Source organism: Clupea harengus, chromosome 11, assembly GCF_900700415.2.
Source record: "Clupea harengus chromosome 11, Ch_v2.0.2, whole genome shotgun sequence".
In the NCBI taxonomy this organism is placed as follows: Eukaryota; Metazoa; Chordata; class Actinopteri; order Clupeiformes; family Clupeidae; genus Clupea; species Clupea harengus.
In genome coordinates this window covers 28,594,214-28,666,302 of record NC_045162.1, presented here as the reverse complement: position 1 = coordinate 28,666,302, position 72,089 = coordinate 28,594,214, and the positions used below count along the sequence as shown (strand labels likewise).

Below are 72,089 nucleotides of genomic sequence, written 5' to 3'. Positions count from 1 at the left end.
AACAGTCAAAGGTAATTAGCGGCTAGCCTATGCTAAGCTAATCGCGAGTGCGTTAGCATTCCACAAACAGGGTTGAGATACCCAAACAAGACTTCTTAAGAGAAGCGAGAAGAAAGATAACTGTACTCACGAGACTCCATGACCGAGTGAAGAGGGAAGGACACCCAGTGCTTAAGTAGGAAGTAGTAATCACCTCAGGTGTAGCCCAGTGTAGAAGAAAGGTTAGTGTTAGGTGCTCTAGAGTGAGTGTCGCCCTCTAGAGGACTGGCGACCCTTCACAGACATGACAATCAGTCCCTAATCTCCTCCATCAGTCCCTAATCTCTTCCATCAGTCCCTGATCTCCTCCATCAGTCCCTGATCTCCCTGATCTCTTCCATCAGTCCACACCCTCCCTGATCTCTTCCATCAGTCCCTAATCTCTTCCATCAGTCCCCACCCTCCCTGATCTCTTCCATCAGTCCCTAATCTCTTCCATCAGTCCCTGATCTCCTCTATCAGTCCCTGATCTCTTCCATCAGTCCCTGATCTCTTCCACCAGTCCCTGGCCACGTCTGCTGGACCTGCGTGTTTTCAGGACTTCTGTCATCACTCCAGCTCCAAAAAAGAACTGAACGACTACAGACCAGTCGTCTCTCTTCTATTGTTACGAGAGACTTTTACTTCAGCACCTCAAACTCATGACTGATGCCCTTCAGGACCCTGTGCAGTTTGCATATAGGCAGGGGCGGACACACACACACACACACACACACACACACACACACACACACACACACACACACACACACGTAACCAGGGGCGGACTGGGGGAAAAAAGTGGCCCGGGAGTTACTGTCAGACCGGCCCACTCAATACACGGCACGCGGCCCACTCAGTACACGGCGCGCTGCCCACTCAATACACGGTGCGTTGCCCACACGCACGTATCGACCAGTGGCCTACTTAGAAAAATACCCATACACTTAACATTACTTTGGATGATAACAAAGAAATGACATCATATATTTTTTTTTTATAACATTTGGATCCACCAATTTGCCTGGATGGACACATGGAATAAAATGATACTGGCTATTGTAACACTCCAAGGTAGGTATAGTTTGCTAGATGAATATGCTTAAAGTAACAGTATGCAACAATTGTACCTTAAAATAACAGCTTGAAAAAAATTGTGCCGCTACAATGACTTTTAATATGGCGATTTGCGCCTCCGCCATTGCCATCGGGGGTCTGTGGGGAAATAACTCCGCTATGTAGGATTCTGGGGCCGCCCGATCTGGGGCGGATGTACTTCGACCTGCTTTCTGGCAGTGATTACGCAATGTCATATAGTGCCAGTCCACGCTCGCAGCTACAGTATAAGGGAGAAGCAAGCGAAGTCTCATCAGTATTCATCATGGAGAACGCACCAAAGAAACAGAAGAAGACGATGGCTGATGAAGCAAAGAAGAGAAAAAGAGAGGCCGACAGAGCAAGAGATCGGACTAGGGTCACAATCGGAACAGCTTTTACTCGTTGGAGAGAGCTGAAAGACACATTTGGATACAAGTTCGATTCACAGCTAGCCATCTTTCTGCTGGATTAGTAAGTAGTTTGTACTGTCTCTTGATTGATGTTTGACTGGGCTAGTATCAGATGGTTATACGTATAACTACAGAACCTTAAGGAATGAATGTCCACACAATAAAGAAACTGGAATCAGAGGGTAGAATTAGTATGAACTATATTGTAGAAATGAACAGAATAGAACATACGATGGGGTGTGAACATCAGTGGTATCAGTAGTGTTGCATGCTGGGTGTGTGATTGTGTGTGTGTGTAGGGGTGTTGAAGGTGCATAACAAAACAATAAGTTAAGTAACAGACCCTAAACTAACTCTGCCGGCCCGGGTGCATTATAGTCACATGATAATAAAAAACAATATCAGTATACTCATGTGTTATTATTACCTCACTATCTAATCTAGATAACATATTAACATTGTTTATAATGTTAGTGTTGTGTGTAACAGGGTGATTTTAGCATAACAAGCTAGCTGGTTAACTTATTTTACATAAGTTATTAGAAATTATAAGATTGCTCTCTTTACAACTACCACCATGGATAGCTTGCTCATCGATTGTAAGCAAGTGACTACGGCTAACATGTTAAAATAGATCATCTCGATGATGACAACAGCGCCAGCTTGCTTATTTTACCAGATCATAATGGTCTCAATTTTGGACATTTATCTACCTAACGTTAGCTAGGCTAGCTTGTAGGGAACGTTACCTCATCTGTGAAAAGCAAGCTAACATTGGCCAAGTCAACATTCCCCCGGTTTCCTCGATGGCCAGTCCGTCCCTGCATATAGGGCTAACAGGTCTGTAGATGATGCCATTAACTTAGCTCTGCACTTTATCCTGCAGCATCTGGATAGCCCTAATACTTAGACACTGAATCCACAGCTTCTTGTCTAACAGGAAACAGTATGTCAGCGTGGGTCGGTGAGCACATTTCTGACCCTCTGTGCCTCTGCACTGGTGCTCCACAGGGCTGTGTGCTCTCTCTCTCTCTCTCTCTCTCCCCTGCTCTACGCTCTGCTCTCTTTACACTAATGACTGCACTTCTAACAATGACTCAACTTAGCTTGCTGATGATGACACCACCCTGGTCGGCCTCTCTCATCTCAAATAATGATGAGTCCTTGTACCGTGAAGAAGTAACATGGCAACACGGCTGGGAGTTGTGGTGTTAAAAACTAACAACCTGGGGCTAAACACAAACAAAACTGTGTGAGATGATCACTGATTTAAGGAAGAAACCCACCCACTGGCTCCGCTGGAAATAGATGGATCCACAGTCAGCAGAGCACAGTCTTCCAAACCCCTGGGCACCCCCATCCAGCAGGCTCGCAGATGGGACAGACACTCTACTGCAGTTATGAAAAAGGCTCAACGGCGCCTGGATTTCCTGTGTGGCAACTCAAGAAAATGTTGATGTTTTACTCATCTAAGATGAGGAAAGGGGTGGGGGAAATCATGGCAGACTCCTCACGCCCAGCCCAGGTCATTCTCTCTTCCGGCAGTTTATCTCAGCGGAGACCAAGAGTGAGAGCCTAATTACTTGAACCGACGGCCATCTCCACAGCTCTCCTCAGGCCATAGTCCTCCTGAACAGGGTCCCTTCTGCCATCTCCACAGCTCTCCCCAGGCCAGTCCTCCTGAACAGGGACCCTTCTGCCATCCCTCTGCTTTAAATTACTGCACATGCCTACTGTTGTCAGAGCACTTTTGCACTTTCTATTGTTGCATCACACATCCTTTGACCTGAAGTTTTTCTTGTGTATTGTGTGTTTATTTTATGTTTTTTTTTCTATTTTAGTCTCTCTCCTTTTTTTTACTTGCTAACTTGCTTTTTTTTTCTTACTTGGCCTAATTTTATGTTGACACCTCCTACACCAAAAGAAATTCCTTGTACTCACTTCTTGGTGAATCAAATATTCAGATTCTTATCTGTGACCTCCAGAACACCCCACTCCCATAGACATAATATATACATACACCCCCATAGACCCCCATAGACTTATGAACCTAATGCATACATAGACCCCCATAGACTTATGAACCTAATGCATACATAGACCCCCATAGACGTATGAACCTAATGCATACATAGACTCCCATAGACCCCCATAGACTTATGAACCTGATACATACATAGACCCCCATAGACTTATGAACCTAATGCATACATAGACTCCCATAGACCCCCATAGACCCCCATAGACCCCCACAGACTTATGAACCTAATGCATAGATAGACCCCCATAGACTCCTGTTTACTGATTACTTTTTTGTGTGCAAGCATGATGTCAATGTAGAGAAAACCTCCTCTGATGTGAAAAAGAGTGCTAGTGCAGTTCAGAGCAACTCTATTGGAGGCAGAGATGGTAAAGAACTGGGATTTAAACATTTAAACACCTATATCCCTATACACCTATATGAAGGGTTTCTGTGTCATTAAAATTATCTTCAAATGTCAGTAAATATGTCATTGGTACTGTTAAATTCATAACATGTAGATTAGATTTAGATTCCCTCATTATCTGTTCAAAATTCCATAGCACACTACAAAGTATCAAGCCATTATAATGTATCTTCCCCCTGTTTTTACGTATGTGTGTATTTATTTGTTTGTTTGTTTGTTTGTTTGTCTGTTTTACTCTGAAGTTCACACCGTCACTTATTGTCAGTGCGCTGACAAACAAACAAACAAACGCTATCATTCTGTTATCGCGTTCTCAATATAAATTAACACTTGGCTTTTATTTGCCCCACTATGACTAGGTATTTTTCCATTTTTATTATTGAGGTTCCACGATTCAGATAATACTTTAAGATTAAATAACACAATGAACATATAGCCTGCAAACAAGAGGTGGAAGACAGACTATATAAGCCCTTTTTGCCATCGTTTTTTTTCACGTTCCTGGAAACCAGGCCGACAGTTCTCAAGTTTCACTGCATTCCTTTAAGAACCTATCCTAGCTGGATTCACACCGAGAGCGTTTACAGTGAAGTAACCTTTCATACGAATAGTTCCCTTACTATTTGCTTGAAAAGTTGGGATAACTTTGCGGCCAAATGTGTGCAATCTCACAAAAGGCTGCCTGGCGAAATCTCCGCGAAGATCATAGACTCGTTTGAGGCACGCGATAAGACTTCGTTAAAATTTCTAGCTTTAAGCATGCATTATGCTACGGGCATCTACAATGAAATGTTGTGTTTTGATTAAAGGAAAGCGAGGCAAGTATGGATTGCCACTGTACTCTTTCTGTGGTGATGGACAATGCTGAAGCAGGGCTTCTTCTAGTGCGCGCTTTTTGTGGAGAAAGAATCGAGATGATGTGGCAGCGAGCACATGTGAGATGAGATAAACTAAATATGTTGGATCGGCATTTGCACCGCAAGACTCCAGCGCTCCTCGGTGTTTTGTCGTCCTATCATGGTAAGTGTCTGTATACATGCTCTACCATGTATAATATGAAACTTGTAAATAAACTAATAATAACAAAACTCTCATCTTTTGCGCATGCATATTAATGACTGTAGCTCCCGCCACTTGCACGCACTCATGATCTGCACATACTCGCGTATATTTATTTACCTGAATGAATAATTGGATGCCACAGATACATCGGGGGATCTACTTTATAAAGGAGCAAAGAAAGTGTCTATGTTGTGTCCTACCCATGACCTATTTCAACCACACCCTAGACATCTAAATGAGACATGGAGAATAAAGAAGGACAAAGAGCCAAATAAGCATTCTTCTGGTAATACTTTTTATTGGAAAATGCCAAACATAACATTTAGCCATTTTTTTTAATGTTTTATGTACATTAATAATGCATTTGATTTCTTCTAATTTCATGAATCAGCTGGTGCTGCTTTTATATATAATTAAAGGTTAGTCTTAATATTTGCGTTTTGAGCTGATCAACAGTTAATGTGATATATTTAAAGTGTCACTTGAGAGGGGGCCATCAGGTATCAACAAAAGACTGACACAGATTTGGAGAGTAATCACAGATTATACAAGATGATTATTTTTGCGTATCGGTCGATCTCACTTTCACATTGGACACGGACCAGCATTTCTGCCACACCTGGTGAAGTTGCATCCAGCATATGAACAGTTGCTACTCTGACCGTGCAGTACGTAAAAGACGTGGCATGGTGACTTCTCGGGGTGATGTGGTATTGTGGAATGGATTTGTTTGTTCCACTTGTGTCGGAGGTTCTAACTTACTAAAGGGCCCCAACCAAACCTCTAAAACAAAGACAATAGCCACTGCAGTCCATAAGGCATCAGTTATGCTCAGACTTACCGGTAGCAGAGCCTGTATTCACAGCTGGCTCTGTGCCCGAAACCTTTTGTGAATATGGCTGGTATTGAGTTCTGTAGGAAGTGTGTGTGTGTGTGTGTGTGTGTGTGTGTGTGTGTGTGTGTGTGTGTGTGTGTGTGTGTGTGTGTGTGTGTGTGTGTGTGTGTGTGTGTGTGTGTGTAAAATAGTCCAAACAAGTCCAGGGTCCTGAGGAGACACAGGAATGCGAGGAGCAGAACGACCTCTTCATCACACTACTTACAGTATCTGCCAACCCACTACAACCTTCCCCTTGGGAGGCATAATTATACACGATAATCATACATGATTACTGCAATTATAATATACACATTAAGAACCGTAAATAACAATCTCAGTGCTAAGAAAATGTTGGGCTATGCACAAAATATGTAACAGTATGTTCAAAGAAAAGTAAAAACATTAAACTATATTATTCAGTCCACCACTGATCATCTGTCTCTCTAAGATGGACATCATATCACAGCATCTATAGGCTTCCTTCATGTAGCTTGTCTGACAACATGGCCTCCATGCTTCCAGGTCTGTTATAGTCTTAATGAAGAACTATCAGCGTCTCCATAGCGATGCTGACCTAGAGTCCATTGGGAGTCTCGTTGTCATGAGATGGGCAGCTCACCTCCCCCAGGCCCCGTCTGTGAGTGGGAGACTTGTTTTCATTTGCTAATGGAGGCTCATCATTCACAGTTTACACAACCTCCTCAGCTTTACTCCACCCCCCCCCCTTAGCCCTTTGCCCACTTTCAAAAAGGGTTCAAATGCAGTGGGAGGAGTATATTTAGAGAATTAGAATGAGCTGATGTAATGACGGCAGCTGTCCTGAATGACGCTATATCTGATTATTTTTGCTCTAATCATTTACAAATTTGAGTTTTTTTATGCATCTTTAGTAGTATTTAGTGTATGGTAAATAGTATTGTAGGTTATAATGTAGACATGTAAAACATATTGTTGTTGTTGTTGATGCAAAGAGAGTTTTGGAGAATGAAGGAAACGTTTTTTCACCAGTTTGACAAAACTCTCATCTCAGTAACGGTTCTGGGACTGATCAGTGGTGTGTCACCCGGCTGCTGCACACCGGTCAGGCAGATCTCCCATCCAGATGTTGTGATCACACCGGTCAGGCAGATCTCCCATCCAGATGTTATGATCACACCGGTCAGGCAGATCTCCCATCCAGACGCTGTGATCACACCGGTCAGGCAGATCTCCCATTTAGATGTTATGATCACAGCACCTATGCTGGGTTCTATGAGATAAGACCCCTGCATTAGGACTGATAACAGCATTCTCCTGCTGGTGAGGGCTGTTCTCCCCTCTAGAATGCTATTTATGTGTGCGTTGCCTCTAAACTCTGGCTCCTCATCTGTCATTAGCTATTGATTTTTTAATGACAGCGCTCACTATTGACTCTGCTCACATCCGTATTCTGAAATATGACGCACAATGCAATTCCCCAAACCCCAGAGCATCAGTCAAGACTGTCACGGCCTGTAGCAGATTGCACCCTGTCACGCTTAGTATATCTCAGCTCTCCGTCATGACAGGAGACACAAAGAGACAAGGCTGATGGCTCATGAAGGAAAGACAGACACTCTAGCAGATGGGTCCCATCCTCCAACTTGTGCCTCTCTCTCTCTCTCTACCTCTGTGTTCCGTTTCATCTTGCAATTCTCATTCCCCACACTTGTGCTCCTGCCTGAAAAAACTCTCACACAGCAGGAAGCTGCTTGTAACAGTCCACACCTGTCTAAACCGCCCCCTCGTCAAAAGCGGTTTTGCTCAAATGTTAGTGCTTGATTGCAAAGGTTTACATAGACTAATACTAATGGCAGGACATCACATCTTTGGACAGCACAGACAGGACATTCTATTCCTATTTGATCATTTTGAAGCTGCATATCCTTGTGTTTGTACTGCCTGTCAGCTGCAGCCTAATGAGTAAGTACATAGATAGATAGATAGATAGATAGATAGATAGATAGATAAATACTTTATTAATCCTGTGGGGAAATTCTGGTGTCTTACAGCTCTCTCATATTTACAATAATTACAAACAATATATACAGACAATACAATACAAACAAACAATACAATACAGTTATGTACAGTGTAGGATGTAGAGTGTATAGTGCAAAACAGTGTAGTGTTATAGTTTTATGGCAGCTGGGACAAAGGACTTCCTGTGTCGCTCAGTCCGTGAACGTAGCGTGTTGAGCCGCCCGCTACGGAGGCTGCTGGACTGTCCTGCCAGGATATAAGTACACAAGCAATCAGCATGAAGAAGAGAAAACTACAGTGTTCATTGTGGGGACCCTTGGAGAATGATAATGAGTAATTGAGTAGCTTAGCATTATATTTGACCACCCATAACATAAGGATGGCATTGTTACAAGCCTGAAAAGCGGTGATATGGTGATTCTCTCACCTCATCATCTTATCGTCCCCTTTGTTTCTGTGAATGTACAACATCAGAATCATTGTTTACAACGTGGACCTAACCTACCAGTAGTCTCTTTAGAATGTGGACCTAACCTACCAGTAGTCTCTTTAGAATGTGGACCTAACCTACCAGTAGTCTCTTTAGAATGTGGACCTAACCTACCAGTAGTCTCTTTAGAATGTGGACCTAACCTACCAGTAGTCTCTTTAGAACGTGGACCTAATCTACCACTAGTAGTGGTCTTTAGAATGTGGACCTAACCTACCAGTAGTCTCTTTAGAATGTGGACCTAACCTACCAGTAGTCTCTTTAGAATGTGGACCTAATCTACCAGTAGTCTCTTTAGAATGTGGACCTAATCTACCACTAGTAGTCCCTTTAGAATGTGGACCTAATCTACCACTAGTAGTCCCTTTAGAATGTGGACCTAACCTACCACTAGTAGTGGTCTTTAGAATGTGGACCTAACCTACCAGTAGTCCCTTTAGAATGTGGACCTAATCTACCACTAGTAGTGGTCTTTAGAATGTGGACCTAATCTACCACTAGTAGTGGTCTTTAGAATGTGGACCTAATCTACCACTAGTAGTCTCTTTAGAATGTGGACCTAATCTACCACTAGTAGTCTCTTTAGAATGTGGACCTAATCTACCACTAGTAGTCTCTTTAGAATGTGGACCTAATCTACCACTAGTAGTCCCTTTAGAATGTGGACCTAATCTACCACTAGTAGTCCCTTTAGAATGTGGACCTAATCTACCAGTAGTCTCTTTAGAATGTGGACCTAACCTACCAGTAGTCTCTTTAGAATGTGGACCTAATCTACCACTAGTAGTCCCTTTAGAATGTGGACCTAATCTACCACTAGTAGTGGTCTTTAGAATGTGGACCTAATCTACCACTAGTAGTCCCTTTAGAATGTGGACCTAATCTACCACTAGTAGTCCCTTTAGAATGTGGACCTAACCTACCAGTAGTAGTGGTCTTTCTGTTTTTGTCTTTTGGGCATGAATCCCAGCTGGAACTCATTTAGCTGTCCCAGGCAGGGCACAGCTTTGTTTCTTGGGTTGGGAGAGATTGGCTGTTGGCACTCTTCTGAATCGTTCATCACCACACTGTTCAGGAGGGTACTTTTAAATCTCAAAGTGAGAATATATGCAAGTGCACATAGTTTATATAAGTACCATAGCTGTTGATTGTGATACCTACATAACATTACCGGGCACTTGGCATTCCCTCATTCGGTAGTACTGAAAGAGAGATGAGGGATTGCCCAGTTAGTTAACTTTACTTAGTAAAATGTTGATCTTAAATGCTATTAACATTGTTATGCTGTGACTGCATTATTATCTCCCTCTCTCTCTCTCTCTCTCTCTCTCTCTCCCTCTCTCTCTCTCTCTCTCCTAACTCAAAGCACACGTTTTGTTTTACTTTGGAAAGAGGCCTTGTAAAACAGCTGTTAGCTGTCTGCTGCTGAAGCGCTAAAGCTGTCTAGCACCCATACCGTGTGCTAATGATGACACTCACAGGCACAGAGAGTGCCAAATTCCTGACCATTAATCTGTCATTTGTCTAACCTAAAGTGAACACAGCGCTATCTGTCATTTGTCTAACCTAAAGTGAACACAGCGCTATCTGTCTTGGTCTGTTTCTGTTTGTGTCTGAATGAATTTCAACAATATTCACTACATATTTTGTGGAAATCTGCTGTGTGGTTGGCCTGAAGAAATATGTAATCATTAAAATATAACACAAATCATTCTGGAATAGGCCCTAAGCTCTGAGACTGCACAGCCAGAGGAGCGTCTGTGGTGGGGGTCATAGATCCTGAGAGAGGGCAGGTCGTAGAGCAGGGGTCATAACCTGAGAGAAGGCAGGTCGTAGGCAGGGGTCATAGATCCTGAGAGAGGGCAGTCGTCAGAGTAGGGGCATAGATCCTGAGAGAGGGCAGGTCGTAGAGCAGGGGTCATAGATCCTGAGAGAGGGCAGGTCGTAGAGCAGGGTCATAGATCCTGAGAGAGGGCAGGTCGTAGAGCAGGGGTCATAACCCTGAGAGAGGGCAGGTCGTAGAGCAGGGGTCATAGACCCTGAGAGAGGGCAGGTCGTAGAGCAGGGGTCATAGATCCTGAGAGAGGGCAGGTCGTAGTGCAGGGGTCATAGACCTGAGAGAGGGCAGGTCGTAGAGCAGGGGTCATAACCTGAGAGAGGGCAGGTCGTAGAGCAGGGGTCATAACCTGAGAGAGGGCAGGTCGTAGAGCAGGGGTCATAGACCTGAGAGAGGGCAGGTCGTAGAGCAGGGGTCATAGATCCTGAGTTGGTTTCGACTGCAGGCATGACATTCTTTGCGTGGAGGATAATGAACGCCTTTCACAGGCAGTATCTGGAAAAGTCATAAAGCAGCCAGCCACAAGCAAAAGATCCCATGTATTTGAGACATTCCATCCAATGTAAGCTTTCTACCATCCTCAGTTTCAGTCATGATGGTTTCATGGAGCACAGTTTAGATGGTTTTCATCATCATCTTTGTGTGCAAATTTCCTTTTTTTTATTCACATTCTGTCTGTTCTGACTTTTTTTTTACTCCTCTCAGTGACATTTAGAGATTTTGTGAACTAACTTACAAAAATGTGATGTCAAAGGTATCATACGTAAACTGAGTGCTGTAAATGTGGTATACAAATAAGGCATTACTATTAGTAGTAATAGCAGTTGCAGTATCATAGCAATTCAGTGTCATAGCAATGTATTTTATTATATCAACTTTTTCAAATGTAAACTTGGTTTGTGCTGTGTTCCCATAGGCTCTGCGATCACTATTGAAGACCTGTGTCAAGCGACGTTCTGTGGTGACTTTCTTGGCTGTCTTCACCCTGTCTGTGGTCTTGATCAACACCATTCCCCTTTTTCCCAAGGAGACGATGAGACTCCCCCCACGCGGCCTGAAGGTGACCATCAAGAAGAGGTTTCCTGAGGGAATAGAAAACACTGTGCTTGATTATCCTCTAGCTCTCAGTGGACACAGTGGGACTTGGAAACACAGCCACTTAGAGAAGAATGCTAAGCACATCTTTCTGACTTACCACCAAAAACAGAGAGGTGTTGGTGTAAGCAAAGATATTGGCAATAAAAAAATACATCTAGATTCTATAGAAGAGTTTGCTCCAGCAAAGACCAAAGAGAGGCTCTCAAACAGAGGAAAAACTCACTCTCTTCGCTCAACCTTTCTAGAGAATAAGTTAGTCAGTGGAAACAAAGCTATCCTCGTGAAACAGCCCCTATCACATTCCATAAAATCCCCAGTCATCTCCCAGACCGCTGCAACAGAAGAGGACAGCCCTAAAAGCACTAAGGAGTGTAAGCAGAAAAGCAGCCAGGGTGGAGGTGGCCATGCCAGTGTGGCCGTGGGAGAGCCAGAGGTAGCACAGCAGACCGTAAGAGAGCTCTCGGGAGAGGAAACTACACGTGAAGGAAATGAACAAGGCTTCTGGGAGAGACTGCCACATTCCTTAACTGGAAAAGAAAGCATACCAAGAGAACAGATGGAGGGGGGGAAGTCTGGTCTGTGCCAGATATCAAATGACAACTGGAACGAGAGCACACCTGAGTCCCTGCCATGGCTAAGCACCGATGATGTGAAGAAGTTGGCATTTCTCTCCGGCACCGCAGTTCTCAACAAGGCCAGGATTCCAGGACATGGCCAGGTGCTTCAGGTAGCCCTGGGGGCCCTGGCGGCCGGAGACACGGACACAGTGCTCAACCACAAGCAGCACTGTCAGTTGGGTTTATGTGCCCTAATCAAGCGTCCTAGCGACTGGTTTGAGGTGTTGGCTTTTCACCTGGACAGGGTCCTTGGACTTAACAGAAGCCTTCCATCAGCGCTCAGGAACTTCAAAAGCAAACTGCTTCCTTACAGGTATATCAGTGGCACTGCTAGACCAATTGTTTGGTGGGATCCTGGCATTCAACACCTGGTGGAAATGGACAATGATCAAAACTCCTTCCCCCTCTCCTGGCCACAGTACCAGAAGGTGCTCCAGAGTAGGTGTGGGGCAGGAGTGTCCCTGAACGTCACCCCATGTGTGGGGGTGCACCACTCAGAGTGGGGCCGCCTGGCACTCTTCGACTTCTTGCTACAGGTAAGATGGCAAGTATCATTTCTTACATTTCGTTTTTTTTTTATTTCGACAACATTTCAACAAGAAGACTCATTGCCGGTTTATAGTCTCGGATGTCCATCCTAAAACATAACAACAGCATAAAAGGATGTTATAGTATGCAATATAGTCTAGCTGGGGGAGGACAATGCAGACAGTGCCATCGAAAGCCTACTTTGAAAACAAGGAAAAATTGAAGGATAGAAGTACCGGAATATTCCTGATAATTATGCAATGTGGCCTTTTTTTCTATTATTAAACATTCAAATTGCCTTTTTGAGTTTATTTTCAACATTTGTGCAAAGTAAAAAAATCGAGTGTTTGGTGTTCTGTGTCCACATCTGAAATTCTTCTCATTCATTTTAATTGGATTTGGATTTGGTGTGAGGCTTTTAGTAATACACCAGCTGAGTTGAGATTCGGTCGATAGCCGTAACCTGGCCCTGGTCTAAGAGCACTGTATTGATTTGGAGAGAGTGCTAAGTGGGGCCTTTGAACACACGGACAACATGTTCTAGACTAGAGTAACTCTCCGTTTAACGCCTGAGATGACAGAAGGGCTGAAGCCTGAAACCATCTTCAGAAGAGGGCAAACCACACAAAGATAGAGTGCACCATGTGGTTTGGTTCCAGTGTGTATTCACATTTGATTTGAATGATACTGTAAAGAGTGCATCATGTGGTTTGGTTCCAGTGTGTATTCACATTTGATTTGAATGATACTGTAAAGAGTGCATCATGTGGTTTGGGTTCCAGTGTGTATTCACATTTGATTTGAATGATACTGTAAAGAGTGCATCATGTGGTTTGGGTTCCAGTGTGTATTCACATTTGATTTGAATGATACTGTAAAGAGTGCATCATGTGGTTTGGGTTCCAGTGTGTATTATACACATTTGATTTGAATGATACTGTAAAGAGTGCATCATGTGGTTTGGGTTCCAGTGTGTATTCACATTTGATTTGAATGATACTGTAAAGAGTGCATCATGTGGTTTGGTTCCAGTGTGTACTATTCACATTTGATTTGAATGATACTGTAGAGAGTGCATCATGTGGTTTGGGTTCCAGTGTGTATTCACATTTGATTTGAATGATACTGTAAAGAGTGCATCATGTGGTTTGGGTTCCAGTGTGTATTCACATTTGATTTGAATGATACTGTAAAGAGTGCATCATGTGGTTTGGTTCCAGTGTGTATTCACATTTGATTTGAATGATACTCCTTTAGCGGAGGCATTTGGAGATGCACACAGATTCAGAGTCTTAGTAGTCAACATTGACATTCCATTGCTGAGACCTTAAACTCTAAAAATGTTAAAATGAACATGTTCATACAGGCAGCAACTGAGCCTCATCTGGCATGTGCTAGTGATGGCAGTGACTGAATGAGGGAGTATTCATACATGTGTGCATGTTTTCCAGGTGACTGAATGAGGGAGTGTTCATACGTGTTCATGTTTTCCAGGTGAACGACCGTTTGGACCGCCACTGCTGTGGATTCAGACCAGACCCCTCGGATGTCTGCTTGGAGAACATGTTGCATGTTAAATGTAAAAGCCCTCGTGACCTTCTTCTTGTCCATATCCTGGCAAGTACATGTTCATTCCTTTATTTATGCTTTTTCTAAAAGCCATGCCCCTAGGTTCACACACAGCGAGAATCCTTTCTTGTTTAATTAAGTCAAAGCAAGACTGTTTTCACTGAAATCATTGCAAATTCTTGCAAAGGGCTGTTCTTGTAATGGAACTGGTGGTTTTTCTATACTGCCTCTGGTAATTGCCCGGTTGTGAAACTGTTTACTAGCGTTCTCCAAATTGCACCAGTCTCTGTTTTGGTTGAAGTTAAGGTCTATAATGGTATGAGTGCCAGCTCTGTAATGTGTTTTAGTCATGTCACTGGAGCTGCCCAAAGGTTCCCAGATGGTGGACGTCGTTTTCACTGAAGCAGGTCCAGACGGATCTCATCCACAGCTATATATACTCCTAGAATACTTGGAAAGTTGTGGAGAATGACTTCATGTCTACTGCAAGATTAAAAGCTTTTGTTCAAATCACAACATTTGAACAAATGGTCCACTTCAACCCAAAACTAGCTTTTTTTTCAATATACAATCAAATTACAGTACGTTTATTTTTCAGTACTGGAGGCCTTTTCGAACAGAGCAATTTTCGTTGATCTTAAGATGTCAGACTTCAAGTCCAAGTGCAAACAAAAAGTCCATCAGCTCAGTGATGATTTATCTACAATTCCTCCCTGCAGTCGTGTATTTTAAGTTAACCTCATGATCACATCATAACCCCAAACCCCTGGCACCCCTAACTATAGATGGAATGTTAACGTGGTTCATCAGGATGCTCTAAAAGTGCACTACAGAAAGGCCAACACTCCCTTCCCTCCCTGTGTTGTTCTAGGTGAGGAGAGCTGATCCGTCCAGACTGGTATTTATAGACAACGCAGGCCGACCACATCACCCTCATGACAACCTCAACTTTAGATTAGTGGAGGGGATTGATGAGTAAGTACTTGGACACAAAATAATCTAATGATTGGAGGCTGTTGTAAATATCACAAATTGTGAGTCAGTAATAGCCACTTTTGCCACTTCATGCTATGGAATGGAATTGTACTAGATCTAAGAGTTTTGGTATAGGTTTTAAAACATCAGAACAATGCTATTTGCATGTGGTTTATACAGCATAACAGCTTCTCTACCAGATGATGAGCTCCAGAGTGACAGAACTGTTTCCCTTCCCGCCGGCAGGTTCCCTGAGCGAGCCGTGAGCATCCTGCAGTCAGGCTGTCTGGAGAGAATGCTTTTGCGCTCGTTGTCTGTGGACAAGGAACTGTGGAGAAGCCGAGGAGGAGCGGAGGGCCTGACACCCATCATCCGCACCATTCAGCAACGAGGGACCATCCTGCTGCAACACATTCAGAGCAGGAGACTGAGACTCAACACGGATCTGTGAGCGCAGTCTGGAGCAGAATGCAGGGAACTTCCGAAGCAAGTGCCAGTGCCACAGGGCTTCAAAGGGATGCAGACATGCATGGGCCTGGAAATCAAATTGTATTGCATGAATCATGACCTTTACATAAGCCGTCTGTTTCGTGTCAGAATTCAGTGCTTCCAGGCAGGGACAGGAAGCAGAAAGTCCAACTACTCAGTAGTGCTGTTAACTGTGTGCGTCTATTCCAGTGGCTCAGCTGGTTAATGGCACAATCTCTTTCAAATATGTAATTGCCATTGGACAGTTCATTATAAATGCCCTCCTCCCATTGGAGCAGACCCCCTGGTCATTTCTGAGATAATGTTAGCATAAGGTGCCTTATGTGTAAGAAACATGGAAGAAACATGTATATAAATAAATTGGTTTGTGAGAAAATAAAATAACATAAAGGCCATCTGGAGAACCATGAACGGAGGTGAAAATGCCAAGAGAGAACACAGTTGACATTTCAACACAGCACAGTTCATGGCTTATGAGTCTGATTTCACACTCAGCTCTCGGATCCACGCACTGCATCATTTTGAAAAAGGGTTGTTCAGGATGATTTAAAACAGTACAGTACAAAGGCATTAACATGAGGCTTAATTAGAATATCTACATATCACTATGTTTAAATTGGAATTCTAGGTGGTCACTCTCGCATCTCCATGGATTCACCCTCAGCTTTTCATAAAGAAGGGCGAGTGTGGATAGGATAAGGAGCCAGCTAGCTGGTAGAGGAGGAGGAGGGAAGCAGTTAGATGGTGGAGGAGGAGGGAAGCAGTTAGATAACACATTCATGGCACATTGGCACCGCTTGATCTCCACCATTACACGAGCGGTTGAAGATCACAACCTGGTCTGAAAGAGTTAACATCACTGCTGGCATGGATTCCCACTCTGGAGAAAGACATGTGCAAGAAGGGGGAGTTCTCTGTAAAGAGGACAGTGAGAATATCTCAGTAGTGTAAAAGGCTGTATAAATTCAACCATTTTGTAATGCGTTTATGCAAATCTAACAGATTAAATCACAGCTCACAGCAATCTTCTTTTTTTTTTTTTTTGATGGGTGTGTTTTGATTGGGTGTAACATGGGTTATTATCAAAATAGGTCAATAACAAAAGGCAATCAAATTGATATTAGATACAGTCTTTCGTATATTGAAAGGTTTACTGCAACAGATTAAAAATAACAGGAAGGTGGATCCAAAATGGGTGAGCCTGAATCCCCACGATGGCATAGAGGACTAAGGCACTATGAGGCCTAGGCTGCTAAAGAATACTCATCGTTAGGAAATAACCAATACTCTTACAAGTTGGTAAACTTTTGAAATGAAGTGACCCAACAATATCCTTCAGAGTATGTGTTTCTAAAGCGAAATAATAGTTAACACAGTGAACTATGTCACTATTGTTGGGCATCAGAGGGCAGATACAGTAGTGGTGCTACAGTTAAACCACTCATGTCACAATTGTGAAAACATCCTAAAAAGTTGATCTTCCATCTCTAGGCATAGGCTGCTGGCATCCCTGATGAAGTGTGGGCTCTTCAGTGTTGAGTTGGCCAAGGAACTTTACCGCTTGAGAGACTTATGTCAAATAATTGCCAATCAACAGATTCAGGACAACATTTTCATAAAATGTTTTACACATTTTACAACTCAGATTTATCTGGACGTGCCTTAAAACATCTCATGCTATAAATGTAACAGTTGGAGAAAACATGTAGCAACAAAACAGAAAAAGCTGTGACCACAAGACACTACAAAATGAGAAACAGCATTGCTTTGAGGCACGTGTGGTTTCTGCCCTGTGATTAAGTGTGCCTTGCAGAAATATGTAACATATGTCTCCATTGGCTTTTAACTTCACGATGGAAACATTTGAACGATTAAATTACAAGGGAAGTAACTGTGTTTAGTGTGATAACAAAAAGGGAATGAGAGGAAGACTAACACAAATCTAAAGTGAAAAGATACTTGTTTGTTTCCAGAATAACTGCCGCTGTTTAAAATTGTGCCTTTTGGAAAAGTGCTGCTCTCCAGAACTTGTTTCCTTGGTGAAAGTAGAAATGCCACCTTACCTATTCGGCAGGTATGGGCAAAACTAAAACCAAGAACATGATGTATGGTCTGTAAAACAATATTTAGTTTGCTTCATTTTCATTTGGAACACTGGGAAAAGCATATGTAACCACTACCTCCTGAACCTAAGTTTAAACTTATGACAGTAGTTTAATCAGAACAAATGTGAACAAATCTAATGAATGGAAGCAAAGACAAGCATGATACAAAAATTAATGGAATTAATGCAGTTTTGGTATAAGTTCTCTCCTAGCATACATGAATTGTATATGTGTGAATGTGTATAATTTGTCACAATGCTTTTGAAATAAGTAGGCTCCATACTGTAGTGTCACAATGCATTTGAAATAAGTAGCTCCATACTGTATTGTCACAATGAAATAAGTAGCTCCATACTGTATTGAAAGGTCAAACATTTCCCCCCACAACAAACCAGTTTTTTAGAGACAGATTCATTATTGCCTGGAAAAAATTAACTAATTCCACTGGACTTGCCAGTTTGGAACACAAATGGGGTGTTGGCCGTCTGAAGTGAACCACTGCTTGCATAACCTTTTTTTCCGTTATATTCTGGTGTATTCAATGATTCTATGATTAAAACCTAGTATACTGCCTCTAAAACCCATAAGGATCTACACTGGGCTTATGGGTCATCTGTTCTTAAATAGTATGAAGTTACATCTAATGGGAGCAAAGTGTCCCAGATTTTGAATGACAAGGGATGACATGCGTTTGTATTATGAAAAATAAATGAGTCTAAGCCTACCATGATGGAATTCTGTCCAGTTAAAATGAGTGCCTGGAAAAAGACATTCCTGTAAACAGGAATGGTGTTCTTAGGTTAGAGACTCTGAACAGACCGGTCCTCAAACTCATCCACAATGTGTAGCGGCCGTGGAGATCTCGTGCAGGAGATAGTTTGGTGATACTATAGCCTGCATGGAGAATACCAAAACAAATTCCTAGTATCTGTATACATGGCGAAATAAAGTTGAATTGAATTGAATTGATGAGCAGATTCAGAACCAGACGAGCTAATGTCGGCACATATTATGTCTGAAGAAGGTCTGAGCCCGACAGTCATCGAACAGGACATTGTTTGGGTCCAGTAATATGCAGTATGTATCTCACATTGGAAAAGGATTCTATTTGTAGATTCTTTCTACTATGAATGACCTTGCACTTGCACATACTTGGTGGAGTAGATGTAAGTGAAACAGCTCTCTGTGAAAGGCTCTAAATGATTTCAATCCTCACATTCACACACTTCCATCACTGAGCTGTAAGTGCTTTATGTTTACGGGGGTTATGACAAGGCATCCAAACTCAAAACAGACCAGCAGTCTTCTCTGCTGATAGATGGCTCCACTCATTTAAATCATATAGAGACAACTTAAGACGTTTCTTCACCAAATGGTGCCAAAACCTGAATAAAGGACATTGAAATTATCGAGAAAGGAAGGTTGTACAGCTTAAGAAAAGAGAGGGCCGGCCTATATAGGGTATATTATGTAGGCTAAGTCAACAATGGGGTGTACCGTTGTAGGGAAATGGTACCCAAGTTGGCAAACTGATAAACATTGTGATGTTTGAGCAGTGGGCTAGATCAAACTCAGGTTAGCTGGAAAGACCAGTATTTCTGTAGCGAGAAGTTGGCAAGACAGAAAGATGGGACAGTGTAGTTGTCAGGTGTCAAGGACAAAAGCCGTAACAGTAACAGCAACAGTAATCAGGTAATCTCATTGGTATGAGAAGCCATGTGAGCAGATGATAGGACCCAGAGGAGAGTGGGTGTGCTGTAGATGAAAATGTGCATGTCAGGTAAGGGGTCATCATCTGCCAGACAGATGGTGAGATCCTCTGTTCTGGGTTTGCAGAGGACAGTTAGTATGGGAGTTAAAGAGAGAGCAGTTAGTTAGTATGGGAGTTAAAGTGAGGACAGTTAGTATGGGAGTTAGAGAGGACAGTAAGTATGGGAGTTAAAGTGAGGACAGTTAGTATGGGAGTTAGAGAGAGAGAGCAGTTAGTATGGGAGTTAGAGAGGACAGTAAGTATGGGAGTTAAAGTGAGGACAGTTAGTATGGGAGTTAGAGAGGACAGTAAGTATGGGAGTTAAAGAGAGGACAGTTAGTATGAAGCATGATAATCTGGTATGCTCACAAGAACCAGTTTCTCATGTTTGATACAATGTCCACTTATTAGCACACCATACAGTACCAGTCAAAAGTTTGGACACACCTTTAATTTTTTTGAGACGTGTTTTCTTTACTTTTACTTATTATTTTTTACATTGTAGATTAATACTGAAGACATTTAAACTATGAAAGAACACATATGGAATGATGTACTAAACAAAAAAAGTGTTATCTACCATGTAGAAAATAATAAAAGTAAAGAAAAAACTTCTCAAAAAATTAGAAGGTGTGTCCAAACTTTTGACTGGTACTGTATATCATTAGGTTGTTATACCAAGTACCATTAAGAGAGCAGTCATGACAAACAGGCTTGGAACAAGGGGGTTATTTTTGCCGTTAGCCACATTTTGTCAAATTCAGCTAAATCCTCCTCACATTCCTCCAGCTGTCCGTCCAGTGTGCATGCAAACAAACCCTCCTTTGCTCACACAGTCTTGGCACTGTCGATGGGAAACAAACAGTGGATCAGACCAAGCCGTACACTATTCCAGCCGATCAATCACGAGACCAGGCTCACACTTGCACCCTTTGATATCATTACTACAGATCAGAGGCTAAATGATAGCCTGACGATGTCATACTCATAATTCTAGTCAGAATATGAGTCTGATACCACTCCATTGGGCTGTGATTATGGGGCGTGTTTCAACCGAACCAGGAGAAAAAATGCCTCTTGGCTCAATTGGTTACCTACAACCAATCAGAACAACGTAGTATGTGACCAGGGCCAGCTGATACATTTGACTTTTACCGGATCCCGTAGGAAGGAAGGCAAAAACATCTTTTCGGTTGACAAATGCCTTTATCGCGTTTCTCTGTTCCTCTTTCAAAATGAATGCACTGTCAATGTCTAAATGGACTTGAATCTATACATTTCAGCTCTCCAGCGGCAGCCATGTTTGTTGAAAACGAATTCAACCCGTGTGTTGATTACGTTACTGTTGATCATCTGTCCATCATCGTATAAAGCCCGCCTTGACAATTTGATTGGTCCGGCAATTTCTGTCCGGAGATAATTTCTCCCCAACGGAGCGACACCAGACCGAACTTCCCGACTTCAAATGTTGTGGGCGGGGCTAAGTTCGGTCTGGTATCCAGGCTAGCTAAATGAACCAGTACCATGGGTATTGACACATCCAGGAGGACCATATGACCATGTATGAAAACTCCTGCCATAATGTCTCCATGATGAATGCCTTTAGTGCAAATGTTTATGTCTCAGTATCTCTTAGATCCAAATATATTCAGACCTTTCTTTAGCAGACGCTCTTGAGGTGTCACGTATTCTGTTTGTAAAGGCCATCTTCTATGCCAAGAAGAAACAGGAATGGTTTTCACTTTCAAGTGTTACCCTGTTCGATAGAAGATTCTAACACTGATAATGATACCTTTAACCTATCTATGAATGAACCAAATCAAACTGTCATGATCAAGTTTACATGTATCATTCATTTCTCATCATATGCATCTTGGCAATAAATGAAGTATGATGTGGACCATCTAACGACGCATTAAACAAAACAAACACACATTTTATTCAAGTACATTTTGATAAAAAAAATCAAAAAACAAAAAAACTATTTTGACAAGTACACAAATAATTTTGAATCTTCAACTCAGGTATACTAAATCAATCTCTAACATCCAAAGCAGTGTAATCAGATCTAACATGGTTATGATTCCGAGGCCATTACATTAATAAAGCCAAATATCAAAAGATACTGAATGCGGGAAGCATTAATATCTGCTAATACTACAAATGTCTTCTTCTCAAACATTGATGTTGAGGGACAGAAGCAGTTTGGTAAAGCATGTACATTTGTGCTGATATCCGCCACCTTGAAACAGTGTTCTCTCAAAGCTATTAGAAAAACAGGATATAAATTTGCAAAATGGCCACTAGTGTCACATAAACACTGATTCCTGCACTGCCACCACATTTCAACTTCATTCCTTCATTTTACTGTCAAACTAAATTCACATTAAAGGGACTCAGTAGTACAAAGCAAACAGTATTATACCATGACATATAATAAAATAAATATCTGTATTCATAAATAACAATTCAAAGTTGTATCACTAGTATTCAGTACAGCTATCTTACCTACCTTCAATTCTGCCTCAATATGGTCATCTTCACATTGAGACCGTTTTAAAACTCAAGGATGCAACAAACTTAATACAACTGTGGCTATCATGGTTAAGATCACTAACATCTTTAGTCTAATCCAATGCATATCCCATACAATTCAATACCCTACTCCCAACATAGAATGCTTTTCACAGCCTGTACAACAATTCAGTTCTGCTCTCACCCTTGTATGTCATCCAAATGAACTGTTCCTATAGTAAAGGAGTTCATCTAAAAATTGAAATGTTCACCAAACATTAACTAAAGCAAAAGGCCATTCAGAACACTGATATTTAAACTGCTCATACCATAGAGTTTCACATCGTGTTCATAAGAGAGAGCCAATTCACTGTGTTTTCTCTTTTGGTTAACTACCGCAAAACATGTTCTAAAATGGATTACCACTGAAGTTAAACCAGGTGCTACTAGCAAAAGGTAAGAACTGACCCCATACTCTGTCGACCTCAAGAGAAAGTGCAACGGCCTCAGATACATTTCAAATAAATAGTTCAATAAGCCTTGTTCATACATTAACACATTTTTACCCACTTGCGCAATATTTCCCTTCAATCATCCATCAGCAGGCTGTTGTCATGGTTCCCTTTAAAGCCCCGGCATGTTCTTGAGCTCTCTCTTAACTCCACTACTCTCCTCATGTAAAAACCACAAACACTTATTTCCCCCCCCCCCCCCCCCCCGATGTACGATTGTCTGTTTCTTAATCAAATAGTGACAGCATTGAGAGACAATCAGGTTTTACATAAAAGAACATCTGCGAAGGGCCCCAGCAGGCTCTTGTTGAAGATGCAACGTACCCACACCAAGTATGTAGTAAAGGGTTTGATGTTTTCGGAAAAAGTGTAGTTCTGGTGTGGAAGGATGTAGGGCATGTACGTGTTCTCCCCCTGCTCCTGGATCCACACCTCGTACTTGACTTCGCGGACCTTTAGGTACTTGAGGTTCCAGGGGATTTGCCAGGACACCGTCAACTTGGCCTCATTGCCCGCCACGACTGAGGTCTGACACTTAGGCTCTCGCACTCGGCCCGGGTGAACGGTGCTTGCAGCTTTGGCCTTTTTCAAGTTGGGTTTGACGTGGAGAGTTTTTCTGAGGGTGGCCACGAAAGACGTGACGTCCACGATTGTGTCCTGGTAAATTCTGAAGAGCCACTCCGGGTTACGACAACACAGATGCCTGGGCACCTCCTTGCTGGACAGAATGCGGTCTTGCTCCTCCTTGTCCAGGTGAGAAATGCCACCTTGATCCCAGGGTCGCTCAGGATAGTTCACAGAGTTCTCAATTAAAGTGTTACTCCAAGCTGCGTACTGAAGGTCCATGCCGGGCAAGGACGCCAGGGTCTTGTAAGGAGTGTAATGATCAGGGTTAACTGCATAAGGGAAAAGCTCCACCACGGCTGCCCCGCGTGGAAGAAACAAGGAGGTGATGAGCTGGGCTCCGTGCATGCTAACCAGCATAGATGCCCCACTGATCACTTGGACAACACTGGCAAACGACTGGTCCTCCAGAGAGACTGTTACCGTCCTCATCTGGAACTCTTGTGCTAGAGCCAGAATCAGCTCCGCCTCGTTGAGTATCAGCCTGTTAATAGACCTGCTGAACACCACAATGTAGTCGTCATCATCTCCACTCTGATATTCTCTCGAGACATTCATTCTCTCCATCATTGTTTTAGCAAACTGTCGGATCTCATTCCCAGACACCAGGATGTTGGCTTTGGGTCCCTGCGGCTGAACGAATCCATACTGGTACCAGGTGGTCATCTTTGACAAACCCACGTAGGACTTAGTGAAGCACATCAGCTTGCCAAAGTTCCTCAACTGCTCTTTGAGGAGAGGCTGCTTGCTGCTCAGCAGGCGGTAGAGGTCGAAGTGGGGCCCCTCCCCCCAGCCCTCCATGAACACAAGGCGGGCTTCGTCATCCAAATCGGAGTACTGCAGCATGGTGTAGAAGATGGGCAGCAGGTCGTCGTGAAAGATGTGCATGAGGTTGTCAGGATTGAAGCGGTTCATAATGAGTGTGACATCAGGCACAAACACCGGTTTAGGCATGAATTTCAGGGCAGCTGCGGGTAACTCGAGGAAGTTGAAATACTGCGTGTTGTGGTCCTCCACAGAGGACAGGTCCAGCAGGGCCGGCTGGAAGCGGCGGGGGCCCAGGTTGGGCAGCATAACGGACGTGTTGCTGTGGAAAAACACAAACTCCTCCGCCTCCGTGCTGTAGCAGAGGTAGTCAAAGCGGCAGATACGGTCTGTGTGCATCTTGCCCGAGCAGACCATGCGGGTGCCGCGCTCCTGCAGGGCCAGCAGAGCAGCGTGGTAGTCGATGCGCACCTGGGACACTTCCTGAGACTGGCGCGTGAGCTGAAGATCCTCTTCCAATTGGTCTGCACGCTCACTCAGGCGCACATACTTCCACAGTAGCGCTGCCACTACGGACACCAGCAGCCCGTTGAGGATCGCTGCCACATTCATCCTGCAGCCGGGGGCACGCATCACAGCAGCATCACCTCTGGACACACGCACGCCCCACCTGAAAACACACACAGGAAGGATAGGATCAGCTTCAAAGACACACGCACGCCCCACCTGAAAACACACACAGGAGGGACAGGATCAGCTCCAGACACACGCACGCCCCACCTGAAAACACACACAGGAAGGACATGATCAGCTCCAGACACACGCACGGTCGCACGCCCCACCTGAAAACACACACAGGAGGGACATGATCAGCTCCAGACACACGCACGGTCGCACGCCCCACCTGAAAACACACACAGGAGGGACATGATCAGCTCCAGACACACGCACGCCCCACCTGAAAACACACACAGGAAGGATAGGATCAGCTTCAAAGACACACGCACGCCCCACCTGAAAACACACACAGGAAGGACATGATCAGCTCCAGACACACGCACGGTCGCACGCCCCACCTGAAAACACACACAGGAGGGACATGATCAGCTCCAGACACACGCACGCCCCACCTGAAAACACACACAGGAAGGATAGGATCAGCTTCAAAGACACACGCACGCCCCACCTGAAAACACACACAGGAAGGATAGGATCAGCTTCAAAGACACACGCACGCCCCACCTGAAAACACACACAGGAGGGACAGGATCAGCTCCAAAGACACAGGCAGCGACATAACTAGATCCGCTGAAAAAATCAATAAATCATGAGATAAACATTAAGCAATAAAATGATTCCAAGTTCAAACTAAAGCATTACATGTGCAGTTGGATGATGTAGCTATTAACCTACAAGACCTTTTGCTATCTGCTGCCATATGCTGCGCAACAAATAAGCCTAAACTCACTGATTCTTCATAAATCTAGATATTCTAAGGTCCCCTGCATACCGTAAAGGACAAAATAACAGCTCTTGATGCAAGGTTAAATCTTCATGCCATTAATATGCAGTAATGAAGTGAAATTAAAAACATTCCAGTTTAAGCAGCGTTAGACAGACATCTAGAACTTAACTAATTTAAACCATCTGAGCTCCAATTTGCTGCCAGTGAAGTAGGCCTATGATTACAGTTTTCTTGTGATGGAAGTCCCAGTTTGCCTTTGTCGGAGTTGATTCCTGATGGCTTACTCCCATTCTCATCAATAATGCTAACTTATAGACTTAGCTGGTAGCTTTAGGTGTGGATCACAACAGAAATTATATTTTAGACAATGAGGGAAACTTTTGTTTAACTGGCAATGGATATGTAGCTCTAACTATACATACAGCTTCTTTATATCCTAACAGGCTACTACAGAGACAGAGAGAAGGCCTTGCCTTCTTGGAATTGGTAAGAATATTGATTGTGTAAATAATAGACATCAGCAAGTACTGAGATTAGTGTGCTTCAGTCTCTCCCCAAAACATGGACAGACCAGAACATATTCATGCCTCTCACAAAGACAGTCTGGATTGCTCAAATAAAGTGCCTTTACTCCATCACAAATGGCCAAAATGGCGTTTCCACGGTGATTCTGTTGTGTATTGGCCTTGATGTTCAGTGATGCATTCAGAGGAGTCTGTTATTTGACTCTATAGTGAGTGACATGCAGTGAGTGCTTGTACAGCATGTAAAATAACACTGAGTGCATTAGTGTGTTTGTAAGGGTCCTGCTCAAATTCATGCCCAACATGTTCATATATGCTGAACATGACGGGAAAGAAACAACATCAAAACCAGTCTTGAGACATACACTGTAAGTCCTTGACTATGTACCGTTCAGTTCGCCCCTACACTTCAATTCGCACACGTGATTCGCAGTACAGTACATGCAGTCATTTTCATTCAATTTCCAAAACTTGTTTATTGCGCTGCAGACTGCACATCCGTTGTACAGTCAGATCCAGAACTTCTCTGGGGGCTATCAGAACATCTCTGGAGGCTATCAGAACTTCTCTGGAGCCTATCAGAACTTCCCTGGAGCCTATCAGAACTTCCCTGGAGCCTATCAGAACTTCCCTGGAGCCTATCAGAATATCTCTGGAGCCCATCAGCGCTCTCTATGCAAATAGGAGCTGGAGAAGAACGGGGGAACTAAAAACAACTCCAACTTGACAATGGCAAACACTAGCTAGACAGAAAGAAGAAGATATGAAGAGGCACTGCCATCTTTCAAATCAGCTTGGTGGGAACATTTTGGATTCAGCGTTCAACACGATGGTCGAGGGTAAGAAGACCGTAACCAAACAATGTACCGTCTGCAAGCATTGCTTTTCCACTGTTACTGCTACTCAAGTGGAAAAAAACACTTCTAACATGGTGTCTGAGACAGTCGCCAGCACACAGCCATATCCCCGGTGGAGCAGGGAGAGTCCAATCATTAGCGAAAAACACAACAATCTCTCTTTGTTGCCCTCCAACAACAATTTGTGACAAACAAAAAACAAAGAAACTAGAAAGTCTCGATTTCCATGAATCTTGGTGGAAAGATGTAACATGGGCCAGGGTCCAAGAATCAGCCAGATCTGACTCATGGGGCGGTGTGCCACAAATTTTCACTTTTGCCAACATTGAGATAAGGTATTTGGCCTTGGCGGACACCTCATCTCACAACGTTAGCGGAACCAAACGCACCGAAAAACATAAGCTCCTTGGCGTAGGTAATAACGAAAGCAGTAGGAGTATAGCCAAAGATTTGGCGGGTACTGACCCAGGATTATGCCACCTGATGGAAAAAAAGAAACCACGTAACAATGTACTCTCCTGCACACATTTCAGCAGCAAAGCTCTACGAAACATCACAGAAAGAAAACTGAAAAGAAACTGCCACCGACAGCCTATCTAGCTCTCTCCACTAATAGTTTTTTTCTTTTTAAATATAAAGATACCGGGACTGTACCATTGCCGTGTACCATGGCCCACAAACATGCTCCATCCCGACCCGTGGGCCCACAAACATGCTCCAGACCGACCCGTGGGCCCACAAACATGCTCCATACCGACCCGTGGACCCACTGTATTGTTGCGTCCCCTAGCTCTCAACCCCCTCATTTCTTACCCTTATCTATCGCTGTGTTTCTCCCTCTCGGCCAATCACCACTCAGCGTTGAAAGAAGCCTCAATACCAAGGAAATCACAAAGACTGTTCTTTCAAATGTAAGCAGCAAGATGATAGAACATAAAATCCTAGCGTACATGTTTCAGCTTGCTATTTTCACACCTTTTGTGCTGCCTATTTTCTTCACAGGTGCCATGTCAAAAAGCAGGTCTCTTTTTTTAATAGTAATAACATTGCACCGAACATTCGGTATGAACCTTCGTCAGGGAGTGATACTGTTTCTCTCAAACAGGTTGATTACACTTCTTAACTCTAAATACCTCACAGGTCTCCGTGATCTTCAAACAGCTCTGGACCTGAATGAAAACATGATTCTGTTGGGCTGTATTTAGTTTCTTAGGAACAGACACTAAGGAGAGGCAGAGGCAACATTACCCTTCAGTCATCAAGGACAAGGACAGCAGTTTCCACACTGCTGGATGTTAAGTGTTAATCCTCCTTTCTGCAGGAGAGAACCGGAGGGATGTAAGCTCACTACAGCCAAGTGATGGAAAATGTCAACTTGGAAATCAGCAGGCAACCGCACAACACATGCAATGCAATGGGTCTCTGATGTTCCTCTTAGACATGCAAGGATTTAAATGTTGAGTCACTTCCAACACCTCATTATGAACACTGCCTAGAGGAAACAGTCCTTCATCTGGTTTAAGGGAACAACAGCCAGATGAACCCTGAGTACTATATATACTATATAATAATAATAATAATAATAATAATAATCACAAAAACTTAAATCTTATTTAAACTATGCAGCAGCATTTAAAGAAAGCAAGGTCAAATCAATCCTCCAAAAGGATAGGTATATAAGTACATGCATAACCGTATCCTCATTTTATGACCGAACTGATCAAGCAGAAAGCCACAGCTGTACACAACTCATGCATCTTTATGTCCTCATCTCTCTTGAGCTTGTGCTAAGGCTTACTCATGATTTGAAAATTATCATCATGATCTACATCAGACTAAAATGGCATTTGCACAATGGCATTGTGCTAGCCGTCGAATTACTAATAGTATAAAAAAGCCATTGATTATCACAGCCATCTCAAATGGTAAGAAACTGGCCACAAAGGACACACGAAAATAAAGGTAGAAGAATGCTCTAACAAATACAAGCAACACAAACGGAAAACACATTTGCCACCTATTCAGTACACTGTCAAATCTCTCCAAGCACCAGATCCAAATCTCAAGTCTAGGTGAGCTGTTGATGATTAGGGTAGTCAGAAGCAGAGAGCATGTCCTTGAGCTGTCTCTTCTTGTTTAAGTCACCTGGCATACTGAGCAGACAGGGAAGAAAAAGGAAAGTGTAGAGAGTGACCTCGTCTCATACTAACAAGAGCGGCTCGATTCCCAGTCGATATGCTTTAGTGTTAGCTCTGTGGACAATGAAGATCACAGTGGGGGGGAGGAACTTAGCCCGATGAGCCCCATGCATTCTAATACCAGCTGTGGAGAAAAAAAAAACTCCTTCTCTCCCTGTTTGCCTCTTTAGTGGCTGACTATGTCATAACATTCTTTTCATGTCAAATGAAAACTGCTGGTGGATGATTTTTTTTTTTTTTTAGTCATGGAATTAAAAACAATGGATAACAACAAGCAATCAAATACCAGCCTCCAATAAACCAGCCTCCATGCAACTGTTGATGTGAGAAGTAGAACGTCAGTTCAGTGTTCATTTTGGTCCATCTAACTGCAATGCACAACAAAAAGTCCAACCCCTACAGATAGAGTGATACGAGTGATAAGAGTGTGATGTCTCTTGGGGACAGATGAGAAATAGGCACTGGTGCCGTTCTCCTGCAGGGGGTGAGTGAGCATGCACAATGTCACTCTTTGTTCCCCACTCGGAATGAGGGCACTTCCAAATGACACTGCAGTAAAGTAAAAGACATCAAATGACAAAAAAGAAACCAAGAGGCTCTAATGAAAATGCTTTGCTGAACAGTGCAGTTTTTTTTTGCTTACTTCAAAAATTGAGGGTTCATCATGCTCCCAAACTTAGTGTGGCCACATACACAGAGGTTTATTGGTCTATGTTTATTCTGACGTGGTAGGCTTACACCATTCCTAATTTACCAATTCAGCAGTGAATAGATTAGTAATAAACAATTAATGCATTAAACAATACTCTTTGGAAACCAAAATCTTCTACCTTGGAATAACTGGGAATACTGTCTCATTCAATTGGTGTCTGTGATGTAGCCTAGTTAGTGTTTTATAATGGCAGCCAGCAATACATGCCTGCTGGACATTCATAAAAGACATTTTGAGGATTTCCTTGTAAACCACTTATTGTTGCATCAACCCAAGTAAATCGGTTAAAATCTGAGGTCAACTGCAAGGTTGATGATCCCACGTCTCCTTTCAAAAATGTTGAACGTTATGCTTTAGTAAACGGTACAATTGGTCTGGGTATTCAGCTATGGCCAACTTCTAGTCAAAAGGCAAACAAACATTGCCAATAAAGACCGACAACTGCCGCCTAGCATAATTAGCTAAACCCTGTAATAGGTTATGTTGCATTATTTGGAACTTGGAGATATAATGCAAGCTTAAGACAATGACTTGAATGAATAGCCTACAATAGCCTACAACACGTCTGTTCATTAAGGGAAAACGTCTCGAAATCATAACCCCCAAAACGTAGGCTAATGTAAACCCCTATGCCTACTGCAGACGCCAAAAAGCTGTCTATTTAAGGTTAACCATGTGTACACTAATAGCAGTAGGGTAGCCTACTGCGACAGGAATCACTAAACGTAAGAACTTTCATTCAAAAGTTTCCGTGCTGGAACGCTTTCTATAAATCACCTGGTAGGATATGGCACACACACTTACCACGGACTGCGTGGAATGATAATCACAAATCACTGCGGCTACAATGTGTCAAGATACCAGCTACAGCTGCATCTACGGCTTCAGATTTTCCTCCCAGCGGCAGGTTTTCGGGAAAGGCTTGTAGTCAATTGCAACGTCGCTATAAAGCGCCGTGTCGTGGCCGTAGTTTTAGAAAATACCACGGCTTTCATTCATTGTGTCTTTATTATGGCGTTATTTATATCTAGTCAAGTGGCTTTATAGAAGTACACTTGGTTCATCATCTGGCGAATCTGAAATATTCAAGCTAGCTTGATATAGGAAGTCTCCACCCACAACAGTGACAGATCTCGTAAGCAAACCCCGCGAGATCAAAATCTCAATCATTTGAATCTTTCTGCAATTCTGTGGTGCATTTAGTCTTTTGAATGCTGTCAGCACATTAGGTTGATACAATGTAGGCATAATATCTGCAGTCTGTAATAATGATGATAGATAATATTTCGGTGACATTTGTATTTAAGGTGACTAATAATTGCCAATTGGAGCAGACTACTCTTAGTGGGCCCATACTAAATATATCAACATGGTTTCAGTTTCTGATATCCTAAATAGAACTCTTAGATTAGGTTAGATAACTTTATTGGTGATCCCACGGGGGTAACGTATTATAGGGTATAAAAAAGAGAAAATACTGAAACATAGTGAACAGTAAAGAATTTTTGTGTTAAACACGTAAGTGAGCTGTAAACTGCATATAACTTTACATGTGAACTGTGTGATATTGTAGTAATGAACATCAGAAGTAAAAGGTGGTGAACATAATAGAGGTCTTGCTGTGAGTGTTATTTAAGTCCACTGAGATCAGTTCTAATTAGAAAGCCTTGCTTCAGCTGGAAGAGAAGATCTGTGGCAGCACTCCTTTGAACACCATGAATGGAGAAGCCAGTCACTGAAGGATATATATATATATATAGTGTATATATATTTGGGATTTGTTCACTTGTGGAATGCTTAATGATAATGGATAACATTTCTCACGCTCATGAGATTTTGAGTGCTCTGGGCAGCTCCTTCAGTGACTGGCTTTATATATATATAAAAGAATTGATGGCATAGGAAATGGAAACAAACTTGATGTGATAAAACACAGTGGTTTAACATGAGGGTGCTTAAAGCTCATTTATATACTATACTCATTATTTAGAACAACCACAGACTTGTTACTAATAACAGCTAAACAGAACATGAGAATACAGTAGAGGGTACCCTGTAGAAATGGACACTCAAAACAAGCGAAACAAAACAAGATCATATCTGTTCTACGACCCCTGCCAACTGAATTGTTCGACTGATTTATTGGAAGATTTTGAGAGTGTGAAAAATTCCATGACTGCACAAATAAAGTGAGACTCATGGGTAAGCAGTTCCTAGTCTTTGCAGAGCGTGTTTTCACAGGCGAATGACAACACTACGGTAGCCTTCCCATTGTCCCTTGCGCCTTTCCGATATTATTGGAAACTGGTGCAATCACTGATAGTTTTTGAACAACAATGATAGCTGATAGCTTAGATACTGATAGCTCTAATTAAGTGAAGCTAACCCCCCCCCCCCCTCCCCCAAATAGGCTTAGCAACACCCCTGACTGTGAGGGCTTGACACATTCAAGCTTTTCAGTTGGTGCTGCATCAATTCAATTTATTTTGGCATTCTTTATACCTCAGCCACAAGATGGCAGGATGATACCATTTTCATATCAAGAAGCATACTTGATGATGATGTGAAGGTAGCCAGAAAAACATGTTGAGAATATGACACCATATAAAAATATGACATTATGAAATAGGACACTAATGAATTATGCTTAATATTATGTATATAAATATGGTATCCTTGGAGAATTGTGAAAACCAATGTCAGATCCTTCTACAAGATCACTGCATGATAGAACATGATTATTACGGTCTCCTTGATTGATCTAAATGCATGTAAAGGCGGCAGTGGTACAGGAGGTAGAGAAGTCGTTTAGTAATCAGAAGGTTGCTAGTTCGATTCCCTGTCGAAGCGTCCTTGAGCAAGGCACTGAACCCCCAATTGCTCCTGATGTGCAGTGTGCCATCAATGTAAAAATGTGTATACATCCTTGTAAGTCGCTTTGGATAAAAGCGTCTGCTAAATGACTAAATGTAAATGTATTTAGCACATATTTCAGTTTCCAGTCTCAGACTATTCAATTCATTTGATGATCCAATTTTGATGCTCCTTTATTGACCCATCCCATGTATACATGCATTATTGTGTACTGTTTATTATACATAGGGAATTCTTAGTTCTAGGATGTGGGTCCACTCCCCACTTTGGCAATATATGATGTTTAATGTAGAGGGTGCAAAAAAGTGTTCGCCTATATGATGAAGATTAAGGTATCCACTGAGACAAGTGCACCCCTGAACTCAGACCTAGACAAACACAGGGGGCATGAATTGCAGGTTTTACCATGATATAACACACACAAATGATTTTGTAAGGCAAGAAATTCATATTTGGTGATATTTCATAGAGCCTGGTATGTCTACCATAATATATTGTATGATTTAATATGTTCCATAAACTGTTCAATATGATCTAGCCGGTCAAAGACAAAAAGGATATTTATTATTTTTGACAAAGTGAAAAAAGAGTTTATCCAACATCCATTTGTATTGTTTTGTTCTGTGTAATACCATGGTTAGGCATGGTTAGGCATTACAGGTTTGCATTTATCTGCATTTAACTACATGTGGTTGACACTATCGCCAACCTACCCATTAGGTACTTTTTTTTAAAACAGTTTTCACAGGCCTTCCTAAAAAAGACAATTAAACAGCTTCAGCTTGTACAAAATAAAGCTGCTAGAGTTCTTACAAAAACGAAAATAACTGACCACATTACTCCGATACTTAAAGTAACACTATGCAACAATTTGACACTTTTTGAGATATGGTTTTATAGGCAACTAGTTTAGGTACCATCCTCAAATTCATTTGGATAGCATATGGTCATGTGAAGGACAGATAAACACCTGTGTCTTCCCCACTAGCCATCCAGGATATGCCCTATGTAGTTCTGTGTAACGGGCTGGTAAACCCTGCACAAATGGAAGAAAAGCTTTCACACGCATGACATTGCCAGCTAAACTGCCAAAAGACACCAGTTAGTGTGTTGGCAAGCTTCTATCAGTGTCAGCTGGGCTGTTGTTGGTGTTTGCAAGGTTTTTGCATGCCTTTTAGGTAGTTAGCAGCTTACTAGTTTTGGAACAGAACTCCGTATTGCTGCCTTAAGTCCTTACACTGACTTCCTGTATGTCACAAAATTGTCTTTAAAGCACTGCTGCTTGTTTATAAATCACTAAATGGGACAGGACAAAATTACCTCTCAGATATGTTTCGGCGATACACACCTGCTAGATCACTGAAGAGAAATTGGTAAGTAATAGGCCTACCTAGTGTTAGAACTAAACTTGGTTAAACAAATTTGAGCTGCTGTGCGGCTCAGCTCTGGAACCAACTTCCTGATGACATCAAATGTTGCACCTCTGGGGCGACAGTGGTACAGTGGTAAAGAAGTCGTTTAGTAATCAGAAGGTTGCTAGTTCGATTCCCTGTCGAAGTGTCCTTGAGCAAGACACTGAACCCCTAATTGCTCCTGATGTGCAGTGTGCCATCAGTGTAAATGTAAAATGTGTATACATTGTAAGTCGCACATATGTAAGTCGCTTTGGATAAAAGCGTCTGCTAAATGTAAACCTCTCTCTTCTGCGTCATCTACCCTCACTCACTTTGAAGCCTATGTAAAGGCGTGTAGGCTATGCGCAAGCATTCATCTATGCAAGTGCGCACTTAATTGAGAGGAACAGACCAATACTTGGTCAAAAGGTTAACTATCATTTTAATCATACTTTGGCCCTCTTCTCTACACTCTCTGTGGGTGTGTTTATCCCGAAGGACTACCCACACAAATTTCTGTTCAAAATGAATACATTGACAAATAAATACAATAAGCGGTGTACATTGGTGCGGTTACTTGTTTTACAACCAGTTATCTGATCAAAACAAGTAGCTTCATTGCACTTATTTACAACGGTTACAGCACAAATTATAGAATGCCGTTTCCCTCTGTAGCATTAAGTAACGGGGTTGTGGACTTCACCTTGTGATTTCAGCAAGGCTTCACAACTGATAGGAAACCTTGCATGATGTAATACTTGAATGGTACTAACAAGTTGGATACTACTATCAGTTAGCATATTGACAACAAGACTGACGTCAAAGCAAAATGCGGCTGGGATTCACTGCGCCGCCGCAGCTGTTTCATGGGAGGAGAGCTAATTCGCTGAGAGTTGCAGTTCTATCAACATTTGTACACTAGCTCTCAGCGCCGCCAAAGTAACCCATGTAAAGGGGTGGTGAACTTCACGCTTTTCTGTGGTGTACAGGGTTGCGACGAAGGGCGCACATCAACTCACTCATCCAGGTGCACAGTAGCTGTTTGGAAAGGCTTTGATGTATGCCGGAGTAAGTGGTAAGTCATAACCACCGTTAACTTGATAGCTAGCAAACCAAGTGGTTAAAGGGTTACGTTAACGCATGCTAGCCAGATAGCAAACGGGCGACGTTATGGTCGGTTAGGTCGGTAAGTTAGCTTGCTAGGTCGCAATGTTATTTTCTAGTAGCTAGCAGGCATGTGGTATTATACATTGATCTAAGTATATCTCATGTTCGCTGACGAGGCTGACCTAAGTAATTATTCTGCTGGACCTCATTGATTAACTATCGCTGTACGGATTGGCATTTATATCGATGCCCATCCCTTCGATGGGTATGGCCAGGCAATGTTAGCCAACTGGCTAAGTGCATTGATGTCAGCTAAACGTTAAGTTACCGTCTTGCAATCCACCCCTACACTTGCTTTTTCCTTTTATCTTTTATATGTATATATAGCATGTTTGGGTCGGGAAGTTCTGTCTGGTTTTGTTGCCAATTAAGTCAAGGGTTGCCTGGCTTTGCAACATTTGGACAACTAAAACCTACTGTATCTTTATTACATTTAGCTAGCTAGTTAGCTAGCGATGGCAAGCTACCACAGTTAGCCTTATTAATACAACACGTTGGCCTGCAAGCCTCATTGGTAGCGCGCTAACGTGCTACCTGCTTAGGATGGCTAATATTGGCAGGATATAAGTGAACGATTCAACAGAAGTTAATGTTAGCTTGCTAACAGTCTACTTAGTAAGCAGGATCCAGTATAGGCACATATTGTATTATACGTTGTTTAGAAATCTAAAGTCTTAGCCTGCTGGATAGTTGGATTACCTGCTATTATGAATTTGTATGTCGCTCCTCTTAGGTTAGAATCGTAGACGGCGATGTATGGTAGTATTGTGGCTGTCATTGTCATTACTAGCCCTCTTTGCTTACGTTTCTAGCTAGTCGTTATCGTACGTTCAAGATCACCGGAAAATATATACATTATGGGATGTTGATAATCAAGCACAATGGAGCTTTTAAAATCGAATTACTTATTTGAAATATTCGAGTCATGTTATACGTACAAACAAACATTACTGTATGTTCTTGCATGACAGGCTAACAATAGCTGGTATCCATCAACGGTAACGTTTACAATCTAGTAACATTGCAGAAGGGATGCATAGTGTGTAGTTTCAAGTTAGCAGAACAGAATGTCGAGCCTGGCAGACTGGTTGAGGTGGTCGTTACAACATTTTGGCGATATATCAATATAGCCTACTTTAGCTGACTAGCTGCTGACGGATTCGACAATTGTCCACGCTTGGTGGAAGTGCCGTGATAGGATTATAGCAAGACTGAGATGAGTCTGCCTAACCAGCTAGCAAATGGCATTATTGTGTGTGTTGTCCTATTTGTCATCATGTCATGTTAACCGCTATGACGTGTTTTTGTCACAGTTAGTGTACGATAGTCCTCTTGAAATTCAGTGACACGAGGACTTTTTGCAGAATGTGGACGTTGCTAACGGATATTTTGTGGACTACACAGCAGATTCTTTGAGGGTTGTAACCATTTATTTCCGATGTATGATCACCAGGTCGTTGAGGGCGAACGTTATTTTGTAATTGAAACAACGTTACATCTGCCGTTTGTTTATGGCTACATGTCAACTACATTAGTCTTATTTAGGCCATGTCGTATGTCTGACATTGATTTGCAAACCCGTCATTTTGTAATGAAGAATGTTTTTTTCTGAAGTACGCTTTGTCAGAATTGTTTATTTGTGTCGGCACTATGCTCAGATTTGTCCTGCAAATGTTCTGTTTAAGCCGTAAGGGAAGTGTACCGGTCGTAATTTTTGCTCTTGTATTGAATACATTGTGACATATTTTTTTTTATTTGAAAAATCATACGGTGGATCTTTATTTGAGGAATTCCAAAACATTGTATTGGTTCTTTCGGTGAGATTTCAGGGAACAGGTTAGGGGACATTAAACATAACCAGTGACAGCATGGCACTTAGACAAGTTTGTTTTACTGCCAAAGAGCAATATAGTGCAATAATATAGGCTTCATTGGGGACATGTTTCTAGCTTCTCTTATCAGTGATATTCTTTGAGTGTAGTGACCTACAGTCACCCACCTTGCATGCATCACCTTTCAGCCTACAGTGAACTGTATCCCAAATACAGTTGATATTTAGCATCCCAAAACATTGTCTTTGGGCCTCTCCTTGCTGGAGCACTATTTTATTTGCCTTGCATCATGTTTGTCCCATTAGAACATAGAATTATGGAGGGAAAAATATGGTTACAAAATCCATAGCAGCATTACTCTTGAGTCACGTCTGTGTTGCTGTGGGTTATGTCACAGAAATTGAATTAGTGTTCTCAGTAAATGGTTATGTGCCTATGCACCAGTCTGACAGCCTGGCCCATGGCTTTTGTTTTTCCTAACAAGAGGAAATCGATAGAAATCTATGATGTTCCATGCTGAAGGCTGCTGGTAGCTTGGCCACGTGATTCTGTTTGTTTTGAGATGTTAAAATGTACTTGTACTTCAACTGATTTGAAACAGTTTGTGCACAGTGCTAAATTGCTTGAAACAATGTATTTAACTTGCCATATTTTCTCGGTATGCCCAGATTTGAGTCCTTTCAGATTGGTAACAGTTTTTCTACAATCTAAAATCTAATTCTCTGATGTGTAATGATGTGAAAATGGATACTTTTTATTCTCATCAAATCCCTGCTCTCTCTAACAGAAACCAGTCACCATGGCCTTGAGGTCAGTCACCTATGGACTGAAGTGAGCTGGACCACCTCTGCATAATCCACCAGGGCCTTCACCTGCCCGCCTCCCAGCCAGGGCCAGGTGGCCATGGCAGGCTTCAAGCGTGGCTATGATGGCAAGATCGCCGGACTCTATGATCTGGACAAGACACTGGGGCGTGGGCACTTTGCTGTGGTCAAGCTGGCACGTCATGTCTTCACTGGCGAAAAGGTGGCAGTCAAGGTTATCGACAAGACTAAGCTGGACACTGTGGCAACGGGGCACCTCTTTCAGGAAGTACGCTGCATGAAGTTGGTGCAGCACCCTAACATCGTACGTCTCTACGAGGTTATTGACACCCAGACGAAGCTCTATCTGATCCTGGAGCTGGGCGATGGGGGAGACATGTTTGACTACATCATGAAGCATGAGGAAGGCCTGTCTGAGGAGCTGGCCAAGAAGTACTTTGCTCAAATCGTGCACGCCATCTCCTACTGCCACAGGCTCCATGTGGTGCACCGCGACCTGAAGCCTGAAAACGTGGTGTTCTTCGAGAAACAGGGCCTGGTCAAGCTCACAGACTTTGGCTTTAGCAACAAGTTCCAACCAGGCAAGAAGCTGACGACCAGCTGCGGCTCGTTGGCCTACTCCGCCCCTGAGATCTGCTGGGGGATGAGTATGACGCACCTGCCGTAGGTAAGTGGAAAGAATGTGAGGAAACTTTAAAGGACTGTGTTTTGTGAAGGAGTTCCTCAGAAAAAAATTACGTAGCGCAATAGCGGAATGATGGAGGTGATTTGTGGTTGGGGACAAATATGATTCCCATTTCAAAATGAAATGTTGGCAGTTTACCTTGGTCACTTTTTCCAACATTTTGTCAGGTGATGCAAATCATGGCCTATTTTCGGAAATGACTTGCCCATATACACGTACACGTACAAACTTCATAGTTGACATTTAGCAGAGGCGAGGGCGTGCTGCCTGGAACGTGTTTGCGCTTGTTGAGGAACTGTGGCTCAGTTGACTGACCTTGCTGAGATCTTCAGGGACATGGGTAGAAAAATAGAGAAACTTTCAGTCAGCCTGTAACTGTTGAGTTTAGTGTTTGTTTCTGTCTTTAGAGATTACTGGGGCTACCTGCTTTGTCATTATCCTTTTGGATTTAAGCAGTATTAGAGAGAAGTTTACGTGGAAACTTTATTTAGATGTTTTCAGTGTGTTTAAACATTACTGAATTATTAACTGTGATTTAAAAAAAAAGGGTTTTTTTTGGAAGCACTTGTGCATTAGCAGCTCGATGAAAGTGTGACAGTCTTTGTCTCTCCCCAAGACACATACCTAAAGAGTCCGTGTGAAGCTCCTCAGCTGTGTCTGGCGCTGTAAATGTGAGCCTGTGCGTCACACAGGAAGGGCCTTCAGAGAGATGTGTCTGCTGTTAATTGTATTTCCAGTGAAGTCCCAGATGCAGGCAGACTGATGGCGGAACAGTTAATCCGTCTTTGTTTGTGGCCCAGTGCCACGGCAGGAGCTCCCATTCCAACCCTCTTTATTGACACAGCCACCATGATTAAATCCATCACACTGGGGATGGCTATGGGGAAGTTCCCTCCCAAAATGATTTCTGACTCGCCTCCGGATCAATACTCTTATCTGCTCTTTTCTCTCTCTGCACTGGACCTCAGCACTGGGGAACCTTCATTAAGGTGAAGTCCACTGGTCCTGGGCCAATATCATACTACAATTTCAGATTTTACAAAGAATATCAGATTTTTGTATCTGCTGATGATTTTTCTCCAACAAGGGCTGTTTTTGTAGGCTTATGCTGGGTTGTGACTGGAAACGATTCATCTTTGGTTGAGGCCCATGATTAGGCTTACAGCATGCAGGCCAAGGTGTTCACCACGAATTGATGGATGACATTTTTCTTTGGTCAATTTTGATTAATATATTTATTATTTACTTCTTTGCACATGTCTAAAAAAACATAGGCTGCACATTGCCAGGGAACCTTTCAAGGTGTCTGAAGTCTTATTAGTTATATATGTATATAAAAAAACCCTACCATTGGTCAACAGTAACGCAAAAATAACGGCAACATAATCATACTAAGAAAGACATTTTTTGAACAGGCCTATTTAATCCGTTTTCTAAAGAAAACTATATTTGAAATGTTGCTGGGGGGAAAATTGTCATGTGACAACCTTCAAGGGAATGTGGAGGAACAAGCTCACATGCCTCTCCAATGTGTATAGTCTTCTAGTTGTTACAGTCAATTAAATGAAACCCATTTTAAGAAAGAGAAACGGAGCAGAACTAATTGATGCCAGTGTTTCAGGGAGGGAGTGAGGGAGGGAAGCGTGGACGGGGGACTGGCGTCATCTGTATCACCAATCAACTCAAACTCACAGTTTATTAGAACCTACCCAGCTTGCTGCTGCTTGCAGCTTCTTACTGCTGCTGTTTAGAACCCTCACTGCATGCACCAGCCACCAAAGGGTTCTCACTGTGGCTGATTTAGAACCCTCACTGCATGCACCAGCCACCAAAGGGTTCTCACTGTGGCTGATTTAGAACCCTCACTGCATGCACCAGCCACCAAAAGGTTTCTCACTGTGGCTGATTTAGAACCCTCAGCTCGCTCCCTCAGGTTCCATCAGTGCAGAACATGTACAGCACAGTTGTCATATTGTGGCTCTAACAGCCCTAGCGCTATTCTTCCCCCAGAGTGTGATGCTTCATCAGGGGTGTGAAGAAGGTGAGCGATGACACCAAAGAGTGTGAGAGCAGTCTGCCTCTGGAAGGAAGGAAGGAAGGAAGGAAGGAAGGGGTTAGTGTCTCTTAAGAGCCATGGATAGGCCGTGTTATGAAACATTGGATCTTCGCTATGTTTTTGCATTTTCCTTTAGAGAATGTTTGTCATTTTTTTGTAGCTGATTACACACATGGGCAGTGAAAGGTCACATCTTATTGAAACGATGACAAAATCAGAACAGATTTTTACAAATGAAGCCTTAATTTGATGTTTGAGTGTTGAAAGGTAGAAAGTATGTTTGTGATTATAGAGGGGGATGTGTGTGGGAGGGAGGAGTTTCGATTTGAACGGAAAGTCAATCCAGTCAATCCACAGCCCTGAGGGAGTGTGTGGCAAATAGTCGGAGCAATGATTGGAATGTGTCGGGTCCACCCCTGCCCTCTTACTCATGCTAAGCCTGCCGCGGCTTCTGACTGTACAAAGGTGGGAGTTGGGCATGAACGCACGGAAACTCACCAGTCTGGTCTTGAAGTGCCACAGGAGTGTCTGGGTGCCTCAGGTGAAGGGGGAGGGGGGGGTATGGCAAGCGTCAGGTTACTGTCTTGTACCAGGAATTGTTATGTAACAGGTTCCTCGGAGTGTATAGATCCAACCCTGTGCTCTTTCACGTCACCCAAACCTTTGCTGCACACACCGTAATCCTATGCTGTTCAGATAGTGCACAATGTGGAGAAATAGTGATTTTGAGTCCCCAACAAATTACGTATAAAAAAAGCAATACAGTATTTAGATAATAGTAATAGATGTATAAAATAACAATAGTGATAACCAAAACATATTCTTGTACAGTACTAGCTGTCCAATCGGGAGATTTCACTATTCTGAGAGGATTTTCACTCCCAACTTCTTCTTGAATCACCGGTCAAGGTCCCTGTCATGTAGACTGAAACTGTGTACTACTTTATTTGTTTGTCATGCAGGACACACCCTTATAGCAACCCATGCCCTATCCTTTGTGTCTTTGCTGGTTGAATATAACACACACACAGTGACCTGCCTTTCATTCTCTTTGTGTGCATGTCAGACCAGCAGTCTGTGGCATCTCTATTGTGCAAGAGACCACTTTAAACTCAAGGACTATCAAAGTCTAGCACAGATCGCTTCCTGGTTTTGACATACAGGCAATGGTGCAAGTTCAGACTTTTCACATCCACCTGATCTAAGTTTGACTGGTCTGTGTAAATGTTCTGACTGTCCTTCAGAGTCTCAAAGTCCAAACACTTAGGGATACTACCCTTAGCTCAAAATATACAGACCTATCTTAGATCAGTTATTTGTGTATATTTTGAGCTGAGGCTGAGGGTAGTATCCTATCTTAGATCAGTGTGAATGGCAACAGTTGCTGTTTTTTTGTTTTCATGTCAGAGGTTCAGTAGGAGGTCAAGGTCAGTTTTGATTTCCCGGTATGATATGCGAAGTTTGTAAAAAAATAATCTTTCACTTTACAGAGGTTGTAGGCAGTAGGCCTAGGTGAAATGTGTTGGCGTCAGTCAATAAATAATGAGCAGGCGTGAGGGAAGTTACCCTCCTCGACCCTTTTTCCCAGAATTCCCTCTGTGGAGACTTGAAGAAGTGCCTCCATGAAGTTATTGTGTAAGCTGCATGATGATTGTGTAGTTACCCCTGTCCCTGACACCTGGAGCATCTCGTTCCTTTCATTATGATGTCAGCATGTGCACTGACCTCAAACAGTGAGAGGGAGTAGAGAGGGGTCCTTTTGTTTAGTGATTTTTAATGAAATTGATTGCATTTCTTTTTCATTCGCTTTTTAAAGTTGCACAGTGATAAACGATTCATTTTGTTCATTACTAAGTAGCCTAAGTAGTAGGGGTGGGAATCTCTTGGCACCTCACGATTCGATTCGATTCCGATTCAGAGGTCAACGATTCGATTCTAAACCGATTATCGATTCTAAACCGATTATCGATTCTAAACCGATTATAGATTATCTATTCTAAACCGATAAAACAATTATCGATGTATTTTTTTTTTAAACATTTGAGTTTGCTACTCAGAGTCTCAAATCACTTCCTACTTTGTGTTTGATAATTAAAGAAAATCAACAGATGAATTACCTTCTCTTTTCTTTTATTAGAGAAAAAGCTTTTCCTTGTCAATTATGACTTTCAATGAACAATGCAATAATCGATGCAGCTTGCATTTCAACACAAAATGGATGTGTAAAATGTTTTTTAGAAAGTAAGATGTTTTTATTAAAAAATCGATTATGAACTTTTCTGAATCGAGACAGAATCGTTCTAGAGAGAATCGAGAGAAATCGAAGAATCGATTTTTTTTTTCCACCCCTACTAAGTAGCCTGGCATCCTAATCTTTTCTGGTGGAGATATAAGTGCTCTTGCTCAAGATGAAGGGTTCTGCTCAGTCAGTTTAAGCAAGAGAGCTGTAGGTTGTGTATGCCTGCTGCTGGGGTCGCCCACGGTTGACCTCAGTGAGCGCTTTAATAACAAACACAGTTGCTTCACTCCTGGTCCATGCACAGGGGTCTTCCCATGCAGGATGTTTCAGTGGCCTCACAGATTCTAGGAACCAAAACCACAGATTAAAATGCTGTGAAACACAATGAAAGCTTGGGTGCAAATATTTCAAGCATTGAAAACACATAGCTTAGTTCCTTGGTAATAATGAAGTAAATATTGTATAGTGCACTGTTGTTGAGTGTTTACCAGTCGTAGTAACTAGAGATGTTGCTGTACTTTGCCATTATCCCATCAACGTCACCATTTAGCTTATTTCCTGGGAAGGTAGGCTTCAAGTGAAGAATCAAAGCAGATACTGTGCATTAGGCTGTAGGCTGTCATCTTTTGTGCCCAACATGCAGTATTCTTAAACAGCAGTTTTGTGAACATGCTGCACAAGTTCAATTATTTCCTTTCTGAGATGTGATCACATTGAATGACTTCCTTTCTGAGATGTGATCACATTGAATGACTTCCTTTCTGAGATGTGATCACATTGAATGACTTCCTTTCTGAGATGTGATCACATTGAATGACTTCCTTTCTGAGATGTGATCACATTGAATGACTTCCTTTCTGAGATGTGATCACATTGATTGATTTCCTTTCTGAGATGTGATCACATTGTGAATCAGAGGTGATCAGACTGAGCAGACTGAGCTGATGACGACGTGTTATTTGAGTTTTCATTTTATATGAACATTTAACATTAGCAATTTCCTACGCTGACAATCAGAACTATTGGGTATTAATGTAGGGTGTTGAAGCGCTCAGAGATGGTGCAAGAGTGTGAACTGGACAGGTGGGCAGAGGAAACCCAAAGTCCCTTAATGGATGTTGCATGGATTGTTGGCTCACTGGCCTTTGCCAAGTGTCGAGAGAGAGAGAGAGAGAGAGAGAGAGAGAGAGAGACACACAGAGACACACAGAGACACACAGAGACACACACACAGAGACACACACACAGAGACACACACACAGAGACACACACACAGAGACACACACACAGAGACACACACACAGAGACACACACACAGAGACACACACACAGAGACACACACAGAGACACGTTTAGAGTGGCACTCTCTGCCCCTCTGCTGAAGACGGGGCAAGGCTCGCCAGAGGGGTCTGACAGCACATCATTAACCCAGGCCAGCTGTCGTCATGGCAATGCCCACAATGGCCGTGCCAGGTGTTGAAGGCAGGCCTGCTGCCTCTCAAACCTCAACATCCTGCCCATCTCCAGGCTTGCAGAGGGGCAGGGTGGGGGACAGGTTGTTGTGGTAATGAGTGACATCCACCCTGCAGAGGCCAACTGTTGCATAACGCTGTGGGCCTGTGTGTCTTTGTACTGATCAGATCAATTCTCCTGGTACAGTTAAATGCATTGAGTTGACCTGTAGCCTAGCTGATGTGTGCCTACACAGTTCGATCCAGTCAACAGCTTGTGTGGAACCCTCACGCTGGGCCTCGTGTCCCCTGATTGGTCTGTGAGGTTACATCAGTGTCTCCTCATTGGTCTGTGAGGTTACATCAGTGTCCTCTCATTGGTCTGTGAGGTTACATCAGTCAGTGATGGGCAGTAGCGTCGCTACTTGTAGCGACGCTACTAGCTTAACTACATTTGCCAGTGGCTTGACTGTAACGTCGCTATTTACAAAACCAAGTAACTTTTCAGTAGCTAAGCTCTTTTATTGATCAAGTAGCGCAGTAGCGTCCTCGAAAGCTAATTTCTCCTGGACATTTCTGATGTTTTTTGTCATTTGGTAGATTATTGTGTTGACAAAGCACTGAAAAAGCATCTCACATATCCCTTTCTGCAGTTCACGTTTGCAACCGATCTCACAAGAGCTGAGTACAGCGAGGGCTGTCATCGTCTCATCTCCACTCACACAGCGGCTGCGCGGCCAGTCTGACTAGATAACAGCAAAATATTAAAACTTTGTATTTGCGGGCAAAATATCAGAACTTTGTATTCGCGCACAAATGTTACCTCTCTCAGAATTGCATAGTGTGCGTCATGCGTCATCTAACGACTTCTGGCGATTTTTGGGAGAGCTAGTTTCCTCACAGAGGAGTTGGCAACACGGACACACACACACATTAGGCTGTATGATGGTAGTGGTAGTCACGATTGTTTTCCTAAACAGAGGTCGGAGACAGTTCTTAGCAAAGTTTAATTTGTAAACTCATGTGATGTTAATATGTAAACTCATGCATTTGTTTTTTGTGTATTGGGCTATTGTTCAATACATACATCTAAACATATTTTAGCCTTTATCTGACTGCCAGTTGTGTTGATCACTAAAATTGCATTGACTTGGCATGCAGTTTGTTTAACTGAAAGTAGCTACTAATGTATCAAGCTACTTTTTACAGGTTTTTGTAACTTAGCTTGCTACATTTTTATGAGTGGTAGCTTCTGTGTAGTGAAGCTGAATTTATTGTAGAGTAGCTTGTAGCTTAGCTCACTACACATATCAAGTAGCTTGCCCATCACTGACATCAGTGTCCTCTCATTGGTCTGTGAGGTTACATCAGTGTCCTCTCATTGGTCTGTGAGGTTACATCAGTGTCTCCTCATTGGTCTGTGAGGTTACATCAGTGTCTCCTCATTGGTCTGTGAGGTTACAGCAGTGTCTCCTCATTGGTCTGTGAGGTTACATCAGTGTCCCTCATTGGTCTGTGAGGTTACATCAGTGTCTCCTCATTGGTCTGTGAGGTTACGTCAGTGTCCTCTCATTGGTCTGTGAGGTTACATCAGTGTCCTCTCATTGGTCTGTGAGGTTACAGCAGTGTCTCCTCATTGGTCTGTGTGGTTACATCAGTGTCTCCTCATTGGTCCACATCAGTGTCCTCTCATTGGTCTGTGAGGTTACATCAGTGTCTCTTCATTGGTCTGTGAGGTTACATCAGTGTCTCTTCATTGGTCTGTGAGGTTACATCAGTGTCTCTTCATTGGTCTGTGAGGTTACATCAGTGTCTCCTCATTGGTCTGTGAGGTTACGTCAGTGTCCTCTCATTGGTCTGTGAGGTTACATCAGTGTCCTCTCATTGGTCTGTGAGGTTACAGCAGTGTCTCCTCATTGGTCTGTGTGGTTACATCAGTGTCTCCTCATTGGTCCACATCAGTGTCCTCTCATTGGTCTGTGAGGTTACATCAGTGTCTCTTCATTGGTCTGTGAGGTTACATCAGTGTCTCTTCATTGGTCTGTGAGGTTACATCAGTGTCTCCTCATTGGTCTGTGAGGTTACGTCAGTGTCCTCTCATTGGTCTGTGAGGTTACATCAGTGTCCTCTCATTGGTCTGTGAGGTTACAGCAGTGTCTCCTCATTGGTCTGTGTGGTTACATCAGTGTCTCCTCATTGGTCCACATCAGTGTCCTCTCATTGGTCTGTGAGGTTACATCAGTGTCTCTTCATTGGTCTGTGAGGTTACATCAGTGTCTCTTCATTGGTCTGTGAGGTTACATCAGTGTCTCCTCATTGGTCTGTGAGGTTACGTCAGTGTCCTCTCATTGGTCTGTGAGGTTACATCAGTGTCCTCTCATTGGTCTGTGAGGTTACAGCAGTGTCTCCTCATTGGTCTGTGTGGTTACATCAGTGTCTCCTCATTGGTCCACATCAGTGTCCTCTCATTGGTCTGTGAGGTTACATCAGTGTCTCTTCATTGGTCTGTGAGGTTACATCAGTGTCTCTTCATTGGTCTGTGAGGTTACATCAGTGTCCCTCGGCCCGCAGCAGTGACCCTTGGTGTCCGTCGCAGTGACTCGTGCAATATCAGGATGCTTTCTGGGAGGAGATTCTCAAAGTTATAGATTTATCAGAGTGAAAGTGAAGTTGTAGAAATGGTCTGTAAAGTTGGATGGTAGCACATCTGTTGCTAGTCAAGCTGTGCCGAATGGAAATGAGTTGGGGGAATATGTGCCTGAATGCACCCATTAGTAGAGCTCAGCATCCATCTTGTTTTTACACTCAATAATTGTTAATGTTTGTCACTCAGGAGGGCTGTTGGATGTGTTGAGTCCATTACCCCCCCCACTCTCTTGCTCACGTACTCCTTCTGATTACCAGATCTCCAGGAACATTTCAAGTGGGGTTTTTCCTTCTTGGATTGTCAGCATGGGGCATGTCGTTAGACTGGTAATTGATCAGCACTCCGATGTTGTACAGAAATCAACCTGCTCTAGCTATTATATAGTTATTTATATTTTACTGCATGAAAATGCCCATAAAAATGTTCCAGTAATGTAGCCTCGCTACCATTTGTTGGATAACTGCTCGCTGACGTTTGCCCAAGCATAATATGTAAAGTGAAGAAAATAGGCACTAAGCTTTTGTTGTTGTTGTTTTGGGAATCCAGTGAGTGAGGTGCTAATATTAAAGATGTCCTTCATAATCAATTGCCCCTTGTTTCCCCAGTCCTGGATACCTGATTGTGCAAAATGACATTCTCATCACGTCTTTAGTATTACCATCAGTATCCTAATTCATTTCACTAATACTATGATGGTGGCAGGGTGGCTTGCTAACTGTAGTTACTACTGGACACAGACGTAGATCATCTCAAGTTTTGGCTTTGGTGGTTGTGGTGATTGCTTTTTTGTTTTCCACCGTGTCTGTGTGGTGAGACTTTTAGTAAGTAGTAGTTACTTGAGGGTGAAGCAGCAGGGTGAAGGCTTTGACTTTGACCAGGACATGATGGTGTGCAGCTGCTTCCTGTAGATAGGGTCCTCCTCAGCACGGGGAGGGAATGGCGATAGAGGCCTCCTTGGGATTCTTTCCCCCCCAGGTCAGCGATGCAGAGGCCGGTTCTGCTTTATTTGACATTCAAAACAGGGGCAGGGGATTATGACTCCTGCTCCGTGTTGTCACAACCCTTGGAGAGGCCGAGCCGCCCGTGTTCTCTCACCCATCCATGAAATGTCTGGGCGATAGTGCTCCACAGGCCGATAGTGCTCCACAGGCCTCTGCCGACTGAGGGTAGTGGCGTGGCGTGGCGTGGCGTGGCGTGGCTCCAGGAGCAGCGTTTGATTTCAGATCTGTTCACGCGTGTTTTGTAATTGACAAGCTGTGTGTGATCATTGATGTCATGCGGAGCTGACCTTTGGGTCTGTCTGCGTCTTCATATTTCAGTGCTACAGCTAGGGATTGGATTAATCTGCCCTAATACATTCAGAAGAAGCTTTATCTAAAACGAATGTGACCAAGAAATAATTGAGATTTTATCTAGAAATAGTAGTTTTTTTTTTTAATATGAATGTGAAGCTTGGAACAGCATGTGATTGTTGTAGCTTATCTGCTGAAGGTGTCACTGAGTTTGTCTGGAAGGGGTTCAGAGGTCGTCTCCTGGCCTTTCTGTGTGATTATTGTTGACATTTGACACTTAAAGGATTCCAAGAGTTTCCATAGGATGCCGGGCTATCACATTTCATCACGGGTTCAGCCGTGCTCTATTTCTCTGGACTTAGGGGATAGTTCAGGGATGTAATCACTGCATTTATAGGCTACTACTGCACACAGACATTTAGTCAGGTAGGGTGCAAGAGATTAGACAGCAGAGCCCTTTACATTGTATAACAAATATGTTTTTTATTTCAATTTATCTCTGAGTGGCTCCCATACATATTACCCCCAAGTTACCCTCTGAAATCACCACTCGTTTAAGTTCTGCTGTGTGTGTGTGTGTGTGTGTGTGTGTGTGTGTGTGTGTGTGTGTGTGTGTGTGTGTGTGTGTGTGTGTGTGTGTGTGTGTGTGTGTGTGTGTGTGTGTGTGTGTGTGTGTGTGTGTGTGTGTGTGGGGGGGAAGAGAGTAATGTGGCCAGAAGGAGTGCAGGTAGAGAGCAGTCCAGCTTGTGCTGGCATGCTGGGAGAGTTTAGCCATGAGGACGAGCTGTCAGCAGTGGTTTGTACGTGTGCAGAGTGGAGCTCCATATGTCAGCACAGCCCAGCACACGACCCTCAGCAGGAACACAGCTCCTGTCCTGCCAACACGCCAGCAGCTCTCCCCATATGAGGCACCTGCTCACAGGTTCAATTAGAAATACTAATGTTTAAGGCCACATGAGACATGCTCTTAGCCCTGCCCCCCCCCCTCCCCTGAGTCATGGGTTTAGAGTCTCATCAATGTTTCTCTTAGATGTTCAGAGGAATACTAAACAGAATCTTCTGCTATGTAATGAGAGCCACAGGTGCGTGTGACGTCCCATCATGCTCAGTATCCTAATGGAAGTGTTCCTTAGAGGGCTTCTGTTTTAATTACCCCACCTTACATTTACATTTAGTCATTTAGCAGACGCTTTTATCCAAAGCGACTTACAATGTATACACATTTTACATTTTACATTTACACTGATGGCACACTGCACATCAGGAGCAATTAGGGGTTCAGTGTCTTGCTCAAGGACACTTCGACAGGGAATCGAACTAGCAACCTTCTGATTACTAAACAACTTCTCTACCTACTGTACCACTGTCGACCTTACTGTTCACTGTAATTACCCCACCTTACTGTTCACTGTAATTAGCCCTGGCTTGGGGTCGCTCCAGGTCCTTGTATGTGCCCCTAGAGCTTATTGCAATGGGAGTGTGAATTTGACATGATCTTTACATCAGCTTTACATCAGTGTTGGATCGTTCTCCTAATCACAATAATAATAAAGCAAACTCTTCCCGGTTCAGATTCATTGGAGGTGGGTTTCTCTCAAGTAATGTGTTGGATCCTGTTTTGTTCCATTTGCCCCTTACCTTATGATCAAGTGCCACACTTAACACCACCCCAAGCAAAGCACTAGGGAATGAAGTTAACCACCAAAAAAAGTTTATATATAAATGAATAAAACCTCTGGCCACACCAGACTAGTAAGGCCTCGTGAGGGGTGATGATGATGATTCAAAACACTTTACATATATGGGTTGGAAGACATTTGTCCACAGTAGCAATTGTCCCGGCATCTAAATGACTGATCTCAGACCATACTATCAGTTGTCATAATAAATACCAAGTGTGAGTGTCTGTTCTGGTCATCACCGTGTTAAGTGCTAGTTGAAATCACCTTTCAAAACTGTGGAGCCAAAACACTGGGCCTCGGGGGATGGAGGGCAACTGTCACTCTGTGGCCTCCACAGCTGGGAATGTTAAAGTGCCAGGCCTCTGAGATGGATAGAACTGGAAGGAACCATCCTCTGAAGTGTTCTTAGCAAGCAGGCCCAGTCTATGTATCTGAGGAGAGTGTTTTTGATATGTTCTCATTAGGGGTGGGAATCTCTTGGCACCTCACGGTTCGATTCCGATTCAGTGGTCACCGATTATCAATTCTAAACCGATAAAACGATTATCGATGCATGTCGATTTTTAAAACATTTGAGTTTGCTACTCAGAGTCTCGAATCACTTCCTACTTTGTGTTTGATAATTAAAGAAAATCAACAGATGAATTACCTTCTCTATTTTTTTTATTAAAGAAAAGGCTTTTCCTTGTCACAATTATGACTTTCAATGAACAATGCAATAATCGATGCAGCTTGCATTTCAACACAAAATGGATGTGTAAAAAAAAAAAAATTGATTTATGAACTTTTCTGAATCGAGACAGAATCGTTCTAGAGAGAATCGAGAGAAATCGAAGAATCGATTTTTTTTTTTTTTTTTTTTTTTTTTTTTTTTTTTTCACCCCTAGTTCTCATGGTGTGCCTGGCTGCTCTCCTGTGTTAGTGGCATGGCTATTGGCTGGACCTTGAGGCTTTGTCTGTCTCTGGTCCACAGATATCTGGAGCCTGGGGGTGATCCTCTTCATGCTGGTGTGTGGGACGCCGCCTTTCCAGGAGGCCAATGACAGCGAGACCCTCACCATGATCATGGACTGCAAATACACTGTGCCCGCCCACGTCTCCAACGACTGCAAGGAGTAAGTTCCCATCCATTCTCTACCACACACCACCACACCACCTCACCACCTCACCCTGCCTCCCCCCACACCACCTCACCACCTCACCCTGCCTCCCCCCACACCACCTCACCCTGCCTCCCCCCTACAAAGAATGCTAACTATCCCTCTACATTGATCAGAAGATGGTAAACATGTAAACATGTAAACATGTAAGCACATTCAATAATAATAATAATAATAATACATTTTATTTCACAGCGCCTTTCAAGTCACTCAAGGACGCTTTACAATTTAAAACAGGAGCAAACAAATAACAAAACAATTAAAATTAAAAGTGCAAGTAAAAACAGCATGGCAACTACAGTGAAAATGCAATCCTGAAAAGGTGGGTTTTGAGAGAGGATTTGAACTGAGGGAGGGAGTCAATGTTTCGGATGTCAGGTGGGAGTGAGTTCCAGAGTTTGGGAGCAGAGCGGCTGAAAGCTCTGCTCCCCATGGTGGTTAGCCGGGCAGAGGGGACAGTTAGGTGGATGGAAGAGGAGGATCTGAGGGAGCGGGTGGAGGTGGCAGTGTGAAGGAGGTCAGACAGGTAAGGAGGGGCAAGGTTGTGGATGGCTTTAAAAGTATGAAGAAGAATTTTAAAGTTGATACGGAAGTGAATTGGAAGCCAGTGGAGTTGCTGTAGGATGGGGGTGATGTGGTGGAAAGAGGGGGTGAGGGAGATGATACGGGCAGCTGAGTTCTGGACCAGTTGGAGCTTATGGAGGGATTTCTGGGGGAGACCAAAGAGGAGAGAATTACAGTAGTCGATACGGGAGGTGACAAGGCTATGTACAAGAATAGAGGTGGTGTGGGGGGTGAGGGAGGGACGGAGGCGATTTATGTTACGGAGATGGAAGTAGCGGTGCGGGTGGTGATGTTGATATGAGATTTGAAGGAGAGTGAGCCGTCGATGATGACACCCAGACTCTTTACCTGGGGGGAGGGGGAAACTATGGAGCTGTCAATTGAGAGGGAAAAACTGTCAACTTTGAGTAGAGTGGATTAGTACCGACTAAAAGGATTTCGGTTTTATCACTGTTAAGTTTGAGGAAGTTTGAGGTGAACCAGGTATGAAGTGCAGAAAGGCAATCTGTCAAGGATGAGGGAGGAAGAATGGAGTTGGGCTTGGTGGAGAGGTAGAGCTGGGTGTCATCCGCATAGCAATGAAAAAGAATATTGAATTTACGGAAAATAAGGCCAAGGGGAAGGAGGTAAGTAATGAAAAGGAGGGGACCCAGGACAGAGCCCTGGGGGACACCAGAGGAGACAGGGGACGGTTGGGAACGGAAGGATTTGAGTTGGATGAACTGAGTGCGGTCTGAGAGATAGGAGTGGAACCAGTCAAGGGGGATGCCAGTGATGCCGATGGAGGATAATCTGTTTGAGGAGGATGGTGTGGGAGATTGTGTCGAAGGCCGCACTCAGGTCAAGGAGGATGAGGATGGATAGTAAACCGGAATCAGCTGCAATAAGGAGGTCGTTAGTGATTTTCAGAAGGGCCGTTTCAGTGCTATGGCGGGGACGGAAACCAGATTGGAACTGTTCATATAAACTGTTTTGAGATAGATGGGAATGGAGTTGAGAAGCAACGATTTTCTCAAGTATTTTGGAGATGAAAGATAGGTTGGAGATGGGGCGGAGGTTGTTGGGATCTGAACCAGGTTTTTTGAGGATTGGGGAGACAGCAGCCGTTTTGAGGGGTGCGGGAAATGAACCAGTAGTGAGAGAGGAGTGGATGATAGCAGCAATTAGAGGGAGCAGTGAGGGGAGGCAGGATATGACCAGGGCAGTAGGTAGGGGATCTAACTGGCATGTGGATGGTTTTGATTTACAGATGAGATCAGAGATAGCAGAGGGATCAGGGAGATAGAAGGAGGAAAATGGCAGACTGTAGGGGAGAGGTTCAGAGGAGGGGGCAAGTGAGGGAGTGGGGCTCAAGTGCTGGTGAATTTTTTTTAACTTTCTGATTAAAAAACTGAAGAAGGGAGTCACATGTGTCCGAAGAGTACAGGTGGGGGGGTAGGAGATCTGGGGGTTGAAGGATTTTGTTGAGGAGTGAAAAGAGTGCCTTGGAGTTGCCATGGTTGGAACAAATAAGACTGGAATAATAAGTGGATTTGGCAGAAGCGATAGAGTCCTTATACTGTAAGATATGATTTTTGTACATGTCATGGTGGACAGTGAGACCAGTCTTTTTGTGGAGACGCTCAAGTTGACGTCCTTTGGACTTGATGGAACGGAGTTCAGGGGTGAACCAAGGGGCAGAATGGGCGAATGAGACAGACCGAGATTTAACAGGAGCGAGGGAGTTGAGAATGGAAGTGAGCGAGGTATTGTAGTGGAGAACCAGTTCATCAGGGGAGGAGGAGTAGTCCGGGTTCCGGCATAGAAGCGATGGTGGAGGATAGGGTGTGAAGATTTATGGCCTTGATATTACGGAATGAGATGAGACGTGGTGGCTTGGTCATGGAGAGGCGGAGTGTGACATTGAATGAAAGGAGGAAGTGGTCAGTGATGGGGAGTGGATCAGCTGTGCAGTTGGAGGGAGTGAGACCAGAGCAACATATTAAGTCCAGTGTGTGACCTTTGATGTGGGTAGGGGAAATCAGTGAAAATGCGGTAACCAGAGCTCTCAAGGCAGGATGAGAAGTCACAGGTGAGGGGGAGAGTGGTGTTGTCCAGGTGGATGTTGAAATCGCCCAGCATAATCACATTAGGGGAGAGAGTGGAGAGATGGGCGAGTAGAGCAGCAATGTCATTTAAAAACTCAGAGTGGGGCCTAGGTGGACGGTAAACGGTGGCCACAATGGTGGGAGTAGGGCCAGGTAGTTTACAGGCAATGCACTCAAATGAGTTGGATGCAGGGACAGAGACGGGAATCACTTTCCAAATCTCGCGGTGAATTATCGCGAGTCCTCCGCCGCGACCTGAGCCACGGGGTTGCGAGATGTAAACAAACCCAGGAGGGGTAGCGTCGTTGAGCTGCGAAAAGTCATTTGGCTGCTGCCACGTCTCTGTCAAACAGAAAAAGTCATACTTGCGATCGGTGAAGTAGTCCTGGACAATATGGCCTTTGCTCGTGAGTGAGCGGATGTTCAGAAGCCCGAAGTTGATGGTGGAGTTGTCATTATGGACAGTAGTGCTAGCCGACCTGGGTAGGCTGGCTAGCAAGCTGGGATCAACCCGGCGGCAGCTGGTGTTTCTCGGAGGGCGACGAGTGGAGGACCAGAAGGTTTGGATTGGTTTGGAGTTGTCCGTATGGAAGTTCCGGCAGGAGCCACGGTGAATATATTTTCGGCGGTGCAGGAGAATGACATCCCGAGGGCGCAGCACCGCAGGCGGAGGCTCAAACAGGTGGGAACGGAGCCGGAGGAGCTCGGCAGCCGAGTACTGGAGAAGACCAGCCACAGGTCGGTGGAATATCGACAATGTATTCCAGGCGAGTGCCGGCGAAAGTATAAACTTAGCGGACAACATTTTTAACCGAGAAGCCAGATGAGCTTACTAAACACAATAAAACAATAAGAACAGCCGGTGAGTAGCGGCAGCAAGACGCGCCAGCGTGCACACACCTGCATCAATAAACAGTGGAGGTTGGAGTGGGGAATGGGTGCTCTTGTCACATGCTGTAACTTTCGTCACTGAAGTAGAAAAAAAGGCCTTGTGTTAGACTTCAAGTAAAAAGGCTTCAGATCTCCAGAAGGCAAGGAAGTCAACGACTGCAGCGGCGGGCGGGCGGAAGGCCAACTGAATGTGTCTGCCACCGCGGCTCCAGTCCTCCTTTTAAGTGAACGTTTGGATTGATGTTTTTTAATTGGCCTCGATAATTTCACCTAGTAAAACTGGAAGAGCACCGTGTCCTAGAGCGCAATGGTAGCAGGTTTCTAAGTTTCATTTAAATGTCTCTGGTGTAATAGAATTGATCGCCTGCAGCCTAGTCCACAGTGGAGTAGAAGTGTGTGTGGGGGCATTATGGCAGCCTAGTCCACAGTGCAGTAGAAGTGTGTTTGGGGGGCATTATGAGTAGAAGTGTGTGTGGGGGCATTATGGCAGCCTAGTCCACAGTGGAGTAGAAGTGTGTTTGGGGGCATTATGGCAGCCTAGTCCACAGTGTAGTAGAAGTGTGTTTGGGGGCATTATGGCGGAGTAGAAGTGTGTTTGGGGGCATTATGGCACCAAAACCTGATGGCTGCAGATCTGTCTGTCCTCTGTTAATACAAACAGTGTTTGTATCAGGTCGGACATTTCATGCATTCAGTACACATCCTGTTTTTGTTCCCTTTTGTCCTTTAAAGGAAATCCCTCAGAAAAACGATACGAAGCACTTAAGCTGATTAGAGAGGTGTTTGTCATTGTCTCATGGCAGGTTTCAGAAGGGAATGCTGTCTTGCATTGTTAGCAGAAAAGAGTGCCATTTAAAGCACTAGCTTTAGACTTTGCCTTTCTAATGTGGACTTGTGTTACCCTGCGTAATGTAATTCTCCCCTTATTCTTGCACGGGAGTAGAGCTCCATTTGTATTGATGATGATAAGATGTTCTGCTCTTCATATCAACTTAATGGGTATGTTGCCTGCTTGTGCGCGCTGGCGAAGGGTCATCAGTACCCTGGCCAGGCTGCTCCTGATTGGTTGGCTGTTTGGTTAGCATGGTTGGTATTGGCCTCCCGTCTGTGATTATGTAAGAGATAAGCTGTGGCTCTCTGAACAGAAGCCAGACTAGACCCTTCCGCTCCGCCACTAGCACACTCTCTCCTTTCTTCAGTGCACCCTGCTCTTTGGCAGCCGGCCATAGTCAATCACTCACGCTCCACGACTAACTGCTTATTCATTACAAAAACCTACAGGGCCGACGGCAGCTCTAATGGAATTACAGTCCAACACTATTATAATGTTCCCTCTTCACAGCCTAGCCTGTTATTTCTTTCATTGTTGTGAACAGCTTATGTGTTGTATAGTCTACATATGGACTATTTGTTCTTTTAGACAGCAGCCACAATAACAAGGCATTGCTAAATAGTTTTTTTTTTTTATACATTATTTTTAAACATAGTCCTTCCTGCTTGGCCAAATGATTCCAGCAGTGGCCTTCCCTGGTTGAATGTGTATCTGCCCTCTCAGGCCAACATTGTGCAATGAAAAAGAACCAGCTGCACCCTGGGTAAAGACCGAAATATGTTGGTTGCAATCGTATGTCCCTGTTTTGTCGTGTGAGCACCAGACATAATGAATGTTACAAGAGGAAAAATGGTTTGTGTATGTCACTATTGATCGTCTGTGGTGGAAATGAATGTGGCTGCTCAAAGTGCTCTGGCACAACTACACACTGATAGACATGTGACACAACTACACACTGATAGACATGTGACACAACTACACACTGATACAGACATGTGACACAACTACACACTGATACAGACATGTGACACAACTACACACTGATACAGACACAACTACACACTGATACAGACATGTGACACAACTACACACTGATACAGACATGTGACACAACTACACACTGATACAGACCTGTGACACAACTACACACTGATCCAGACATCTGGCACAACTACACACTGATCCAGACATCTGGCACAACTACACACTGATCCAGACATCTGGCACAACTACACACTGATACAGACATGTGACACAACTACACACTGATCCAGACATGTGACACAACTACACACTGATACAGACATGTGACACAACTACACACTGATACAGACATGCTGATGTAAGTGAAGATGACCTTTTCATTGTGGTCTGGTGGCACAGGCATCACAAGGCTGTCAGAACCCCAGCAGGACAGGCCTGCTCCCTCTAACTTCTCCAGATCTTCCTTTTGCAATGGAAGGGTGGTTTTTCTCTTTGGATGCCTCGCCCCTTTTTTTTAGGACACCTCGCCCTTAGGATTCACATCCCCAGTGCCCACTAAGATCATTTGGGAATCACATCCCCAGTGCCCACTAGGATAATTTGGGAATCACATCACTATTGCCCATCAGGATCATTTGGGAATCACATCCCCAGTGCCCACTAGGATCATTTGGGAATCACATCCCCAGTGCCCACTAGGATCATTTGGGAATCACATCCCCAGTGCCCACTAGGATCATTTGGGAATCACATCCCTATTGCCCATCAGGATCATTTGGGAATCACATCCCCAGTGCCCACTAGGATGCCTAGCTCTTAGGACGGAGTCGGCACCTATTACTGTTCCCCGACCATTTCCCCCTTCCTCAGAGTCCCTGCCAAGTAGGCTACTAAGCAGCTTTTTGTTTCTCGTGTGCTATTCATATTCGGAGTCTTTCATCCCATAGCCTACCTCCCGTTTGAAGGAAAAGGGACTAATTCTGACATAAATAATTCAGAGGGATGTTTTGCATTTCATCAGTCTTGAGTCCTCTGTTGTTGATTTATATAAATATGCTAATATTTAGTGTGTTTCTCCCTCAGCATGGGGCTCAGGGAATAGTCCTGATATATGAAAAGCTCTCCCTAGTTTGCTCTGCTGTTGTGTGTTAAAGCGCCACTCAAGTGCACTGTGTTCAGTCATCCACTGCTAATGGGCCGTAGGTGAGCCAAGGTCTGGGTGCAGTGACCCAGCTAAACCAGACAGGATTGAGGTGGAGCGAGAGCTGCAAACGTGTTTGTTGTTTGTAAGGGGGAGGGGTGATTATCCAGAGAAAGCTCATGTCCCATTGAAGTCAATGGGAGACTCGTGGGATTTCACCAAAACATTGCCCATTATCTCTCTCTGGAGTGGTTCAATCTTTTGGAGCCATTTCTCATAATCCACAAGTGGTGTGGATTATGCCAATATTGTCAATAAATTGATTTGGAGAGAATTGTTTTTTTCTGCTGTATACAGTTAGGTAACTGCAGCCTAGTTGCTAGCTAGCTAAACTAGCTAAGGTATCTAAGGTAGCCGAATGCAGAAGTGTCGTTTCTATGAAATGATGATTACCTACCTAGCTAACTAACTGGTGTTAGTTTGACACACATCAGGTTTACCTGCAACAACACTTGTTATAGGCCTTCTACTACTCGGATAGTAAGCATATGTCAGTCCACTGGTGGATTTTGGACTTCTGGGCCGCTCTCGGACCGCTCTCGGACCGCCATCACCTTCAGCGTAACTGGGCGTGGATAGTAAGAAAACAACATAAAAAGTTAGCACTTCCTGGAATTTCTAAATCATGGCATCGTTTATTTAAAATATCATCAGCTGAACAGAAGTTGTCCATTGTACTAGAAGGCTATCGAGGTGATAAAAATGTTAAGGGTTGCTGAAAATGAAAAAAGCAAGTGGCATAATGGTGGGCTGTTTGTAACCAGATCACCAGCGGACTGCCAGCTCTGCCCTAAAGTGATCCACTGGCCTTTTTCTATCAGGGTAGCGGCTAGCTAGTTAGCTCATGTTAGCCATGTTGCCATAGATACTGCCAACCGTTTATGTAGCTTCCTAATCTCGCTATCTTATGTGACTGGAACTTTCCAACTTTTTGACATGAATTGCCTTGCTTTGTCTTTGGTTAGTATTCTAAAATCTTACGGTAAACCGTAAGCTCTGGGTGCATGCTAATTATTAGAGGAATGCTGAAGCTAATCTTGTGTCTTGTGTGTGTGTGTAGTTGGACATGTTTCATGGGTGATGAGCAGAGCTCAGCAGACGAACGTACTGGTCAGACAGAGAGGAACTGAGTGGCGCGCTGAGGCTTCAGGGACTGGAAGTCCTCAGTATGTTCTGGTCTGCCCTGCTGATGCGAGTGATCCCCCTCAGCCAAGCCTCGTTCTGCAGCCTCTCGATCCAGGCTGTTCTTCCCCTCAGACGCGAGCGTCATCACAGGCGATGGGCCCTGCCCTGCCCTGCTGCCACCGGTGGAGCTCTTCAGCTGAATCACAGGGATGGCTGCAGCTCAGTCATGCACTCAGGCCGGGGCCAGTGCACACGCACGTACGGCACCCATCAGAACCATGATCACAAGAGCTGGGCTGTGGAAGCATGTCCATCCCCCCGTCAGCTTGAGTGGAGTTCTCACTCAGCAGCGAGCGCATTCCATTTTTCCATCCCTGTCTGTCTACATTGGCCAGCGTTCTAGAAACATCCTGCCAAATGCTGCTGTTTGTGTGGTCGCTCACCAACTCTCTGAGACATGCACAGCACATACCCAACACTCTTTCTTGCACACAGCGTGTTTGGGCAACGGTTGCTGTGATCATCACACATAACCATAAACATGTCTGTCTACCTTGTTTTGGGTTTGCGCTCTCTATCCACATATCCGAGACACTAGCTTTGACAGGCCACACACACCATCCCAGCATCTTTCTCTCCTGTTACTGGATGCAGAAACCAACAGGATGTATTTCTGCAGATATTTGAAACGGTTTCCAAATCTCAAAATGCACATGATAGAAATATTGTTGTCCTTTGTTGATTATCAGTTATATTTAGTTTTGTCCAGTTGTGAGCTGGGCCTCCGATTTGTATCCGTGAGAAGAGAGAAGCCATTCTTTGTGGGCTGTTTGAGCATATGTAGGGAGAGGAGCTGGCACGAGCTTCATTCCTGGGAGGATTCTATAAATATATCTAAAGCTGTTTTTTGTCTTTTCTCCAGTGAGCAGCAGTGAAGGGGAAGCAGCCAGGGAGGAAGCACCCTCCCCCTCCCTTACTTAAAGCAGGGCTAGGGTTTGAAGCAGGCACACCACTCCCCCTCCCTTACTTAAAGCAGGGCTAGCGTTTGAAGCAGGCATGGTGTTTAGTCCCTGCTGCTTTAATTGCTGTCATTTAGACCATTAGACTCATCTCTGCTGTCATTCATCCAGACAGAGTGTCTTTTGGCAAGTTAATGAGCTGACAAAGTCCAAAGCACCTACATGTCCGAGTGGCGCTGAGAAATGAGCACTCAAATCCAGCTCAACTCGTTATCTTGTCTAGTCCCTGAGGAAGTTCTACTTTCACTTTTGCCTCCTTGGCCATACTGAACCTAAGGTTTTGGAATCAAAGCAAAGCAAAGCAAAGCAGGGCTCCAGACCTGCTCTGCTGTGGTGTTGCGTTACTGTGCCCACATTCTGCGGTGCCACATGCCTCCCCCTGAGGTTGGCACACTTGCATGTTCTGGTGCAGAGCCCAGTTTGCACCTGCTCCACAGAAGAAACACTTCCAGCGCTGCAGTTAGTCCTCCTGCTTTCAGAGTCCTGCTCCACAGAAGAAACACTTCCAGCGCTGCTGTTAGTCCTCCTGCTTTCAGAGTCCGGCGTTAAGGATTGGTGCGAGACGGGGGGGGGACATAATTTTGGGTGCGGGAAAAGCTTACATTATGAATTCTGTTGATCTTAATAAGAAGGATTGTATTAGTGTCTGTCTTCTCCCTGGTTTTGCATCGGACTATAGTTCCCACAACCATGGAAATGCTGGAAGAGTAATGTGATTTTAAAATCCCATTTTCCAGGGCTAGAAAGGAAATTCAGGAAATTCATTGGAAGATTTGGAAAAGTCATGACATTTTGATTTTGAGTAATGTGGGTATTGTGAAATGAGTTAAATTATTGTACTCTTCCATGGAAATATTGGATTTCTGCAGGGTAATCATTTTCACCTTAATTGACATAGCCTAACTAACTTATTAGAAAAGGAATGGAAAAGGTTGTTTTCATTTGTATTCAATAATTCCAACCTGTGGAGTAAAGTATGCACTTGTGTCTACCTGTAGGTTGTGAAAGGTCATGCAAATGTCATTAAGGGTCACGGAAAAGTCATGGAAAAGTTTTGGAAATGGGTGGGAACCCTGAATAATGTGAAGACTGTTTGTTGGTCTAAAAACAGCCTTAGTTGTTGTGTGTTTATATGAAGTTAAAATAAGGCATTTTAAGTGTTGCAAATGGCCCTTTTAAAATCAAATTCAAATCCAGGGGCTAAAAATGACCCTTTTGATGAATATTATTAGGTTACTATTTCTGACGGTGGCCTTTGTGGACCAGATTTAAAGATGGGCGCCTCAGCCAGAGTCAGGCTATAAATAATTGATGGATAAATTTAAATGGATGCGACTTCAGAGTAAACTCCTGACTTAAGTGATGCTCTGTTTCTTTGTGGTTGGTGCTTCACGGGTTGTATCCTGGTTTGAAGTGTGCATCATATTTGCATGTGGTATTATCAGTGACCAATGCATATGGAACGAACATGTAAGCCCACTCCATGTGTCCATGTGCCCGTCATGTGCTGCCCTCAGTGCAGGGGAGACGAGTGAACGGGCAGAAAGGCTAAAGGTCACGGCATATGTTGACCTTCCAGTGGATGAAAGTGCTCCTGAGGGTCTTCTCTGTTCAGAAGATGCATGGAGGGCTGCTGATGCAGGGAATTGACTGTGTGTGTGTGTGTGTGTGTGTGTGTGTGTGTGTGTGTGTGTGTGTGTGTGTGTGTGTGTGTGTGTGTGTGTGTCTGTGTCTGATGCGGCGGGTACTGGGCAGGCGCCGCGTGCTGTTCCAGTAGAGGGAAGCTAAGCGTGCTGCTGACGGCCCTCAGCTGTGCTTCAGCCGCGGGCTTCAGGTCTAGGTCTGCTCACGTCAGTTAGACCCCCGCACTGCAGCAGCATCCAGGGAGAAGCCTCAGGCGCACGCCCTCTCTAGGCCAGTCACTTCTCCTCCATAGTCTCTGGTGTACAATATTCACTGGGCTCCCACTGTTTATTCACCCCACAGTGTTTGTCTATCATCTGTTAGTGTGTGTGTGTTTGTGTGCGTATGTGTGCAGGCACCCAGTCGTTCAGAGAGTTACTATTCCAGAGCTCTGAATATGGAGCAAACTAGGTTACTGGTTCCCAAGGGGTTCTTCCAATGAAATAATCCATTGAGCATTCTTAAAGATTTGTGAATTCTTCAAAACACATTTGTATTTTGGTGTGTATGTTTGTGGAAGGATGTTTCTCTTGAGGGCCAGCTACTTCATCATGTGTAAGTTCATTAAAGTATCCTTAAAGTATTTTTTAAAACTCATCAGACAATGTTTCTGTCTCTTGTATGGAAACGCTGAACCTGATTTGCATGGTAAAGCAAGACCAAGCGGAACTACTACTACTACGCAGTCAGTCAGCTAAAACGCCTGTTTGTGTATGAAAGGCATACATGGAAGTAGGGCTGGGTGGTATATCGACTTTATAAGGTATATCGATACATTTTTAAATGAGATATAGGATAACCATATTGTTTATATACCAATGTAGTTGACGTCGCATTATATAACCCGTTTCTTCCTAAAGCTGTGCTAGTGTTTGCTCCTCTCGCTCTCTCACACACACACACACACACACACACACACACACTCTCTATCCGTGCAGCCTTGCCCCCACTCTCCCTCTGCGTCTGAAAGTCAAAGTTCTGAATAACCTACTAATCGCATCTGATCATGGGTGCATTTTGGTACTGGTTCTACTCGACCTTAACGCTGCTTTGGACACTATAGATCATCATATTGTGCTCCAGAGACTTGAACATCATGTTGGGATCAGAGGCTGTGCCCTGTCCTGGTTTAGGGCTGACCTTTCTGGTCATCTTCAGTCTGTTCATGACCACCATGAGTCATCCAATCCCGTTCCTTTGCTCTCTCATGAGTACGTGTACCGCCTGGGCTTGCTCCAGACATTTCAGCAAATTTACATTTAGTCATTTAGCAGACGTTTTTATCCAAAGCGACTTACATATGTGCGACTTACAATGTATACACATTTTACATTTACACTGATGGCACACTGCACATCAGGAGCAATTAGGGGTTCAGTGTCTTGCTCAAGGACGCTTCGACAGGGAATCGAACTAGCAACCTTCTGATTACTAAACGACTTCTCTACCTCCTGTACCACTGTCGCCCCTTACATATACATTTCCCATGAACAGATTGTTCATCAAATGCATAATGGAAATGCCTAAAGTAGGTCCATTATTTATAAGAAAATAATGTGAAATCAAAACCTATATGCAATATTCATGCAGTTCAATGTCACTACAATAGTCAATAAATATCATATGATAAATGAAGAGGTCGTGGGGTTTCTGATTTTTTTTTATTGAGCCCTGTATGCTTTTGCTTCGATTATTGTTGTGTCCCCTTCGTTGTTGATCTTAATGTTTTGGATATATCCTTCCACTGCATATTGCAGTCCCTTTTGCCTTCATCTGGAGGATATCGTGGAGGTATTACTCCAAGAATCATCACTCACACTGACAACCATAGCGCTTGTCCCCGTACCCGCCATGGCTTTTGGCTTGACAGTTCCGGGAATTGTGTCGGACGTAGCAACAGTAACTAAGGGGGCGGGGCCCTGGCGATCGGTCAATTAAAAGGATCTGATGATGCTATGACCACTATTGATGGTTAAATATCATAGACTTGACTAATCCCCCACCAGCCCCACCCACATAGTTGATACGGAATATAAAGTGTGTGTCTCCAGGTGGGTGTGTGTCCCATCATGCTAGTGCCCCTTCAAGTGGGGTTGGCTCAAAGCAAAGCATTGTGCAGTGGCCAACTTGTCACTTTTGGCCTCCTTTGACACTTTGTGTCAGCCGTCTTTATATCGGTTTGACCAATATTAGTGTAAATGCAACCTCTTCAGTTGACCTAAGGATGCGCTATTTGTTTTATTTAGCCCTATAACGCCTGTTGTGTCATATTTGCTACTTGAGTTTTTGAGACGTCTACGTCATCAATACTTTCCTGAAAAAGCTGTTGTATGCAATCTGATATCTGTGCACTGTAGTGGGCCTTTTGAGTGCTATATCCAAAATGGCGCTCTTCATGTAGTAACTCAGTAAGTTTGTGGCAGGGGAAGCTTTGGCAATTTTACAGTAAGTTACAGTAAGAATAACATTTATATTGTTACATATATTTCAATATAAAAATGTACGGTATTGAAGCAACTTTTAATTCATTAATAATTCATACTTACATTTTTTTGTAAAATCTTGTTGAAATTGTATGTAGCAAATGTGATTCTGCATGTATTTAAGGTAAATATATCAAGCTTTAAATATGATCCAGGAAGTATTTATCTGTAAATCCAGACAGAAAGATCATATCCCAGCAACTCTCTGACACGAAACTTGGTATAGTGACTCGGGACCCCTTCCTGAGGTGGTGCAAAAGTGTTGCCTTATTTGACCCCTGGGGTGATAAGCAAAAACATCGAAATAAAAAAGTTGTAAAAAGCTTTCTGTTTTCAAACTGAGATTTGATCACAGTTTGTTTTCATAGAAGTGCTTGTGACATTGAACATGTGGCTTTGACTTACCACTGAACATTTAGTCCACCAACAGATATGGTGTGTTGGTATTCTGCCTGAAAATACCTGCATTTTTGGTCCATATCGGCCAGCCAATTGTCCATGTGGAAGTGAGCCTCATGCCCAGTGAAATGGTGGCTAATTTTCTCCTTCCCTCTCCCTCCCCCTGCTTCTGTAGCCTAATAAACCGCATGCTTCAGAGAGACCCAAAGCGGCGGGCGTCGCTGGAGGAGATCGAAAGCCATGCCTGGCTCCAGGGGGTGGACCCCTCCCCGGCCACCAAGTACAGCACGCCGCTGGTGTCCCACAAGAGCCTCTCGGACGAGGAGCACAACGGCATCATCCAGCGCATGGTGCTCGGGGACATCACTGACCGCGAGACCATCGTAGAGTAAGCCACAAGCAACACCACAAACACTTCCACAAAACATTGATGATTAATGGTCAACTGGCCGTGTTGTTTTGGTCTGACAACTGTACCCTATGACGGCCTGTCCTTGCTCCATGTCTGTGTGTTGGCTTCTCTTCTCTTCTCTTCTCTTTTCTTCGTCTGCCTGCCTGTTTCCAGGCTTCAGTGTTGTGGAAATGAACGGCGGGGTCGGACAGAGACAGCACATTTATCAGGGCCTTCTAGTTCGTTTTCCCCTCTTCCAACCATCATTCATCACTGCTTACCGACACCTCCATTTTAATATACAGCGCGCCTTCATTCATTAGGAAGATGGATCTGGTGGGGTGGTGTGGGGTGGTGGGGTGGTGGGGTGTGCAGGGAGACGCCACAGAGGGCAGATCAGTGCTGGACTTGAGATTAGTCCCTCGCTCCTGTTTCGATGTTGTTTGTAGAGTTACTCCCACACCCTCCCACAACAGCTGCTTCTGTCCTCAATGGAGTGGGAAGTGTGTGTGTGTGTGTGTGTGTGTGTGTGTGTGTGTGTGTGTGTGTGTGTGTGTGTGTGTGTGTGTGTGTGTGTGTGTGTGTGTGTGTGTGTGTGTGTGTGTGTGTGTGTGTGTGTGTGTGTGTGTGTGTGTGCGCGTGCATGTGTAGAGAGGCCCTCTGCGATAAACTGCACTAGAGCACACACACCCTCCTCCCCTTCCTCAGTGCTGGGAATGCCCTTATGATGAGAGTCCAGGATGATGCACAACTTTACTGCTGCGTTGTTGCTACTGTTTCTGTTCTGTTTTTTTTTTTTTTTTTTTTTTTTTTTAATTTAAAGATTTGTTTTTGGGCTTTTATGCCGTTAATTGATAGATTAGTGAAGAGTGGGACAGGAAATGAGAGGGAGAAGAGGTGGGGAGTGGACAGGAGAAATGACATCGGGCCAGATTCGAACCCGTGTCCTCCATGGGCGTCAAGCCGGAATGTGGTCGGGGCTACTGTTTGCGCCACAATGCCCCCCTGTTCTGTTTTTTTTTTTTAAAGGTTTCACTTTGCAAAGCTGGTGAAATATATAGGTAGAAATCCCACTGCATCAAAGACTCCCAATGCTGAATAATAGAAATCTTAATCATGAATAGTGAGGTTCCCACCCCTGGTGCACACGCCAGTTCTGGAGAGGAGCCAGCAGAGGGGCAGGATGCCATGGGATACCCACTGACCATCTGTCCTGTAGCCTGTTCCTTGGAAGCACTCATAATAACCACTAGTTTGTAAAATGTGTCATCATTTAGAGACTTGGGATTACTTTGCAGGACGGCGATTTTCAACATGTAGATGAAGAGCTGTCTGACTCACTGCTCACTGCTAGATCACTCGCCTGCCTTCTTTCCCTTCAGGGCCCTGGAGACCAACAAGTACAACCACATCACGGCCACCTACTTCCTGCTGGCCGAGCGCATCCTGCGGGAGAAGCAGGACAAGGAGGTGCAGCCACGCTCATCCAGCCCCAGCAACATCAAGGCCCAGTTCAGGTAGCACAGCTCTCTCTCTCTCTCTCTCTCTCTCTCTCTCTCTCTCTCTCTCTCTCTCTCTCTCTCTCTCTCTCTCTTTCTTTCTTTCTTTCTTTCTTTCTTTCTTTCTCTCTCTCTCTCTCTCTCTCTCTCTCTCTCTTCTTGAGGACATTGGACCAACTGTGCACATAAAGTGCTTTGTACGCATAGGTTAATTTTGCATCTGTATGGCCTGTGGTAACTGTGTCAGGCTTACTGGGAACATTTTAGCTATTAACCCAGTTTTCACACAACTTTCCTAACACAGTCAAACATCAAGCAAGTGCAACACAAGACAAAGCAAGACAACAAATAAGTTACTGAATAGTCCAGCAGAAAGTAGCCCCTTACCTGGCGGCTCCAGAAACTCCATAGTGTTACATTAGGCAGATGCCTAAGTGTCATTTATATGAACTGTCTACAGAAACCTGCAGAAAATACACACATGGGTAATTTAGTCAATCATGGTACAATAGGTCAGAGTACCCATACAGTATTGTGAATAATATTATTGTGGTCCAACTATGCAGTTGTATGGGGCCAGCTCTAGTGGTCTTGTAGTAACTGTAGTTGAGGAGAAATGACTCCTGTAGAGGCGCACTGTACAATAGAACACATGTAGACCACTAAGCCTCTCAGAGTGTGTTGGTGTGCACGATGAGTGTGGTTGAGCCTGGGGGAGACACTTAGGAGGAGGATGGGTGTTGACAAGAAACATGAAAGGACAAAAAAAAAAAAAAAAAACGTTTCCGTGGAGAAGATGTCAACATAGATTAAGTGATGTAAATGCCAAGGAGTCAAATGTTCGAGGAGGAGAGAGTCCCGTTCTGATGTACACCATATGGCAGGACACCCAACCCTGTTTCTCATCGTAGCCTTGGGCCATCCCCCTTTGCAGCTCCTGATGATGGATGTGTTTTTACGGATGCTGCTGAAAAGTGCTTCAGCGTGACCTAGAAACCCGTGTCAGGCTGCTCCGCTTTAACTGTCAAACAGCCGAGGAGCTCCAAGCTCACTCTTAGGTAGAGGAGTGCTCTCTGCCTCACTCTCCAGCTCACTCCCTGTCCCTTCACTTCTGGGAGTCCAACTCTGAGGCAGATCATGCTGTGTCACACTCTAATGAAGATCACACACACAGCCATATGAGGATCTATGTTATGGGATTCCTCTGCGGTATCAATCCGGTACACTTTGAGACGGGCCTCAGAACCGAAAGGTGAAAGAAAGACACATTTGTCAAACAGAAGTTGGCTAATGCAGGTCTGAGAATTTTGATTCATAGGAAAACTCATTCTGCGTAATATCACAGCAGTCAGCAAAGTTAAAAGCTCTTAATAGCGTAATGTAATTGATGCTCAGACAGGACCATTCCTGGAATGGTATGTTTGCCATGGCATTAAAGTTCCAACTCTGCCACTTGATACCGGTCACAAGTCTGTCACTGTCCTCTGTGTGTGTCCTGAGTTGCCTCCGTTACTCTCCCAGCCAGACGACACTCTTGACGGTTAAAGAAATTATATTGTGGATTACAGATTGTAGCTTAAAAATGTTTCTATTCTAACTTCTGTTTCTGTTCTGGGGAACTTTGTTTGTTTTCCCCCCCGCAGGCAGTCATGGCCAACCAAGATTGACATGCACCAGGACATCGAGGACAGCTTGGCTTCGTCCTCCATCTCCCACGCAGGTGGGCCACAGTCCCCCGCACGCAGTGCTGAAAACCTGCTGAACGGCCACCGCAGTAAGGGCCTGTTGGACCTGGGGCGGCGCGAGGATGTCGGCGGCAGCAGCAGCAGCGCCAGTGAGGCCTCGGGTAGCAGCTGCTCCTCCTCCTCCTCTTCTGCCGCCGGGCCCTCCAACCCCCTCAAACCAGGCAGCCTGCTGGCCGGCACCTCCTCGGCCTCGGCAAAGCCACGCGCCTCCCTCTTTAGGGTGGAAGAGGACGAGGAGGAGGAGGACGAGCACGAGCCCTCACCGCTGCCTGCCCAGGTCGTGCTTCGCCGCAAGCCCCCGCCGTCCATCACCAACCGCATCACCTCGCGCAAGAGTGCGCCCGTACTCAACCAGATCTTCGAGGAGGAGGGCGAGTCGGACGACGACTTTGACATGGACGAGAGCCTGCCGCCGAAGCTGAGCCGCCTCAAGATGAACATGACGGCGTCGTCACCGGGCACCGCGCAGAAGCGCTACCACCGCCGCAAGAGCCAGGGCCGAGGCTCCAGCTGCTCCAGCTCAGAGACCAGCGACGACGACTCGGAGAGCCACCGGCGGCGTCTCGACAAGGACACGGGCTTCACCTACAGCTGGAACCGGCGGGACAGCAGTGAGGGCCCGCCAGGGAACTCTGGGGGAAATGGTGGCAGCAGCGGAGGGCAGAGCAAGCCCCCGGGGGAGGGCAATTCAGGACCAGACCGAGGCAGCCCCCCAGGTGGGAGTGGAGGTGGGGGAGGGGGTGGTGGCGGGGGGCGGGGGTGGAGGCGGTGGGGGGAGCAGTGGTGGGGGTGGGGGTGGGGGTGGCACTAAAGGACAGGGCAGCCCCTCCAGCTGCTCTAGTGGCGGCGTCAACCGCTCATCAGGGTCGTCACGGAAGGCGTCATCGACGCGCAGTGGCGGGGAGCTGGTGGAAAGCCTCAAACTCATGAGCCTGTGCCTGAGCTCCCAGTTCCAGCAGCGCGGCCCCGGTGGCCGCTTCATCATAGACCCTCAGAGCCTGTCTAGCATCAAGGTGCAGGAGAAGTCCTCCTGGAAGATGTGCATTGGCTCCAACGGCAGCTTGGACCAGGTGGGCCTGCCCAGCACTGGCCTTGGGGTCCCAGGGCCGGAAACACATGCAGACCAAATGTCCTCGGTGCTCACCGAACTGGGCTTGGCAAAGGAGAACAAGCTGAACCTGAAGAACAATGTGCTCCAGCTACCTCTGTGCGAAAAGACCATCTCTGTGAACATACAGCGGAGCCCCAGAGACGGGCTGCTCTGCACCTCTGCCCCGGCCAGCTGCTGCCAGGTCATCTGAGGCCAGGAGGCGAGCGACCGGGCGGCTCCCTCCACTAGCACCACCTTTCCTCCTCTCTCCCCCCGCCACATCAGTAGCATAGCATCCCCCTCAGCACTCCACCAGTAGCTGAGTGAGACCCCTCAACGCCTCGAGGCAACTCCCCTCCTCCTGCCTACCTGCCTTCTGTGTTGTCTTAATCATTCTCACCTTATTTATTGGGTTTCTCTTCGTTTCCTGACTGGCACCTGTTTTTGAGGTGCATGCTGCTAGCTTTTTGTTGGTTTTCATTTTTTTGTTTTTTTGTTTTGTTTCGTTTCAATATTTTGTTCCTTTAGAATTTTCTTTTCTGTGTGCTTTTGCTTTTCGGTTCCACTAAAATGAATAGCGCTTATAAAAATTCCAAGGGATTGAATAGTGTTGAGTCAAACTTGTGTGAAATATTCATTTTAGAATAAAGGGAAGCTGGAGAAATGTGTTAAAAGACCAAACATCTGACCGAATAGCACAGGATAGCTAATTGGGCAAGCACTTATATTACAGACTCTTGTAACATCCAATTTATTCAAATCCTTAATATGCTTTGCATCGATTGTAAACTCTACAGAATGTAAATTTCAGATTTCCAACACAAAGCTACAGTGGTTGACCAGAGAGAGGCCTTGACTGAATCCGTTTTTTTGTTTGTTTTTGTTTTAGTTTTTTCCCCCGTTTCCCCCTCTAGCAGTGTACAGCTCTGCAAAGTCTTAAACCAGACGACCAGTATGGAACATACGTGATTCCATGGAGATGATTAATTCTATAGTTAAATTCATCTTTTTTAAATTGTATTATTTTGAGGATAAATCTGATGTTTGAGAAGTGATTTTAGTCATAGACAATCTGTTTGTTCATTTTCTTTTATTAAAAAAAAAAAAAGAAAAAAAAAACTTTAAATTAAAAGATGTTTTTAATTGGAAGCTCACCTGTATCAATTAATCATTTATTTTAGAAGTAAAGAAGTAAAAAATAAAGTTAAATAAATTGCAGTCTTTTAAAATCAGAATGGAACAATTTCGGATCTTTAAATTGGAATTGAAGAATTCTGATTTAAAGAGAATGGGCCTCATTCTCGAACGCAGTTAAGAAGGAATTTCTTCTGAACTCCTAGTCATGATTCTACGAGGCATCGTGATGTCCTAAAATTTAGCCATAGTGGAATAGAATTCCGCTTCGACATGACTCGCTTTCGTGTTGCTTTTGCTTGGATTCGGTCGATTCCGCCCGCACATGACTGCACACTTATAAGGAGCTGGCGGGGCGTGTATGTATGCAAATTCAGGTGCACGAGAACGCGCGTTCAATTTAAGAATCCTCATTCGGTAGAGCAAAGCTGAGAACACTTTGGCTGCGTAAGAACACATTTTCAGATCTTTTTCTTACGTTGGTCTTCCGAAGTCCGTAAGAAACATTTCAGAAGAAACTTCAGAAAATGTTCGAGAATGAGGCCCAATGTCTTTATTCCAATTTCCAATAGAAATCAACAAAAACCTTCTCAGACCTCCCGGTGGTCTATTTGGTCAATCGATATGTTTTTTTTTTTACTACTGAACAAGAGATTGAATGATGGTCTCTCATCACTGCCCACATCGATGATGGCCATTTTGTTCCCTTAACGTTTTAAATGTAAAAGTGTGGTAATCGCACAGCTTCTCTGGGCAGAAACGCTGGCCAAGGAGTTTTTTTTTTCTTTTCCTAGCTTCTCTGATGCGGGACATGATCAGGTCTAGACGACCAGAGATGGATGCCTTGATGCGTCTTGTCTGTCCTGGCCCTGATTGCAGGTCTGATTCAGATGCCCGTGTACAGTGGTCCAGGCACAGAAAACAGAAACAGGCCCGAGTGTGCAGCCTCGTGAGCACAGAGTCCACTCTGTAGTTTGGTGTATGTATCTCCACTCTTGTGTCCAAACTCTCCCATGTCCACGTGTTTACTTTGTTTCATGACTCTTCTCTTTAGTTACTGTCCATGAGTGCTCACACAGAGTCGTTTGAGGGGGGTGTAAATGGAGGTGGTGTTGATGTCTAATATGTGTGTGTGTGTGTGCGTGCGTGTGTGTGTACATATGTTTTTCAGAAGTTTTATTTTTGGAAAGGACTGCTGTTTTAAAATGCTTTGTGAAAGCGGGACCTGGATTGCAGGAGAAGGCTGGACTGGGTATACCGAGAGGCCTGCGTCCTCACTCAGTCAGTCAGTCGGTCAGGGTGAGTGGAGCATCCTCTTGGGGAGATTCCACTAGCCTGCACACTTCATGCAAGCCAGGCTAAAGAACAAGAGCAATCTAGCGAGCGGGTGGGTGGGTGGGTGGTTGGGGGAATCCTGAAATCTATTTTAAGGGCATTGGCAATAAGCTATGAGTTGCAGCTATATGTAAATACACTTCTTTTGTTTTTATATTTCCAACATGTTCAGCCTTGGGATGGCTGACTTGACTGTAACAGAAAATGATCGTCTTGAGTATTTTTTTTTGTTTTCTTCTGAACTGAAAGGTCTGTAAATATAGGTGTATATATGGTGCTCTGTATGTAGATCAGAATTGTCGGCCATTTTGGTTCCTAGCTGTAATATAGCCTTATTAGTTATGAGTGTCTGATGAAACTGAGGTGACAAAGGAAAAAAAAGAAAAGAAAAAAAAAGGAACCTCATTGCTGTACCCATGTCCGTCTCTGACCCTGTCCTGCCCTGATATAAACAGGTGAATGATGTGCATGTGTTGTTAGTTTAACATTTATTGATCCACGTACATCAAGGGAGATTTTTTTTTTTTTTTTAATAAAGAAAAAAAAAAAAAAAACCACTAAAATGTTACTGGACCAAAACATGTACTAGCATAAATGAATACAAATTGAAAAAGCAAAAATAACATAAATGTTCAAATGTTGAAACTTTGTCCTCAGAGGTTACATATAGCTATGGTAATGTCCAAAATTAAATGTTGTGGAAAATGTCCTCAACCTGTGTTTTTGGTTTTGTCTTCTTTACTCTTTGACAGCATAGAACAGTCCTGCCAGTATCTCGCCAG

General features: G+C 44.0%; 3 protein-coding genes across 3 annotated transcripts; 2 read left to right on the top strand and 1 right to left on the bottom strand.

Annotated features, from left to right (window-relative positions):
* Nucleotides 1–4,525: 4,525 nt before the first annotated feature.
* Nucleotides 4,526–12,736, top strand: gask1a (golgi associated kinase 1A). Its single transcript, XM_031576195.2, has 2 exons — nt 4,526–4,993; nt 11,157–12,736. Exons 1-2 carry the CDS (start codon nt 4,991–4,993, stop codon nt 12,594–12,596), a joined length of 1,443 nt encoding a protein of 480 aa, XP_031432055.2. The 5' UTR covers nt 4,526–4,990; the 3' UTR covers nt 12,597–12,736.
* A 9,858-nt stretch (nt 12,737–22,594) lies between these two features.
* On the bottom strand, nt 22,595–30,661 carry pomgnt2 (protein O-linked mannose N-acetylglucosaminyltransferase 2 (beta 1,4-)). Its single transcript, XM_031576740.1, has 2 exons — nt 30,347–30,661; nt 22,595–24,456 (listed from the first exon to the last, which is right to left on the bottom strand). Exon 2 carries the CDS (start codon nt 24,417–24,419, stop codon nt 22,656–22,658), a length of 1,764 nt encoding a protein of 587 aa, XP_031432600.1. The 5' UTR covers nt 24,420–24,456; nt 30,347–30,661; the 3' UTR covers nt 22,595–22,655.
* Nucleotides 30,662–34,527: 3,866 nt separating this feature from the next.
* Nucleotides 34,528–69,098, top strand: snrka (SNF related kinase a). Its single transcript, XM_031576739.2, is given in 8 exon segments — nt 34,528–34,885; nt 37,597–38,262; nt 38,265–38,300; nt 50,659–50,800; nt 64,289–64,501; nt 65,887–66,021; nt 67,647–68,470; nt 68,514–69,098. Coding segments are annotated over 7 exon segments (2,436 nt in total). The 5' UTR covers nt 34,528–34,885; nt 37,597–37,712; the 3' UTR covers nt 69,050–69,098.
* Nucleotides 69,099–72,089: the final 2,991 nt, after the last annotated feature.

Excerpts from the sequence above, each read along its gene's own strand:
- pomgnt2 (XM_031576740.1), bottom strand. The coding sequence starts at position 24,419 with ATGCGTGCCCCCGGCTGCAGGATGAATGTGGCAGCGATCCTCAACGGG.